General features: G+C 40.9%; 4 protein-coding genes and 1 non-coding gene across 6 annotated transcripts; 4 read left to right on the top strand and 1 right to left on the bottom strand.

Annotated features, from left to right (window-relative positions):
• The first annotated feature begins 24,090 nt into the window (after nt 1-24,090).
• On the top strand, nt 24,091-38,518 carry LOC131668885 (zinc finger SWIM domain-containing protein 8 homolog). Of its 2 annotated transcripts, none has more exons than XM_058943358.1 (17): nt 24,091-24,225; nt 24,444-24,754; nt 24,815-25,802; nt 25,893-26,403; nt 26,481-26,665; nt 26,747-26,917; nt 26,998-27,184; nt 27,330-27,456; nt 27,533-27,689; nt 27,776-28,621; nt 28,702-28,912; nt 28,989-29,449; nt 29,753-29,797; nt 30,070-30,174; nt 30,255-30,622; nt 30,704-30,853; nt 30,970-38,518. In XM_058943358.1, exons 1-17 carry the CDS (start codon nt 24,223-24,225, stop codon nt 31,034-31,036), a joined length of 4,893 nt encoding a protein of 1,630 aa, XP_058799341.1. In that variant the 5' UTR covers nt 24,091-24,222; the 3' UTR covers nt 31,037-38,518. The 2 variants fall into 2 exon arrangements, with proteins under 2 accessions (XP_058799341.1, XP_058799340.1); XM_058943357.1 differs by having other exon boundaries at nt 26,741-26,917.
• Nucleotides 38,519-38,704: 186 nt separating this feature from the next.
• Trnas-aga (transfer RNA serine (anticodon AGA)) lies at nt 38,705-38,786 on the bottom strand. Its single transcript has one exon. It is a non-coding gene; the product is annotated as a tRNA-Ser (tRNA).
• Nucleotides 38,787-45,162: 6,376 nt separating this feature from the next.
• On the top strand, nt 45,163-53,397 carry LOC131668847 (5-phosphohydroxy-L-lysine phospho-lyase). The gene is made up of 9 exons (XM_058943309.1): nt 45,163-45,370; nt 46,478-46,567; nt 48,153-48,271; nt 48,642-48,876; nt 51,049-51,139; nt 51,329-51,537; nt 51,714-51,939; nt 52,011-52,412; nt 52,854-53,397. The coding sequence occupies exons 2-9, from the start codon at nt 46,503-46,505 to the stop codon at nt 52,965-52,967; spliced, it is 1,461 nt and encodes a 486-aa protein (XP_058799292.1). The 5' UTR covers nt 45,163-45,370; nt 46,478-46,502; the 3' UTR covers nt 52,968-53,397.
• A 1,586-nt stretch (nt 53,398-54,983) lies between these two features.
• Nucleotides 54,984-60,997, top strand: LOC131668876 (vitellogenin-like). The gene is made up of 7 exons (XM_058943345.1): nt 54,984-55,017; nt 55,194-55,912; nt 56,001-56,909; nt 56,985-58,068; nt 58,154-59,863; nt 59,928-60,358; nt 60,427-60,997. The coding sequence occupies exons 1-7, from the start codon at nt 54,984-54,986 to the stop codon at nt 60,982-60,984; spliced, it is 5,445 nt and encodes a 1,814-aa protein (XP_058799328.1). The 3' UTR covers nt 60,985-60,997.
• A 4,025-nt stretch (nt 60,998-65,022) lies between these two features.
• LOC131668877 (vitellogenin-like) lies at nt 65,023-71,129 on the top strand. The gene is made up of 7 exons (XM_058943346.1): nt 65,023-65,061; nt 65,338-66,047; nt 66,122-66,997; nt 67,084-68,185; nt 68,250-69,932; nt 70,007-70,437; nt 70,520-71,129. The coding sequence occupies exons 1-7, from the start codon at nt 65,028-65,030 to the stop codon at nt 71,075-71,077; spliced, it is 5,394 nt and encodes a 1,797-aa protein (XP_058799329.1). The 5' UTR covers nt 65,023-65,027; the 3' UTR covers nt 71,078-71,129.
• Nucleotides 71,130-71,551: the final 422 nt, after the last annotated feature.

Genomic DNA, 71,551 nt, shown 5'->3' with positions numbered 1-71,551 from the left:
CAAGAGCGGAGGAGCGAGCGCGGCCACGGCGAAGAGACGCGGCAACGTCGCATTCGCGGCGTCGAGCCCCCGGACAGACTGACAGAGCCCAGCGAGCAGCGCGCGTGCAACAGCCCGAGACAGCGGCGAGCAACGCGCCAGGTCTCTCTCTCTCTCTCTCTCGCTCTCTCTCTCTCACTCGCGAGTGCTCTCGCTGCCTTCCAAACCAAGGGATGCCTCGGTGTGGCTTTTGTTTCGTTCTTTCGGGTTTAAGGGGGAGGCGGAGGGGGAGACGCTGCGAGCAGTTCTACGGTGTTATGATCGATAGCGAGTGTCCCCGTAACGGAATGCAGTCGCATGACGTTCGGCTGGCGTTGCGATTTTTGTCGTATTTCGAGAATATCTTCTCGTATACTTTTCTCGACGCTCCCGCCGCCACTCGCCGTGCCGTCACCGAAAAGTTACTGAGAAACTCGAGTCGTAAAAGCCATCCGAGCGGCCCGCCGTTCAAGGAGCGCGCGTAGAAAAGTAAGCCGAAGGCCGCGCGCGCCGATACGCAGCGCTGACCGGCGCAAGGTAAACATCCTCCGCCGGTTGTCGGCGCGCATTATACAGACTCGCGTCCCGCGCGACGAAGCGACGCGCCGCGTGCGTGCTCCTGAGGCGTTTCTCCGTGTGGCGCGTCGTCGCGAGAAATCGCACGTTTCCTCGGCCACGCTCTCGCGCATTAACGGGTTTTCGAGTCGCTCCCTTTCATCTCTCTCTCTCTCGCCGGCCGCTCTCGATGCACGCGCGTGACTCCTATACGGTCAAAATCAAGCTCGCAGAAGGGGCCAACAACCCCCTTTGCTCTCTTCTTCGCACTCGTTGCGGTTTCCGCGGACAGGTGCGATCTTGCGCTTCCGTCCGTGGCTCGTGCTCTCCCCACTCTCCCCCTTTGTACTTCGAGCCGCTATATGACGCACACCTCCATTTCTTCCTGCTCTCTCGTTTTTATTCTCGCGCTTGGTTTTCTTCGCACTGCCATTGTCTTCGCGCGCTGCTCCGCGCGTTTTTTTTTCCTTCGCGCTGAGGTTTCCGTCGAGTGAAGCGGCAGCGCTTCCGTGTCGCAGGAATATCGCGGGCCAACCACTCTCTTCCTCCGCCATTCGAAAATTATGCCGAATGTGGTTTTTCTTCGATCGTTCGTATTTTATAATTTTTTGCGGTTTGCGGTAGACGGGTTCGTTAATATTTTGAGTTACCACGCGCAGTTTTCAACTCACTTGCCGTTCAATTTCATAACATCTATTAAATACTAATCACACCACGTTTGCGGTATGATTTATTTGAAAACTCGCAAGCTCTTACACTTCGTGCCCAAGCACAAGCGACCGATATATTACCTAGCATCATCTCGCATTATAAACAAACTCATATGTTAACTTTGGCAAAGTTAGGAAATGTCTTATTTTTAGATTTTTTTTCATGCTCAATTATAATTACAAGGATCAATCTTCTTTTAACGAACACTTGGCCATCTAAGTAATAATGAGACCTATCCATTTTCGGATAATTTTTACAGGTCCTCGGTTAGAAAGTTCTCTAATTTACTGCTTACTTAGTTTGAGAATAGACTTTTCTAATTTAAGAGCTTTCTGTAAAGTAGAATAGGAAATGTCTCGGAGGCAAGCTGTAAGCTTTGTGATGATAATTATCGTACTACAAAATAGAATGAGACAAAGCTCGCAGGCGTAAATATTCATGAGTGTTCGGAGCAAAAGAAACTCACGGATTCATTAAAGCCGCGAAATCTGCATTTTATGAAAATATCGAACTCGTCCAGAGGCGTCCGTTCATCATACGAGCCGCGAATAATTCGCTTCCCTCGTGCGTCCAACCAACGATATACTATCGATCGCGCGTACGCACTCACTCGGACGCTCCGCGGCATAAATATTCAAGTGTCAATTCGTGATATATTTCCTAGCTCCCGCTCGCTCTCCTATTCTTTTTTTTTTCCTTGCCCTTATCGCAGTCGCTGTCTTCGCGATCAATCCTTTGTACTTCCCGTCATTTCCATTCCAACGTTCCCTTGGCTTGTGTATTCTCTTTTTTGATAGGCGGCGACGTTAACTAATCCTCTTTGTTTTCCGCATGCGGTGAGCATTCGCGATAAAGAGCAATTGACGATTTTTCCGCTACCGCTGCTTTTTTCTTTTTATACGAACCTACCGTTTCTTGTTTTCTTTACTCAACAACAGATTGAATTTTCTTTACTCGTATGTACAGAAATTGTAACTTGAAAAGATACAGACATTTCGGAATATTATTAACTGCGTTAGGAAGAGCTTCGGGCGCTAGTTGACTGGTATCCATCTATGTCATTGTATTAATTTTGTGAAGGTAACGAAACAGCTGAACTCATGAAGGTGGTTCAAAGCTAGAATTGATCAGATCCTGGGGTTGACAATTCTAAAAAATGAGTGAATCTTGATATCGACTACGAAATCTCGTTACAGATTAAGCGTCGGACTCTGGAGCAAAAGGCTCTAACTTTTGACTATTGTTAACCGTCACAAGCGCGCAATGCCATAGAACGGGCCGAGTGGACAACGGTTGCAGCTAATTATAGGCCGTTGTCATTGAGTGAAAAGGGGTTGGTTCATTGCCTCATTCGCGCTCTTGCGAACGGACGGCGACACAATCGCTTTCGAAAATCTGCAATTAGCCTTGGCGCGTTCGCTTGATATATTAATCCCTTCCCCTTTTCCAGCTCTCGCGTGCGTACAATCAGCTGACCCGAATTATTATCGACGTGCCCCCTTGATTTGTCGACGTTCACGCACAAAATAGTGACACAATTTCCGCTCGCTCAAACAGAGATACGCTTTCGTGACTGAAGCGCGTTTACGATTTCCATCTCGCCGAAATTCGCGCGCCGCTTAGTTCCAAAGTGGCGCTGTTTGTAGGGTGGGGTTTGGCTTTGTGTGTCGCACCTTTTTCCTTCGCTGTCCCACGTCGCTCGACCGAGTCGGTAGAACTCTTTTCAGCTCTTTTTCCTCTTCCCGCTCCCCGATAGCGCAAAAATAGAGAAGAGCGAATGAGTTACGTGGTATTCGATGCTGAGGATTGAATTTTCGATTTGCGGTATTAAAGTGGAACCGAAAGGTCGGAAAGACCCTTTCTTTTTTCAATCCTTTCTCTCTCTCTCTCTCTCTCTCTCTCTCTCTCTCTCTCTCTCTCTCTCTCTCTCTCTCTCTCTCTCTCTCTCTCTCTACGATATAACTTGCGCGAAGGAAGAGAAGAAAAAATATTCGTCTTATATAGGCAACTCAAGCCATTCATTCGTTCGGAAAAGCTTGGTCAGTCTTTGAAGGAGATCGACGTTCGAACGAGCGAAATTTCGAGCGGGATAATCTTTGAAAGGTTGAATGTCTTGAAAAAATACGGGGAAATCTTTGGATGTTAAAGAGGGGGTGGGGGGTATTGGGCGCACGGCGCAAGGCGCAAGGCACCACTCAACTACGAAAGAAAAAAGAGAGTGAACGAGATTCGCGCGAGTTACAAAGAAAGTAATGAACGGGGGAAAGGAGAGATAGGGCATGATAGATGAGCGAGAAGTGAAAGAATAGTATATTACGCAACTAGTGCGAGGGGAACGCGATTTACGCACGCGTGTTAGTTCACGCCCGAGCGGAGCGAGGGCGCTGAACTAACACGCGTTCGTAAGTCGCGTTCCCCTCGCACGTGTTGCGTATACTATTTTTTGAAACGAGTGTCGCGAGGCTCGACTAAACGTACATTAATATATATAAACATTACAAAAATGAAGAGTTTCAATGATATAATCAACACATATTTTAAATTAAACCAAATATTGCATTTATTTTATACTTTAAGCACATTTTAACTAAGAACATTTCAATATAAAAATTAAGTACAAAACAATTAACAATTCATGTTAACTTAGAAGAATCACCTTTGTTATTGTTAATATTAATTGTAACATTACAATTATTAAAATGTAGAGTAATATTTCCGCCATCACTCTTCAAAGAGAAAGAATCTTGCTGGCGACGTTTTTTTACGGGAGACTCAATTATAGCTTTCTGAGTATCTGACGGATATAAAAAAGTATCGTCTTCTGGTTGAAAATTTTCATCTGGCACTGATTCATTATCATTATTTATTGAAGGATAATTACTGCAAGATGGTTGCGGTTGCTCAGTTCTGTTTCTCTTGTTTGCTCGAGACTGACTTTCTAAAATATTTTGATCAATTTTTTTTAAAGTTATTCTTTTTGTTATTTTCTTTTGCATGTCTTTTTTATGTTGAAGAGATTGATCAATGTAGCCTTCAGCTACAGTTGTAGATTTCCATCCACCATGTCTCTTCAAATCTGTTATGTCGCCCCCTCCGTCGACTAACAAAGTCGCTGACGTTCTGCGCAAGCTGTGCCCGGTATACAAATCAGGTTCTGGTAACGATAACCACGTAGCAATTTTCTTTGGTACTTGTCCTATCGTATTTATACCAATAGGCTGCCTAGAGCATTTTCCATTTGCATAATGGATGAAAAATCTGTTGTGTTTTTCAATATTTGTAGGTCTCAAAGCCATATATTTTTTGCAAATTTCGTAGAATTCACCATAAATAGCAAAAAATCTAGAAACACTATTTTTAGTGATAGGAATACGCACTAAAATCATGTTCTCATCATTCTCTTCGACTTGTTTTGTATTAATATTTGCTAATTCGCCTCTTCTCATCGCACCAAGAATTCCAAAAATGAGAATAACCTATTATGAATAAAATAAATCCATAAAAGTTTTGAATAATACTTAAATAAAATATATATAGGATTATGAATAGTATAAAACATACCTTTGTACATAAATGTACTTCATCAGGAGCGTCGTTGCAAAATTTACTAATATTTTCAGCTGTAAAAATTCTAGACTTCTTTTTGATATACTTGGCATTTTTCTTTTTAATATAAGCTATGAGTTGATGATAACTGCTGAGATCAAATTTGTCAAAAGTTTTTACTGTAGCTCTTAGCATCGAAAATTTATTCCATAATGTAGCTGGTGAGAGTGTTTGTGCGATTTCTTTGAAATAGGCTAAAAATACTTCTTCAGCAAATGAGCTGGTTTTCTTACTTGAACGCCACGATTTGAAATTATTATATGTTGCAGTATACAATCGTTTAGAACTGTCAGGTAATAAATCTAAAGATACTTCTTTCGCTGCTGCTATAATGTCAGGAGGTATTTGATCGCCATAATCAGATACATTATCTGTGTCGTCAGTAGAACTGTTAACCATTTTCACTTCTTTCTTTAAAAATGCAGCACACAAGATGTTCTTTCCTATGCAAAGGCAGTGAAAAGAATGAGGAAATGGACAGAACAATAGTGTAGGACACGTTAAAATGTGAAACGTTTGGGAAAGCCCGAGTGCGAGAAAAAAAAAAGAAAAAAATGCATGTTTGACATTCGCGGGCCATGTGTTTGGGATTATTGACAGACTTGAACTCGAGTCGAGCGAAAGCAAGCCTCGCGCAGGTAGTGTCATAAAAAGGAGAAAATTGGTTCGACAGCGCTTCGATCCCCACGCACGCTTTCAGCAACTGTAGCAGTCGACTTTTAGATCCCTACGCACGCTTGCAAGAGCGTGTGTAAATCGCATGCTTTACAGCCATAACAGATGGCTCTAAAGTCGAGCCTCGCGCACGGCGTTTCAAAAAAGTCGCTTTAGAAGCTCCCGATAACCTATTGGATTGCGCTTCCGTCTCTCTGCCTTCCTTCTTTTGTTCCTTCGGTGCAACTGTAACCCTGTTTGGCGCCAAGACTCGGGCTGCAGGTGCTCCATGTCGGTGTCAACAATCGACAGATTAACAATTTCGCCTCTCCAATTTATGCGGCTCTCGCGGCTAATTTGATTAGCAATGCCGTGCACTCGTGGCGTCGAACTCCGTGGCGCGAACCTATTCCTCTCACTACTTTTTTATTGAGAACCTGCGGTCGCGTTTTATTGACGTGCTGCTCATCGAATGCCTCGATATCGGACGAAATATGCGGAGAGTGATGCGCGACTGGGCGACGAATTTTATGTGCTGATTTGCGAGATAATATTTTGATTGACCATTGAAAAACACGCGTGGAAAATTTGCATTGTCTAGTTTTATCTACTGGCGGTGAATAAAGATCCGGAAATTTTTTTTGATAATTTTACACTCGCACTCGATACTGTAGATTCTCTCTAGACAAAAGTTATAGTCTTTTTGGAAAATGTTTTCATGCCTGATTATTCTTCTATTTGACGAGTAATGAACAACAATTTGTATTTTCACTCTGGTAATGTCCTTGCAGTTGACACACCAATTGGTTCGCTTGCTTTATTATTTTCTCGAACAATGACTAACGCCCGCCCGACAATCGTCGCAATGAAAACTCACCTCGCTCAGCAAGAAGAAAAGAGGCTCGACAAAGAATCCGAAAATAGCATATATGCATGGCTACGGCTACGCATGCGTCACAATATGGAATATCGCGCGTAAGACGATCGACGCGACACGTCATAAGCTTTTCCCCTGCACTGCGCGAGCATTGCCGGAGGTCTCGAAAAACGGAAGTGAGCTTGCTCGGGTTTCCTCGATGATCGTGCGAAATCGTCAGCGCCGCCGCACCAGCACGAAACTAAGCAAGCGCTAACCGCCTTCAACACGGCGCCGATAGTTTCGTGTTGCTGTATCAGCCCCGCGATAGTTACGTGCGGTTTGATGCGACTTTGATGGAGTTGTTTGAATTTCCACCCCGGCGAGTGCCGACACGGGGGCGTTTGAACTATCAATTAATTCAGCGCTGGCTTTTTCGAGACACCCCCCCCCCCCTCTCACCGCACACGCACACACACACATCCCCAAAGAGAGATTCCACGCGCATACGGAGCGTCGCGTGGTTCGCATCAAGCGATTCATTAATTTTGACTATCGACGGCGAGCAAGCAATAGCCGCCCTTCGATTGCCGCTTTGGGCACGCTTGCCAATGAGCCACTGGCAATTCGCTAAAATGCGCGGCGTTGCGCGCATGCAGCCAAATTGCCGGGACGCAGGCGCGCGAGTTTCGAAATAAGATCGCACGTGGAATGACATATTCGAACGCGCTTTGAAACCCACCGATTTGCTCGTTGCGCGACGTATCGACAGCCCCGTTTCAATTATGAATGCGCGTGCATGACTTACACATTCGGCCTGTCTGCATTTATTAATCTTCCGATTTTCCGTCTCTTTTTGTTTCAGGTGAGTCGACATGCCCCTCGCTCGTTGCGGCACTGCCTTCGTCTTTGGTAAAAGCCACAATATTTCAATAGGTCTTACTTATCAGTCCAAATTTCTGGCGCCCAAGCACTGGCGGCGTGGTGCCGTGTATATAGTCGTTATCCCGCCAGTGCACGTTTCGCGCCGCTGCCTTGTGCGCGCATTTGCGTGTGTGGACTTTAGCCGTACGGTACGAAACTTTGGTCTACGCCCTGGCCGCGGTTTATCTATTTTCCTGTGTTCTCGCTCTGTTTTAAGCTTATGCTGCACGCTGCGAAAATGCTAATAGACTTGAAGGGAGCGAAGGGGGGAGCAGCTTTGCGTCGGTCGAAGTATCAGGGCTAACGTGATTATCCCCGGGGCTTGCAGCTCACAACAAGTGCGTTCTGGAATTTCAAAAGACTCCGAAGAAGGCAGGCATAGTTTGGAAAATTCTAATTTTCGCTCGAGCAGCAGGTGTCGTTCCTCACTTAGTCAAACTTATTTTGGCGAAATGACGCCGGGTAACGAATGTACTTGTACAAGATCTTGACGAGGCATGGGATTAGCGACAAGCGGTGGTGGTGGCTTCAATTAGTCTCAAGATCCTCGTTTTCATGGAAACCTCGTTTCGCTCTTCTCCTTTTATTTTTAATCAAAAGGAAAAAAAGAACAGGAAGCTTTCCGCACAGCCGCTTGAAATTTCATATTTATTCAAACGGCTGCTTTTGTTTCCTAGAACAAAAAGGGAAAAAAAGAAATGAGTCCTCGGATGCGATCTACAATTACACGCTGGTTGTGTAGTCGGTAGAAAGAGGGAGAAAAAAGGAAACCCGTTTGATCTGCGTCTAGTCGTACAATTACACTCTCCCTTTCTTGCGGGCGGCGCGGCGCGAGCGCAGCTCGCCGTGACTCTCGCGACCAATAATTACTTTCCCTCCACGCCGCTGCTGCCGTTTCATGTGTGTGTTGTGTATGGGAGAATATGTGGTACAGTGACCGTGTGCCAATCTGTCTAGCTACGAGCGACACGAGATATACGCCAAAGCTCGACCGATCGACGAGAGCCGAGTGTCGACTGCTCGCTCGTTATACATTAGCCCGATACCGATGGATTTTGACTTCTATTCAATCGGTTGATAACAATGCGTGTCAGACAGCAGCGGTCGGGCGGTATTTGCTAATCGTATTTTCTTCCGTCCAAACGCATTTGCACAATTCGATTCTTGGCGTCTAATTGTGACAACAAACTCGTGCGTCGTGCGCGACAATTAGCTTTTAATCTGGCATTGTCATCCGCAGGAAGTTTATTCGTCGGCGCGTTAACGCAATCGAATACAAACTCGTTGCGCGCCAAAACGACAATGGCTTGTGTGTACAGGGACGATCGTCGCGATCGGTGACGAAGCAGCGCGTAGCAGTAGCAACAGCGGCGACGGCAGCGGCTCCTCCTCATTGTTACGTTGGCGTAAAGGCGAATAGCGTTGTAACACTCGCCTCGGTGGATTACTCGGCTTCGCTTTCATTGTCGCGCTCCACGCGATATACCAATGTCCCGACGCGCGTTTACACGCTCATTGTTCAGTGGCGCCGCTCGAGTCGCGCAGGAAATTAGACCTCTAATCGATCCGTTTGCCGCTCGCGCTTACTAATCCTTTTCACGATCGCTCGCCGACCATGCACTCGCTTGCGAACCGACGGCACGCGGAAAATTTTCGCGCGCCGCGCGCCGTTTTCGCCTTTCTCGCGTCGACGAAAGTCGCAAGTGCGAACGAGCCGCGAACAAGAGAAGCAAGCAAAAGGATCGATAAGCTCGAGAGCGAGCTCGCATTCAATTTTCATTTAGCGCCTCGAGCACGCGATACGCTGCCTTCTTCGCGGCATTTCCAACGACTGACGTCGGGAAAACGCGGTTTTTACAGCGGAGAAAAACGAGCCGAGTTAACGGTCGGCTGCACGCGATTCGTCCGCGTGTATTAATTCCGCGAAATAGGCAGTTGTCGTGGCAAGGAGCGGACGCGCGCGGAGACCCGGCGAACGTCGGACGGTCTTTCAGCGATCGCCGAGTTTCCATTCGAGCTGTCAGCTTTAATCCGATTGCCGCTTGATTCCCGATCTCTCGATGCTCCGGTCGCTCGCTCATCCACCCACCACCCCAAGGCTAATCCCAATAGCGCGGTCAGCAAGAAAGTGAAACGCCACTCGAATTTCTAATAGGCAGTGAAGCGGCTATCAAAAATCTTTCTTCGTGCATTGTCTCGACGTCTGAAATCCTTTGAACAGATTGATCGATCAGAGTACGATGGACCGCTGGGCTGTGAAAGTAACGAGTAGGCGACAATAAAAGAGCAGTTGTAATAAATTATTTGAAACATTTATACTTTGTTTAAACATTAATTTGTTGCATCAAATGAACATGGCAAGCTTATCACTTTTCCTGATATCGACAAATACTTGAATGCATATGATTTTGCTATGTTAGTTTGTAAATTTGATTCGCTATACATAAAACTGAGAGCCAAAGTTGAGTTTTCACGAATTCTTATATTTTTTTTTAATTCGCGAAAATTTGTAACATCGATTACTTGTACATAACGAAATCTATTAAAAAAGACGTTTTTATGGTCTGGAATAGTAAAAAAAATTTTATTCGCTAGAGCTTTCTAACTCTTTCTCTAATGACGAAAAATTCTGGTGAACATTGATGAAAATTCTTAAAATTAAGATGACCTCTTTTCTTCTTAGCTTGAGCTGGCATTTATTTGTGATACGATGCCATACTCACAGTGAATGTATTCATTAAAACATTGATTTAAAGTTTTACAGTAAAACACTCAAACATAAATCATTCATTTTTAAGAATCTAATTGTTGTCAGATAATAAAAGTGATAAAAAGAAGCATTCGTAATAAATATTTAGATCAACAGAAAGAAACTAGAGATACTCGTTTCTCCTTCCTTTATTACAGGAAGGCCTCAAGCGAGGTAACAATTTTCTTAGTAGTTATCTTGTACTCTAATTACCGACCAATTAGCATCAGCTAAAACCTATTACGTATTATGAAATCTTGCAACCCCAAATTACAGCCTCGAAAAATAAAACGAAACTTCGGCTCGTCTCCAGTCAGAAATTCGCCCTCCGCGTCGTCGTCGAGAAAAGAAGGGAAAGCTTGCGCGATCGATAAAACAGGAAGCGCGTAGGCTCGGAGGGGTGACGAGCGCACGCGAAACTTCCGACAAACTGCTTCGGCGTAAGGGAGAGAAAAGCGCGCTTGTCTATTACTCTTTGTCTCGCTTATACTCGGCTACGACGGTTTGATTATCTTCATTTCGATTCGCTCCTCTTCTTCCACCACTCGAGCGCTAGTTTTTCTTTTTATTCGCGAAAGCCTCGCTCCTCGCGTATAAATCATTCCGACGACATAGGAAGCTTGCGAGCGCATGAAAGGGGGAACTTGAGAGCATGGCGAGAAAGCTGCGTCTCGGGAAAAACTTGGAACAAATAATGCGGGTGCGCGGGCGGCGTGCAATCCCGATACATCGGCTTAACCCGTTGTCATCGACTTGTTCTGGTGGAACGTGCTCAGGACGAGAAAGCTCCGAGTTCAACAAGCGTTTCCAGTTCTCATTCGATTCGGCTAGCAGTCCAAAGCAAACTGCCCGCGACACTCGCTATCGAATAGAAGATTTTACGCTCGCCTCGATTGTTTCAGCCACTTAAGATGTTATCAACGACACAATTGGCTTCATCTTGTCGACTTATTAAACTCATTCTTTCGCTGGGAATTCCTTATCTCTCCGGTGTGTGCAAGAGGTTTAACGAGCGTGTTTAACGAGCTTTCTTTCTCCGTGTGGCTCGCGTCCTCGTGAATATTCATCCGAGCGAGTTTCCGAGCGAGTTTCCAAGTGAGTTTCCGAGCGAGAATCCGAGTGAAAAGCTGGCCTCAAAAAATTATGATGCGAGCGGTGCGAGCATTGACCCGAGCGTACGTCACAAGTACGCCGATGTGAAGGAAATTACCAAGGTAATAATACTCTCTGTCCGTTTTCATTCAGCATCTAGCGTATTTCGCTAAGCGCGCGGGACGAATTCATTGCAATTTAAATATTTAGACGTTGTCTAACCGCCGCGCGTTATGCGATTTCTCTAATAGTTTATGCGAATTGCAGTAATGGTACAGTCGGTTAACACAGAGGCAAGAGGAGCCCTATGTACGCGCGCACACACACGTTTATCCAACACGCCGCGCATAATCTATTATTAGAGGAAAAAGCAAAATTACACGACAGCACAAAACTATATCTTTTTATTTGAATAATAAATACCTCATCGCTCGTTCCCAAGCCAAAGTACACTCAAACTCATTACAGACCGTTTACCCGTAGCGACGGAGAATGTTAAATAAATGTATGCGCAGGCAGGATGATAAAAGCCTTTTAATGAAAACGCGTAGTGCTGCTGCGCCGAAACATCGACGACGGAGAAACGCTAATTAAACGCAGACTCTCTCCGTAGAAAGCTAGGGCAAACAGAATTTTTCCTCTCCCTTCTTCCCTCGCTCTTCCGTTTTTTCCCCGTCGAGATGGGGCGAGGGCGGCAAGAAGCGCGCTGCTCGAACGGATCGTTAAAAAGTTTAAAAAGTGCGTCAAATGGGAGAGAGAGAGAGAGAGAGAGAGAGAGAGAGAGAGAGAGAGAGAGAGAGAGAGGGAACTTGAATCGATTCATTAGAAAAAAGCGCGTTGCGTATGACTTTAATGAGCGTTTTTTGAGATACTATAAAGGGAGATTTTTTTTTTCATTCCTCCATAGGGGAGCCGATTAATAAGCCGCCAAGCCATTCTGTGCGCGGCGATTATTTGCGAAATGCTCCGGGGTCGATTCCAAGGTAGCGCTGCTTCACGAGTAACGATCTGGTATTGAGGCTCGGGCCAAGGAAAGGAGCGGAGACCTTGTCGAGATTCCAGCGCGCACCGGCCGAGCAGAAGCAGGCCTTATCAGTTCAGCAGCGGCGCTCGTTGGCCATGCTAGCGCGGCACTATGACGCGCTCGCGCCTAAGCTCGAAAACTTTGGCGTGTACTCTCTCGCCCTCCGTCTCTTCGACTGATTAAAGCGCACCTGCGTCAGCAATAACTCTTTCGTCGGTTATCGAGTTTGCAACGACGCGCTCTTAGGCCATTTCTTGGATTTTAATGTAGCACTTTTGCAACATGAGCAGCGGCTCTTCTATATATTTTTTACGACTCATATCCTGCAGCACAGCCAGCAGAGTCAGGTTGCCTCTCCGGGAATTTTACGATGATTTACGAGGATCCTCTCCTCTGTACTCGTATTGCCGGGCTCCCTTTCTCTCTTCCGCGATCGCATGATTTATTCACGTATTGCTGGTCTTTCGGAAAATGCTCTGCTTGTTCGTACAAGTCGCACGCTTCGATAGTTTGCATTTTATTATTATCCTCTCTCTCACTTTCGGTTATGTATGTTCTTCTGAAGCTCTTCAAGTACAGTCCAAGGAGTAAATATTACAAAATGGCCAGTGTCAACGACAACATCGTGAAAAATAATTTGTCGATAGATCATTGACAAAGCTTACATTTACGGGACAGTCGAGTGGATTGCTAGCGCGGATCACTTTTAACGTCAGCCACTCTATGTGGATATGTCCGGCCTAAACACTCGCTCGTCGTTCGCGCCGATCTAAAGCGAATCCGTGGGGTCGAAACGCATAAAGCAAGCGAATGTCGCGACAGCAGCAGTAACTCGCGGCGCAGCGGCGATCAGCGCGTATAAAGTGCGACCGCGTAGCTTTTCCAATGGAGCACTCGCGCGGAGCGAGCGAGGAGGGATAACGTGGAAAAGCCAGGATAGCCGGGGCGTAGTATATCTTGCCTGTGACGCGTGGCCTAGTTGCAGCCCGCGCACGACCAGCCAGCCCCCTTTTTTTTCGGCGCGTGCACACACCGCGCCGAGTGCGCGCGGAACACGCGACGGCGACACGCGCGCGCGAGACAAGCAGCTCCGCCAAAGATAACTCGCTGCAATTTCAGTCTCGGTCGATCTTTCAATTTAGCCCTTGCCGATGCTGCCGAGCGTGCGCGACGATGCTGCGGGGGAGGGGGGGGGGAAGAAGCATCGACGATTAAGAGCGAGAGACTGCCGAGTTTGCTATTCAGCAGCGCTCTCCTCTATCTTCTCGCCCGCGTACATTTAATTGCGACGTGCTCGGACTGCGAAATTCAAATTAATTCTCCGATACACGTCCAATGGAAAATGAATTTTCGCGCGGAAAATCCGCTTCGATGTCGCGATCGATATTCGTTGCCTGCGCGTGCTCGTAGCCGCACGCGCATAAATCTGGCCAGTGGCGCTGCGCGTAGATGTTTGCTCTGTTTGTTTGGAGACGCGCGGGATTTTCTTGTCGAGCGCGGGTTCGCGGCAATGGAAAAAGTAGAAAAGTTTCAATCTCGTTGTTTATTTGTTTTCCTCTCTCTTTCTCGAATAATTTGGCGCTAAAGTGCCGATCGGACTTTCAATCGAGATCACAGATTTCTTTTTTCTTACTCAAAAGAGTCTTCTGTGGTTCGTCATAAAACATCTTTATTGTGAATCGTTAGTCGGCTGATAGTTTATCGTTAAAATTGAATTGCAAATGAGAAAATTGATTTGAAAAAGCGAGAGAAGAGGTAATTTCTGAGAGCGTGCTTAGATGAGGGAAACCGATCGCTCGATAACGCGTAAAGTGTTGATTAACTAATTTCAAGTTAAAACGCATCCTCCTATTAATATTTATCCCCGTATAACCCAATAAAGTTTTTATGCGGCGAATAATGTGTCGTTGCGGGAGCAGCCGTGCACCGATCTCGTAAAACACGTCATACCTGAGTGACCGAAAAATCCTCCAAGTTAAATACGACATCGTAAAGCATTTTACAGTTTCTTCTCCCCTGTGCATATACCTCGCACGCGCAATAGCTCCTCGAAAAAAAGGGAAAAAAATGACACCGCAAAAGGTTATTGTTTTCCGTGCCTCTGGATGGCGCACTTGACACTGCGGCCGTTTTCGATTGAACAACAGGCGTAGCAATTTCTGATTGCGCGCGTTTCCTTTGTTTCGGATAGGCAACGCTGGCAATCGCGTATGAACGCGCGCTCGGCGACAGTACGCCTTCGCATACACCAAGTTTATACGAGCGAGGAACTCTCGCCGTTCGACGCAAAAAAATGCTCTTTTGCTCGGGCGTCTTGCATTGCAAACGAAAATACCTTTCCGAGGCGACGTCCGCGGCTGCACTGGGGGAAAATCAACGCGGCTTCGCGTCACGTAGCCGCGTGATGGATGCCAAGAGCAAACGACAGAGCCGTCTACGCCGATCCGATTTTGACCCGCCACGGAGGAAGAGAGAATGAATTTGCAAACTGATTCGGAGTGATTCTCGCATGCGCGCGACGGCTTAACGTGCCAAATCTTTGAACGGCGAAAAAAGCAGAAAGAAAAAAGGAGGCTAACGGCGATAGATAAGCGTGCGCCCGCGCGGGATTCTCATTAACGAGGTAAAGCAGCGCACTTTAATCAGGAAATAGACGAGAAAGAGAGAGAGTGAGAGAGAGTGAGAGAGCGATTGACCCTGAACTCATCTTCTCCCGATTAAATTTAATCGCGATTGGATTTGCCGAATGACTTTATGTGATATATCCCGAGATAATTTCATCGAGTGCCAGGCTTATTGTGCACGCAGCCTGACCGAGAATTCAATGAGAGGAAAAAAGCTATTGAACACAAGAGAGCGGCCCCAGAAGAGACGATCTTTATATCTTGATCGCACATAACCGGGTCGACATGATGAAACGACGACCCGTTTTTTCCCGCGCCGATTATATTCATAATACCATTTCCACAACTTTTCGTAGGTTACGGCACTTTCATCTGTCTGTACCGTGGGCGCTGTACCATAATATAATTGCTTGCAAAAAATGTCGCCAGGATGCGAGGTATTGCGTATTTGCAATGGAAATGCGCGAGGCACCGAAAATTTCGCGTTGTTGCCACCTCATAAATCAGCCTGCTGAATGGACGGCCGGGTTCTCCCTCTCTCTCTCTCTCGAAAGCCCACCCGAGATTAAATGCGTCAGTTCACGCGTAACTATCCATTCTCTTGCGAATTAATTATCGTCTTCGCAGCGTCGGACACAATGTTCGTTGCTTCCGTCCGTCGTCTTGTTCAAATCCCTCGCGGAAATCCGTTGCAACAACTCGACGACCGACATCCGCCGGTCAGCGTTGTAGGTCTTTTCTGGCAGCAAGCAGGTCTGCGATCGGAAAGAGCGCGGCCTAGGAGCCAGTTAGCCCGTTGATTCCCGCGTCGAAATGGCCGTGCCGCTCTCGCGGGGCGTTGATGAGCGTCGTCAGCGAGAGCGTCGATGGCGCGGGAAGCGTCAAAGCTCCGTCTTGGACGATAAAATCGCGTGCGGGCGGGCGCGGGCTACGTGTCGAGTGCACGCGCGCTGATTTATTAACGGGCATGCGCTGAGCGGCGCCGCCAGTCTCTGACCCAGATAGCGCTGCTCGCGCGGGCGAGGCGAGGCCCGCTGCCGCCGCCGCTGCCGCCGCCGCCACCACCACCACCCTCTTGCAGCGCCGCGCGAATCGAGGTCGTCCCCCTCCCGCTCCGCCAAGGGTACCTCTCCCGCGCGTGCATCGTCGATGCTCTTCTACGCGAGCCTCTCTCATCCGAGAGCGGAGGACGCCTCTGTTTCTTCTCCGACTGGCGCGCCTTCTTGGTTTTTACGCGGCCGATTGGATTCCGTTCGCCTAGCTTCCGATCGACCGTTCTCGAGTATTCGTTGGAAACCAATCAGTCGTGCATTCAGCAATTTTCCACGAAAGCGCCCAGCGAATTGTGCATTCCCGAAGGTACATAAATTTACGAGCAACGGGAGGGGAATGAATGCTAATTGCGCGCTTGTCCGCCGATTAAAGAAAAAATCAATGGGGGTATGAGCAGCCGATAAAGATCGAGCTGGAATTTTTCGCAAGTGGCTCTTCGGCCGTACGGCGCTCGAATGCGAGCTTTGCGTATTTACCCATTTCGCTTATTATGTAGATTACCCCGTTCACAACGACTAATTGTTAGCCGGAATTTCAGTGACCTTTTATGCCAGCAATTCCTGTAGTCTCTTCTCGCTCTCTCGTTACTCTTCAACCCGTTTTGTACACACACTTCGGTGTGCAGCTTGAATTAGTTACAGCACAGCTGTTCCTCCTCGAGCCTTTTACACACTTTCAACTTGGCTACGCACATTCATATCTCATTATTCCCTTTGGTATTGACAACCGAATTTCCTAGACGAAGATGCTTTGTGTGTTATATTGAGGGAATCTTGATTTTCCCGTTCATGCCTCAAGATAAAAATGAAGCTTTTTCAGCCGAGCAGGTCCCCTCAGGTTTTCCAATATTCACTGCGATCGCAAGTCTCTTCCACATACACACGCGCTCGCATGGATTTTGTATTAGAACTCGATTCTCCAAAGCTTTTCGCTTGATCCTTCGGGGCTGCGCTCGGCGAGCTTGCACACACATCGAACGGCATTCTCTATATCCTCGTTGTGAAGAAGGGTAATCGCAATATCGTGCGGTCGCATCCAGGTCAAGTGTCTACTTTTCTTTTTTTTTCCTCCGATGGCTCGCCCAGATTTTCTCGCGCAAATTTTTCGGCGACGGTTTGTTAAACATTCCCGAAGAGATAACTCCAGTCGAAGTGGCGTCTCTTCGCCTCCTAGATTTGCGAATCGAGCAGTTTGTCGCTGTTGCTTGGCCGTGCTTTCCGGTTGTTAGCGTGGGAACATCAAAGGACGACGAGTGGCTATGATACGGGCACCCGTATTTTCGAAACGTCGGTTTTCCTTCATTGCCGCTTGTTCGACAACGTATTTATTGTCGCGTGACTCATGAACGCGCACGGTAATTGATGCTCCGGTCAAGGCGCTTAACGTCAATTTCAGCCGTGAAAGCGGAATACAAACATTGTACGGCTGGAAATTGAATTTTTCCCGCGCGCGTGCTTAACGTAGTTTTTCTCCCCTCTGTTCGAGGCAGTCGCTCGCATAACTTCAGGGCAATCGCGAGTCGCATCCGTGTGGCTGCAGCCAGGAGAATAGAGCGTCTCGGCACGCGTGCAGTTGCGCAGTTGCGCCCGGGCGATTGAGCCGTCAATGCCGAGTGGCTTTCCGACCGATAGACAAAGGCGCTGCACTACATATGTATATGTGCACTGCTTGTACCGGACTACAATACAAGCTAGGCTTATCTCTTGGCTTGGTCGAAGACGAGAGAGAGAGAGCGCGAGGAATTCCGCCTATTAACCGCAGATTGTAAATTAGCAGTAGCACCCAATGCGCAAACCCCTTTGCAAGCGTTGTCTTTATACAGCTCAATCGACTCTCTCCCACTCTCGAGATATGTATGCGTGTGTAAATCGAACAACCAAGCAATTATCCTCTGGCAATTCTATTCTTGAGATTTCCGAATTGACTCGGGATCTCCATCTCGCCGGCTGTATCAATTCCAGAGTTGGAATTTTCAGTTTCTTTGCATTACGCGTAATTTCAAAGTGTCTATGCATACCTTTATCTCGTGAAAAATTCTTAACGCCATAAATATATTTTTTATCCACTATATTTCTTATTCAGTTGAGGAGTATTTCGTCTTATCTTTCTCACTCTTTATCTCTGTTTCACTTGCTCGCCGAAGAGCGACGTGAGGTCCATTCCGAATCCGAGAGTGGAAACGGATTCGCGAACACTACTGACTGCCTGTTTGCTCTAGCCTGCTTTGCACTTTCGACCTAGATATTTTGCTCGAGGCGACGTGTAAACACTTAACAATGTCAACTTCCTGATTTCGAGTCAGTCGTTGCTGATTTACCTTTGTTTTTCTACAGGACTTACGTTACCCTGACAAGGAAAATGAAGTTTTTGAGAAAAAAATCTACACGAAGGACAAACAACTTCCCGGCAACCGCTGCCGTGAAAAAACGTCAATAAATGATCGCCCGCGAAAACTCTCTCTCCCTCTCCCTCTCCCTCGCTTTTTCCACCCTTTTACGGGCAAGCTGATCCTCCCTAACGTCACGAATTAAAACCGGCGTCTACATCCATTTGAAAGTTCGCATCCCTTTTCCACGAGTTTTTGTTCGGCGGTTTAGTGCTAAATGGAAAGTCGATTCGTTCACTGTTTGGTCATAGCAACATTCCGAATTCTCTTACTAGAGAGAGAAAACGATAGTTCATTGTTTTCGCTCATCTTCGTCGGCACGAATGAGCAATGAATTCGAGTATGACGAAAGCTAATCCGACGTCGTTATTATCCCCGAGGATTAAAAAATTACGGGAGCGTTGGCAAAAACAATGGAGAAAGGAATGATTGTCGACGCGATTGTTCTATAAAATTCTGTTGGAAATTATGTATAATGCATGTAAAATCTCCGGTCGAGATTGCATCGCGTTGCCGTCTGTCTCTCGCGAGCGCGGCACGGGTTTACTACCGGAAAATTGAGCTCCATCGGCGTCGCTAAGTAGGCTTCCTTGCGTGCCTACATCATTCCGGTGTCAACAACTTCCAGGGACAGTTTCGATTCCCCTTTGCCTGCCCTGAAAATGACTGTCGATTTACAATTTGCACGAAATTCAATTTGAAGCGCGCGTTAATAACACCAAAGCCCTCGATTGAAGTTGCGCAAATTAAAAAGGAAAGAACGAAGGAGTCCTCGTCAAGATTACGCCCGAGCGGCCGACCAGTCAGTTGCACGATTTTAACTCGCTTTTACTGCCTCGTAAAAGTCCCGTGGGCTACGTGGTCTCGTCGTGTGTACAGCCGCGGAGAGCGAGAGGGAGGAAAGTGACTAGCGTCTATATCTTTGCCAGGTGGCTCGCTAGCTCTTTCCAGTAGTTCTTATCTCTGTTGCAACTTCTCTCGCTACTACGCTCGCCTTATCGCCGCGGCTCTCCTCGATGAGACCTCTACGATAATTAGCTATTCGCCAGAGTTCAGCGGGACTGATAAGGCTGCGTATTAAACGCTCGTGAAATCTGTCCGCGTAATTGGATGGAGAAAAAAAGAGGGAAGGCATCAAAGCGGATCCTCCGAGCAGCTGAAAAAAGCGCAATTTTTAATTCCGAACGGGCGTCGGCTGTGAAAATTGTTCGCGTCGAGTGACAGACAGAACGAAAACTGGGAAAACGACAACTGTCTCTCTCTCTCTCTCTCTCTCTCTCTCTCTCTCTCTCCGCTGCGCGCGGAAATCAATAGAGCCGACGCGAATGACAAACTAGGAAAAGCTTACCCCTCGCGTTGCTTGCGTTTACTATTGCTATCAGTTTTTTTTTTTGTTTTTTATTTTGCTACGGCCGGTCGACTCAGCGTTTTTAATCTCGCATGAGGACAGGAGTAATGTATAGCGGCGGCATGCGTTGTCGCTTTGTTTTTCTTGAATCCGTGGGTATAACGTGAGATAGAGCACGTTACGGTTAAATAATCAAAAGTCCGTGTCGTATTTTGGCGGAGAGGATAAACTAGCCGCGATGAATGAATCGGCGAAAAATTCGTGTAAATACGCGCGCGGGACACTGTTGCCGAGGCGGGAGGAAGAGTTACGTATGCAAATCGAGGCCAAGAGTAACCCGTGGATTCTCAGAAGGCGGCTCATCTTTTCTTCATTGCTTCGCTTTTCAGCTGAAAAGCTGAACGAATTACCATTAGAATTCACCGACGTGGATTTGCACTCGCGGTTAATGCGACTGCGAGGGGCTTTGCGACGGACCACGCGCGAGTGTGACTTTGTTTATGGACCGAAAGGAAGCCTCGACTTTTTCTCTGCGTTCGATGAACTTTGTCGGTGGCTACGTCAAAACCTGATTACATAATTCGGTAATTTATTCGAGCTTGCAAAGCGCCATTCAATTAAAACGAAAAATGCAATCTGCTAAAATTACATAGCTGCTATAGTTGAGTAACAATATACGCGATAAATCGTCGGTACCTCGATAAACAATAGTATGATTGAGATTCGTTAATGAGCTCGCGTTGAATGGCCGATGTACTCTTTTCGTTGCGTGTGCGTCGCGAATTATTGATCCGTGCTCCGGCAGCTCTCCGTCGGTTTTTGTCCATTGTTGCAAGACAAATGTGCCTATTCCTGCCTGCCCGCCTCCACGCGAAAGTTCCATACGGATAAGGCATCTCTCGTGATAGCGAAAAAAAATTTAGGTTTCCTTCTCGCTATTAACGAGGTGTAAAATTTACGTTAATTTTGTACTCGACTACTTGTTTCTCTTGGGAATGACCAACTGCATATTAACCGAATTATCGAGCTTTTCGGCTAACGTATTCATGTTACGAGTCAAGCCATCTCCCTGTGGACGATCTTTGCGGCCAACGAGCTGAAACGCTGCTGCTGTAGGTTAGCGCCGATTGTCTGCCTCTTTTCTTTTGTGCAGCGATCACAAAATGCTTAATTTGTGGTCATTTTTAGAGGATCCCTCGTTACTTGTTTTTCATAGTCGAAAACGGATTTGATTTCACAAATTTAAATTGTAAAACTACTTGATGTTTATTAATTGATAGCGAACGTTTTATCATTTTTTTTATTCATTGATCAATTGAAAATCTTATCATTCGTTAATAAGCATTCGTGCCGCAAATAAGATCAGTAAATATTTTCTCGCTTGTGAAATTTGCGGTAGCAAAAGTAAGACGAAGTGTTAATGATTTTTAGAATTATAGTTTTCGGTAAGCTTTAACTACCACCATTTTACGGTTAAACATATAGAAAAATAGCCTTCTAGTAATTTTCTACAACGTTGCTTAAAAGCATTAAAAATTTCCTTGTTCCAAACTCATTAATAATATTAATAATATAATTAATAACCATGAGATTAAATATGATGAAATAGGTTAGGAACAAGAGGTAAACTAACTGTGTGACAAGTTGGTACAATTTTTATTAATGAATAGTCTCACTAACGATTTATTAATTTGTACTATTCAACTTTATTTGAAATCGAACTTTGGCTGTTTGTCATTTTTTTAAAAATGCGGTAGTACAGTGTTGTCATTTAGTTCAAGAATTTGGTGAAAGTAATCAATATCATCCAGATTATAATTTTGAATAATAACGAAATTTAATTGAAAAATTTTACGGTAAAGGTAAAAATCTTCAACGTCTGAGAAATCTCATCAAAAGTCCGCAAGTCGGTGAAAGCTCTGAAAAACTCTCAGGAGTTTCTAAAAGTCTTACGAAAGTTCCAAATTGATCGCGACCTCTGCGGGATGACGACCATATAAATTCTTGAGTCAAATGAAAAAAAAAAAAAATTTTTTTTCTCTTTCTCGGCCATCAGGTCTCATCGTCTACCAAACGAAGAAAAATGCCTCCAACAATGTTATTCCACAAAATTGCCGCGTCAAGTGTTTCCATTTGCATAACGGGGATGTATAGCCAGGCTGTGTCTGGTCGCTGAAAGCAGCATTCATGCGGGCACAATGCAAGCGCGCTTCTCGTCGCGCGCTCGCGACCTTTGCCGCGCTGAGAGCGTCCTCGTTGAAGTATATAACGGCAACCGCGAGCCTTCGGATCCGTTAAGCACGCGGCGCGACGTAATTTCCATTTGTAATCCGTTGCGTGCAGAAGGCAGACGAAAATCGGGGCGAGCGTACGCGGCAGCGCGCTGCGCTCGTCGTCACATTGAGTTGGTCCGCCGAAAGCAGTCGAGGACTGCGGAAAAAGGGGTTGGCGCTGTGGTAATGAGATGCACTGCGCTCGATTTTCTGTATCTCGATGATGAATCCCGACGAACGATACAGGACGCCTAGCGCGCAGCGCTTTTCTATCGCCAGGCGCGCTCAAAGTCGCTCGGGAAATTAATTTTGATAAGGACATCTGCGCCGAACGTTTGTAATATTCGTGGTTAAATGAGAGCTTAGGCAAACGCGCTTTGCTCCGATCGAGCGCCTCCACTTAAGTTGCACAGCTCGAGCACAAATAGAAGCAGTGAAAAGTGGCAGATGGAGAGCAATTGCAATGAAAAAAAAAACAGCTCGTCTCGATAGCAAATTAATTTTCTGCGATGTTTCCCTTCACAGATGAGCAGCAGGTACCGACGCTGTGCGAGTTGGCAGCACGTTGCGTCGCGTCGCACATCCCATTCGAGCTGGTGGAGCACTTTTATTCACCGGTGCCGGAACAGCTTCAATTGAGGATAGCATTCTGGAGTTTCCCTGACAACGAGGAGGATATTCGGTTGTACTCGTGTTTGGCCAACGGCAGCGCCGACGAGTTTCAACGGGGCGAGGTGCTCTTTCGATCGAAGAATGTCAAGGATCCACTGCAAATCGGTTGGTTCATTCAAACTTTCGTAGTTTTCTTTTTTTTACAATCAACGGAGTAGTTTTCAAAGTTCTTACAAATCGAACGACGCTACCACACGAGTACGTTTTCGAAGAACCGCAACTAAAGACCACTTTCTCCATGGGATAAGTAGGCGCGGACCGCACTTTTCCAAATTACTAACTTTAGTGAAATCGACTAGGGGGAGGGAAAAATGCACAACGCATTTCCTCGAAATCCAAGCTATAGAATTTTCCCAGAAAGAAGCATTTATAAATCTGCGGGAGTAAGTAGAGCAGCAATTTCGGAGTCATTTACAAATATATAAGTAAAGTAGAGCGCGAAAAGATAAACAAGACGGGGCCGTTGTGTTGCAGGCGCAGGAAAAGCTGCGTGCGCGACTTTTTGGCGGTGAATAAATCCGCGGTCATGCGCGCAGCATGGGAATGGCGATGCGCTGCTTGGGCTTCTGTAGCTTAATATTTGAATAGGCTCGCCCAACTTGGCTGCCTCGCGCGGCTTTCGCTTGATTCTGTCGACCGCGTTACACACTCGCGGATGTGTACTTGTGCCGTGAGATCCCGCGCTCTTCGTAACTTTGACGCTCGGAAGGAACTCCGCAGGGCAGAAAGAGAAGTTGGCCGAGGAGGAGATGGACGAAAAATAAAAAAGAAAACGACGCACTCTCTTTCGATGCCCGTGAAAATGCTCTCGAGCGGCGCGACGTCCAATGACAGCCGTCCGATAATTTGAAAGCCGCGCTTCGAAGACGATCGCCTTGGCCGCTCCCCTCGAACGGTGCTGCGGTTGCACAGCCAACCCCTCGCTCGCGCAGCGCGGGGTCAGGTTTTCAATTACCGCTTCGCTCGCGCAGCACTCGCTGGTCGTCGCATTCCCCACGCAGCAGCGCTGCGATATTCTCCGCGCTTCGTATAAGAAAGCGCGTACCTACATCACTCGTCCCCTTTGCACAACAGCCAACTTCGTTCCGATCTGCGCCTACGCATTAGCGCTCTCTTCTCCGCTCTCGTCTCCGCTCCGCTGTTGTGGAAGCTCTACCGGGTTAAATGCGAAATCTAAGGAGGCACATTAAGTGCTCGAGAGGTTTATCGATCGCTCTCCCGGCAGAAAATGCCTCTTATTATCCTTGTTCTTCGCGTAGGAGTAGCGGCCAAGAGACTCATTACGCTCGTTTCCTCGTTTATTGTGGTTTTTTTTTCTTTTTTTTTTTTCGGCGGAAATTCCGGTTTCCAGCTCCCTCCAAAGCTGCCGAACGAAAGTACAAAGAGAAGGATCGTCAAGCGTCAAGAGAATGGCTTATCACGCAGAGCCAGCTGGCGCGGCATTGTTTAAAATTAAAGGAAAATATAGCCTGACTTAAAAATCACCTTTCTTTTCTGGCAGGATTCCATCTGAGTGCAACGGTGACTGCGCTCATCGTGTCGAACAATGGTTTCCGCGAGTCTTTCAACGTCGCGGTGACGTTTGACCGGCGAAGGATCACCTCGTGCAACTGCACCTGCTCGTCCGCCGCCTACTGGTGCTCGCACGTAGTTGCAGTGTGTCTGCACAGGATACACATGGTATGACCTCATTTGCTCGCTCTCACTCGCTCAACTGACACACACACACACACACACACACACACACGTACTATTTTGAAAGACACCAATGGGCACCAAATGTTGCACTCGCTATCTACTTCCGAGACATGCTTTTTCCTGGTCCCTTCCTTCGCGAAGAATGCCACGGAATAATATCGAGTCAGGTGTCGTTAGAATAATCAAACGTGTACTCGCAGCCAACACAGGTATGCCTGAGAGCGCCTGTATCCGAGTCGTTGTCACGGCTACAACGGGAACAGTTACAAAAGTTCGCACAGTATTTGATCAGCGAACTGCCCCAGCAAATTCTGCCGACGGCGCAACGTTTGCTGGACGAATTGTTGTCGGCAACGCCGAGCGCCATCAATACCTACTGCGGTGCACCCGATCCCACCGCTGGCGCCTCGGCCAACGATCAGACGTCCTGGTATCTCGATGAAAAGACGTTGCACGACAACATCAAAAAAATACTCATCAAGTTTTGCGTGCCCGCGCCGATTGTTTTCAGGTATGCTGAGTATATTCGCTTCCTTCTCGGATCAGTTGACTTATTTCAGCTTACTTTCAGCGACGTGAATTACTTGAGCACGACAGCTCCACCCGCTGCTGCGGAATGGTCATCCCTTTTGCGACCATTGCGCGGTAGAGAACCGGAAGGCATGTGGAATTTGCTGAGCATCGTTCGAGAAATGTTCAAACGCACCGACCGTAACGCCATCCCGCTGTTGGAGATTATCACCGAGGAATGCATGGCCTGCGAGCAGATACTCGTGTGGTGGTTTAACACCAAGGTTGCTCTACTCAATGGCAATGGCTACGGAGGAGGCAAACACGGCAACATGAACAGCAACGCTCACGCCTCACAACACGCGTGCTCTTCGCTGTGCGACGAGATCGTCGTTCTCTGGCGACTGGCTGCTTTGAATCCGGGACTGTCGCCCTCGGAGCGAACGATGCTGCACAAACAGTTCACCGCCTGGCATATGAAGATCATCGACAAATTAACGAAAATTCGTGGATCGACGGCCTCGCAGAATTCGCACAATCGCAACAACTGCATCGGTCAGAAAGATTCACTAAAGTCGGACCTCGAGATGTTCATCGGTTTCAAGCCGGCGTTGGAGGCTTGCTACCTTGACTGGGAGGAATACACGCTGCCTGGCATCACGTACACCGCCAGTACCAACCCCATGTACCACTGTCCCTTCACATGCTTCAGGCATACGGGCGACTCGAAAACCGAGGTCAATCAGGTTAACTCAAGTTCGGCAGTGCTCAATTGCCAGCCGCCCACATCGCATCACCACAGTCGCAGGAACAACTGCTTGGGTTTGGTTGAGTTTAGCTACATGGACCGCAGAAGACTGAACCATCGGGATTTCCCGGGATTGTGCTCGCGTCCTAATGCCGGAGGCGGAGACGGCAATCGCAGCAGTGACAGCTCCGAAGGCTTTTGCGAGAACGATGGCGACATCGCTGATATTCCCGAAATACCTGTAGTTCTCGTAAGACGAGGTATGGGCCAAATGAATAACTGTTGCGATACCGACTCACAGGTAAGTGCTAATTTATCGACTAAACTGGTCAAGCTCCAGATTGGCGTGTCAAAGCTTCGAAATAAATTAATCACTGTTTTTGTCCGGCAGGAGGGTGGTGGTAGTGAATCATCATCGAACAGCAATGTTAGCTTAAAGAATGCTCAAGGCTCCGATGTATTGCACTCTAATGCATCCTCTGAGACACACAGCGACACAAGCGACAGCAGCATCCAGAAGTGTCCAAGCAACGTCAACTGCAACGCCAGATGTTCGAAAAGTCCGACCGCAGCCGAGTTGTTGGAAGCTGTAAATGCTGGCGCGGCTGTGGCTGCATCGGTCGTCGTTGTAGGTACACCTCCGGTTGCTGCCGCAGCTCCTGTTGTTGTAAATGACACAGCGACGTCTAAGAAACCGAGCGAACAAGAGTCTGACCAGGAGAAAGATCCATCCAGGAGGCCGTCCAAGGACGAGAGCTCATCGTCAAGTAGCGACAGTCCTTCCGGAGACGAGTATCATGTGTATTATTACGATGCCAAGTCAAACGTCAACGGTACCGTTAACAAGGATTCCCAACTCGATGTCAACGGTGCAGCAGCTGCTAACGTCAAAACTATCTTAGGTTCGTATTAATCAAGATTTTTCTTGTTATGTCTGAAATTTGCTTAAAGCATTTACAGTGTGTCATTGGTTGTACAGGTAATCTCAAGAAGACTGAAGACCCATGGGATGTTCTCTTTGCGCGTGCGGAGGGTCTCTATGCTCACGGGCATACACGTGAAGCCTGTATTCTTGGCGTTAAATTAGCTGAAGAACTGTTGGCAAACCCACCAGATCTCATGATTGAAGTGCCTCCAATGCCTGTGAAAGGCAAGAGGAAGAAGGTACTTTTACTTGACGATATTTTTTATATATAAATTTTATATATTATTAGTTATAAACAGCATTTATTTTTGCAGCAACAGGTGAATCCAGCGTCTCATCAACTCACGTGTTCTGCTTCGGCAACACTAGCGAAATGCGGTTTTCTTTGTACAGTTTTAGCCGAAAACCCAGAATATTATAATTTGGCATTTAGAGTGGGCCTCTTTGGATTAGAAATGGCTAGACCACCTGCGAGTACGAAACCACTGGAGGTATAAATTCTTAAATAAAAGTAAATATTTTTCATGTTATTTGAAATTTATGAACTTATCGTTTCAATTCTTTATTACAGGTGAAACTGGCCCATCAAGAGAGCGAACTTGTAACTTTGCTCAAGCGAATACCGTTGGGACTAGACGAACTAAACATGATCAGACAGCGAGCCAAAGCACTTAGAGATAATGTTTATCGTTCAAGAGGTGACGCTTTGCTGCCAATCATGCTAGCGAGCTTTATCTTTGATGCCCTGAACACACCGAGTAAGCCTAATTTTGATCAAATTCATACTGTTTGAATTATTTTTTTAAAAAGCTTTAGAAATAGATATATAAATTATGAGTATCAGTGATGTAATTATGTTAAACAAAAAAATGTTTTTCTAAAAAGTTGAAATACAATTCACAGGAACGAAAATGGCTCTAGACATAGACGAGAACTTAGGTTTTGATGCTGCTGTAGCTGCTCTTGGGTTAAAAGCAAATGTTAGCGAAGCTGATCATCCATTGTTGTGCGAAGGAACACGTCGTCAAAGGTATTTTTTAGTTAAATTGTTTATAAAATACGTACAATTTGTATTTTAAACTAAATGGCGACTATTTGTTTTGCAGAGGAGAATTGGCTATAACATTGTTGGTCCATTATAAAGATGAATCCATAAAAGTCGCTAGAATAATGGATAAACTGCTCGACCGAGATGTACATCAGCTCATCAAAACGCCCATATTAAGTAGTTACTACAGTGCAAATCCACCTACGAGAAGCCAGGTAAAAAATTCTATCTTGTAACGAACTATCTCGGAAATTCCCAACTTAAAATGTTTGAGATAATACAAACGGTTTTGTATTTTTAGCTATTGAGTTTTCGTCGAGAGAGAGCTTGTTCATCACCGCTGACAGGTGATGCATCTGGCTCAAGTGAAGGCCTCGTTGGAAGTAATAGCAGGCCACACAGTAGCACCAGTGCCGAGTTAGAAGCTGGCATGAGCGCATTGTCCGTTGCACCCACTCCTGGACAGCAAACAGTACCAACGAGAACAAAGGAAGGTGGCTCATCCAGACCGCATAGGTACAAATGCAAGAGGTCATCGATTGCCAAGCCATCCATACCAAACCAGCCGTCCGAAGCTGGAGCACACTTCATGTGCGAGCTTGCAAAAACAGTGCTTACAAAAGCTGGTGGCAATAGCTCTACATCTCTATTTACTCAAGCTTCAACAAGCCAAAACCATCATGGTCCTCATCGAGCTCTACACATGTGTGCTTTTCAACTTGGCTTGTACGCTCTGGGTCTTCACAACTGCGTCAGTTCCAACTGGCTTAGTCGAACATATTCTAGCCATGTAAGCTGGATTACAGGACAAGCTATGGAGATCGGAGCTCCGGCTATTTGGTTCCTCATCGACAGTTGGGAGGGACATCTCACACCACCTGAAGCAGTCAGTATCGCTGACAAAAGCTCTCGGGGTAGTGATCCTAATATGGTCAGAGCTGCCGCGGAATTAGCATTGTCTTGCTTGCCACATGCTCACGCGCTTAACCCTAATGAGATTCAGCGCGCGATCCTGCAGTGTAAGGAACAAAGCGATGTTATGCTCGAAAAAGCTTGTTGGACGGTCGAAAATACGGCCAAAGGAGGAGGTGTTTATCCAGAGGTTCTATTCCAAGTTGCGAAGTACTGGTACGAACTCTATCTTCGGGTAAGTGTCGCAAATTTCCCAAACAATTTTCATATATATTATCAAGAGCTTCGCTATTGACGTTGGAATGTTACTTGTAGCACACACCTGGCGCGGATCAACAAGACGAAATACCCCACGAGCAATTGCCGTTGGATGCCAACGGTTCATTGATAGTCGATCCTAGTCCTCCAATGGACCTGGCAACTGGCCAGTTATTACCAGGACAAGCGCAAGCAGTGGTCGTGACGAGTGCTCAACCACCGCCACAACCTTATGCTCATCCAGCTATAACCACTCTTGCTCCGCTAGGTAAATCTCTTTTTTTAATAAAAAACTTATCAATCTGTCATCTTATCAAACGTAAACTAACCGTCACATGCCAAAGTTAATCGTGTTCCAGATGTCGGCATGCAATACACTGTGCCCTACAGTTTTGTGCATCCACATCAACAATTTCCTCATCAACCGTTCGGTGGTCCAATGCAGCCTCATCGCGTAGCATTACCACCTCAGCCACCGAACATGCAGATGTATCATCCATATCCACCACATCCCGGACACCCGGTACAGCATCCACAGATGCCTCAGCATCCACAGATGCCCCAGCATCCGCAGATATCTCAGCATCCTCAGATGCCCCAGCACCCGCAAATGCCCCAACATCCGCAGATGCCTCAGCATCCGCAGCACCCGCAGCATCCGCAGCTGCCTCATCATCCTCCTCCAGGACAACCAACTCAAGTCTCGCAGTTCTATGCTCCACAGCCAAACGTCACAACTATCAACGTACACCCGCCACCTGGAACTCAGCATATGTTCACTATGCAGCAACCTATGCCTGTTAACGTAAGTGCTATAATTCTTTTTTTACTGTGTGCTGATTTTTGATAAATTGTTGGCATCAGCAAAATCTTGTGAAAATTTAATTAATCATAATTAATTATAAAAGTATTCACAAGAAAAGTTTATGCTGGAAACTGCAACGTACACTAATATTCAATTATGCTTGTAATTTTTTTTCTATCACGTTATCAGCATAAACTTGTCTTGTATATAATCGTATTTTTATATTTAAGAATTTGCATGACCTCTATGTTTATGTTTTTTAAGAACTCTATACTAATTTTTGATGATTTTTTTATTTTTAAGTTACTTGAATATTGGAGAAGCAATACCGGTGTAACTTTTGATCAGGTATGGTGCTACAGTAAAACAACTGAGTTCTCTAAATTATTTCTGTTTCTATTATTTGTTAAAGTTAATATTGACAATTTTCGTTATTGGTGTCATGCAAATTCGTAATTTTCATTACGTGTTATTGACTGTAATCCCAAATTATATCACCAATAATTTGATATTGATTGTTTTCATGTGCACTTTCTCAAGATTATCTATTGTACAACTTTGATCCATGTAAATACGTATTTTGATAAATTACTTATAAAAAATGTTACGTAAAATTATAGGTGCAACCCGGTATGTCAGGGCCTATGCCAGGTCAAAGTGGATTACCTGGTCCAGCTTTGATGCCACCTCAGCCAATGATGTCGAGCGTTCGAACGCAACCACAGGTACGCTATTAATTTAAAATTGAAAAAGTAATGGCGTTTATTATAAAATTATTCAATGGTTATTTATGAAATTTCAACAGGTGCACAGGCAAAATCAGTCGTATACACAGCAGCAGTTGAATGCTTTAGGAGCAGCCTATCGGGTTGGCATGTTGGCCCTCGAGACGTTGGCACGTCGTGTACACGATGACCGGCCACAGGCTAAGTACGCACGCAATCCACCCTATGGCGAGGATGTCAAATGGTTACTGCGTGTGTCCAAGCGCCTGGGTACTCAATGCTTGCATCAGCTGTGTGTCACCGTAGTCAACAGTATCGTCAGTCCATTCGTGCTGCACGATGTCGCACTCGAAGCGGCCTACTACCTCTCTAGAAACAATTCTGCGCTCGTTTTGCAGCATCTCCGATCTGCTTTTTTGGCTCCGCTTGTTCACAAATGTCAGCAAATGTAAGTTTGGTCACACAACTTACGATAAAAATAATTATATCTTAATACAACAGCGAATAAGAGCTTTTGTTTTGATTATAGGTACATTCAATGTATGCACCAGAAATTGTATCATCTTATGCAGCCCGACTATGAAGAATTTGCTAGCATCGTCCGTGCCGCAAGAGCAGCTTTTCACATTACTCCGGAAGGTCACACGCAATTCAAAGAATGGCTACAATCTATACGAAGGTAACGCGAAAGATTGATTATGTCACTTTCATCAATATTAATTGTATTTCACGTAAATACTTTACTGTTTTGTTTAAAATTAAACTGCGTACAATCTATTTTTAATTTAAATTCAGGTCTCAATCATGTAACAAAGATCTTTGGATACATATAAATGCAGCACTTCAGCAGAATAGCAAATGACACAAAGCGGAGCCATGGCTAACGCATCGACCGCAGCAACACTCATTCGAAGATTCTCATCTTGGGGCAACGACGTCTACGACATCGACAATCGCAGGTAATAATTCGGCCTCAAATTCCACGGAAGAATTGCCAACGGCAATGGAAGTTACAAGCGCAGACGTTGTCGATGAATTGGCAAATTCACTCATTGACGCAAGAATACGTCAACTCGATTTGGATATGCGTGGCTACTACCGACGTCGCGAAGACTGGTATCATCGACGTCACACTTTTGGATTTGCAGAGCAACATCTGCCATTAAACAATCATCTGGGACACAATAATCGTAGTCCATCGCTAGAGTGAGCGTGTAAATCTGATTGATGGAGCGTTTTATTGTTCAATATTCTTTTTTCTCTTTTCGTTTAGAATAATTTTATTTATCTTAATACGCTCTCATTTCATCGAAAACAAAATTAACGTAAGTAGCGGACCTTGAATATCGAAGATGTTTTAAAGACTGTAATAACCGATTCTCTGTGTTCTTTTTTTATTTTTTACGAGATTTTTTTTTACATAAAGAAATTCAACTGCGTATAGTTTAAGACGTGTTGACATGAAATGTGTTTCATTTTTTTCGTTGTAACGATCATACGTCGAGAAGCGTATTTCGAATGAGAATCAATTTTAAAGAAGAATGAATGAAATTTCAACAGTTGTTATCATAATCATAAATGGAACATTTATACGTCGTAAGGCAAATTTTTTCTATGAAAATAGATAGGACTGACGAATACCCATTAATTAATTTGCATGGTATTATTTTTTTTATTAACGAAAGATATCTTTCAATAATCTTTCAATACTCTTTAAATAGTAGAATGGAATTTGATATTGTGTTATATATAGTTTTTCGACTATATTATCCAGAGTGATAATTTGACATTATTTAGTGAAATTCTGCTGTGCGTAGTTTATAATATTATCTTCGTTCATGGTCCGCTTGATATCGAGCGTTTAGTTGATCTACAAATCTGCGATTATTTAAAAATCTATAAGTTAAGAAATGTAATGAAATAAGCAATGGTGTGCATATTACACATACGAAAAATCGAAGTGATCATTTAAACATCATTCACATCATTCATCGTTGTAAAAAAATCGAATACAAAATCTAATTGACATGCAATAATCAATTAATGAACAAAAAAATTGAAAAATCGAAAATTGATTTGTATGTTACGCACTTGAACGTAATATAATGGTTCCATCGAACACATCAATTTCATGTTTTAGTTAGACGGAAGTATTGTAGCCACAATTAGATAGAAAATTTTATTTTGAATTCTAGATAGGGCGAATTCTTGCATCTTGTTTCGCTTGATAAACAAGTGGCAAAAAATTTTGAATATTGATATAATATCTATTTATATACACGAGGGAAGATACCGATTTCTTCTCGATCACCGTATAAAAATGACATTTACTTAAACCCCAGATAAAAACTCGTTTCTTTTTAGTATTTAGATAATTTTCAGTTTTACGTTGAAGTAATCTTTTTTTCAAAACTTCATCTTTTATCTTCACTTTTTTCCTCTACTTTCATTCTCTACTATAAACGACTCTACGTATCAACGTATTAATGCATATAGTACGATAGATAGACAAAAATATATATATATATACACATGAAAAAAATATATATTATATATAAATATACGTATATAACGATATTCATCATAAACAGTCGTAGTATGTTTTCATTTAGTCGTAATCGACAATGCATTGAGTTAAACAATCTTTGTAATTTTTTAATTGAAATTATTTAAAATATCAATAAAGGAATGATAAATTACATATCATCGGTTTCGAGCCACCTATCCAAATCATAAATCAACGTTTCTGTAGTCTGTTATTTAAAACAACTTTTTTTTTAACAAATAAAATTGAAACAGAATTAACATTGACTTTATTATTCGTATATCACAAATAAACATTTCATTAGATCATAAAAAATTATATTAGAAGCTGATTTTTTTAACTGTCATTTTTTCCGTCATGTGAGGTGGCTAAGCAATAGTACCAAATAAAAAAAATCATTCACTTTGTATAACTACATTAAGTCTTTTTACTTGTATGAAATTGTATCAATTTTAATTTGAGGAAAGACGTCAGAAAATGATTCTTTCTTTGAATAAAATTCTTTCGAGAGATGGAACAAATAAAATATCGAAAAAAAACGAAAGATCTTTGCGTCCTAGTGATCAAGTTTTCAGCTAGCTTATAGAAAAAGCGTTTAGTAATAAAATGACAGTATTTGTAAATGAAAAAAAAAATCGTTTCCCCACTACCATGTTATCTTTATCGTTGAAAAATCTCATGGTTTTACTTTGTTACTCAAACACATTTTTCTTATTAAAAACAATATAACAAAAAAAAATGCACTAACAGTCTTATATGGAAAAAGAGAAAAAATTAAAAAAAAAAGGACGAACACACACATTTATTTATCGTCATATCCTCACTTTGATCGAAAATACCGAAAAATACATCGCGTGAAGCGATCTTATGGAAAAAACGATAATCTAAATATGATTGTTATTGTTTTCTTAATAGTAATGAAACACTGAACAGTGCCTCGTCAAAATCTGTGTGAACACTTATATTCGAAGTCGAGAATGCTCAATGTAAACTGCAACATTGTCCGCTCTCTGTAACTCGTATATTATTCGCTAGTGTTAAATCTATCATATAAGAAAGATAAAAAGAAAAAGAACCTTTGTAAAACTCTGAGAGCTAAAATACTTGTATAGATGATACTGCGATGCATATTAAAACGATAAGGAACGTAAAAACACTCAACCGGGGCCTTCCTTTTTTTTTTGAAAAAACCGCCCGTTTTGTAAGAGGTGACAAGATTACGGAAGATCAGATGCCCCTGAACGCAGATTACTAGCGTTACACACGTGCATTTTGGGGCAACAGTTTGACGAAATCGACGTGATCGATGCCGGCAATATAGAAGTTGAAAATGAATTTCGTGCTTCTGGGTAGTATTTTCATGTTCCTAATTTTTTAATAAAAAAATCAGGATAACGAAAAGGGTAGCAGACTAATGTTATTGCTCAATATAATTCTATTTTCAGGATAATTTTAATTGAACAAGTTATAACCCGGGCTTTTTGAATCGTTGCCGTGAGCAACATTGTAAACGATTGGAAAAAGACAAGTCTATTACGCCGCGTTGTTTCCAGGTGCCAATAAGTAGGAATTAATTCGGTATGTTTAGATGATCCGCTTAATTAGAAAGCTAATGTCCATATTGTAGACTCATCGCCATGTCTTTTTCAATGAAAAGCTTAGAGAGCAATAGGACTCGATAGTAATAGTAGAAAAAGAGTAGTATGCCGAAAAATTTTATGGAAATTAAAATTACATAAATTATGTACTTTCGTCATATTATTTTTATCGACATATTATTTACTAAATTGCGTACTTATTTTATAATTCTCATGTACCAGTATTCACAACCAGATTCATCAACTAGTGTTGATATTCATCCGTGCAAATAAATAGAAAATACAGCGAATGCTATTCCATTGTCAGCAAAGTGCCGTAAAATAAACCGTCAATATTGTAAGCGTGAAAAAGTGCTGTCGAACTTTACCATAGTTGAAAAAAGGGTTTATTATTATGTCACTGCGTCGATTTCACAAGGAGAAATTTCGTTTTTTTGCGTCGCAAACAATACTATATCTAGAGTAGAAATTCAGCATTATTGTCTTATCATAGTAGATCTTTTTATCTATAACAATTAAGAAAAAAAAGTATTTTGTCGTCATCGAGCGTGTCTTTAGAATATCATAAATTAAGCCTAAATATGGTAGTGTTAATAGAATAGATAGCTGCATTGTTGAAGCGCAATAATATCTTCACTTCCGGTGACTTTTTCACCAGAAATTTCATTCGTGTATTGAAATTAATGTATTAACGTAAATACTGACCGAGCTTTGATAACTTCTGTGACATTTGCGACACTGGTTTTTTTGAAACTATTCAACGGATCAAATGAAAATTTAGATATTAATGATTGCGCTTCAATAATAATCTATATGAGTGTACTATTTTTAGCAACTTTATAATGAAAGCATCGATTAGGATCATTGTCTATCGCAAAAAAGAATACTAAGAAAAATCTGTTTTGGCGAAACTTTCAAGATATTGCAAAACGATTAGCTGAGCTCTCTTAGTCGAGAGCCGTTGAACGAAGAAAAGGAAAATGCTGACGTAAATTATATTTAATACCTTTGAATAGAAAATATATGTGGCTATGCTCTTACATTTCTTTTTTTCTTTGTAATTTAAGTAAGAAAATATCAAAAGACAATTTACCTGTTCAAATCTTTTTGGAGCCCGCAGTTAGCATATAATGTACGGTATCAAATTACAGTGTGCGAAAAAAATGAAAAAATTGATGGTGGAAAAGAGAAGTCGAAGCAAAAAGAGATCTATTTTTACACTTGGTCTATAAAAAAATTGAAATACTTCAAAAAAGATACTTTAAAATGCGAAAAAATGAGAAAAAAAAAGAAAGCTGAACGATAGTTGAAATTTAGACAAATTCATCTGTAGTTTCATACTCTAGTCTCTAGTCAGGAAAATTATGTATCTAGAAATGCGAGAATTATTATTGTGTGATGTGAGATAGTAAAAGACTTTGCCTTCGCGTCGAATGCATAATTTTTATACGAAATTTCAAGTGGTAAGTGCTTATGTGGTACATCGATGATTGAGGATATCTCGGACAAGTGAAAAACTAGACAAACCAAGTCACGTTACGAGAGCTGATTGGATTAAATGACTTTTATTGTGTTTTCTATCAGATCGCGACGTCTTTTACTAGTTTGATCTCAATTGTTTAACTGTATCTGATACTTTACTGCAAATTGTTATGCAGCGAATCGGCCGTATTCGTTTGAATGCCCTTCATAACAAAAATTTATCGGCAATTGTTTCTCAACTTTAACCGTCATATTGTTTCACAGATTTTTCTTGCGTACTCCGATTGGTGATTGCACAATTTCATTAGAAAATATCAAGTAGGTATTATTAACTGCGAATTGAACGAATGGCCGATCACGTCAAATATTAAAGTCAGATGAATGTATCTTCGATATTGTATAAGACTTCGACGCGACGGTTTCTGCGCAGATGCTATTATAACTCTGCGTTTATATATTCAAATGTAGGCAGTAAGGCAATCTTTTTATTTTATTCTTTTTTTCTTTTTTTATTCAAAGAAAAAGAGTTTACAGAAGAAAGTTGAATATTTTTTTATCAAAAAAACATTATTAAAATTTGAAAATGTCGAATTCACGACTCATAATCTCATTGTCTTTAAAATTTATTAAACTATTACTGTCTGACATCACTTTTTGATTCTACACATTCAGCGTTTGACATCCTAACTCGTAATAGAATTTATATTTCTCAGAGAATGAATCGATTTAACGTATTTAAAGAGCTCAAACCACTCAGAATTTTGATTCAGTATAGTAAGTCGAGTTAACGACGATATTCCATTTATAATACATGTATTTTCATGTGACGTATTTATTTCGATAAAACTGCCTTAAATATACTATTATAAAGATTATTTAGAAATTTTGATGAATATATAAATATCTAGGATATGAACATCACTCCATATTGATATGTTCTTATACGCAGAATTGTTTTGATAATTGAATGTTGTCAAAAGTAATCGAAGCAAAAAAGTAGAATAACAGCTTTATCTCGTCATCCAAATTTCAGTTTTCTAAACACACATATGCGTGTATCCAACGTATCTTCAATTTTTGTGCAATTATTTTTACGCGAATCAAGGTGAATAATGTTTATACACGTAAGAAAAGAGCGTTCAACAACTAATTTTGTACTCATCAGTCTCACAATCTTTATCAGAAAATAATACGAGATATGCTAGCATTTACAATTTTACAAACGATTTTTTGTTCTAAAGATATTCTTTTCGAAAAACACCCAAATTTTCATTAATATTTTGGCTTATATTTGTATATAAGGTGAGATGGCTTACTAATTTATATTAAAAATATTTGTAGTATTAAGATGGAAAATATATAATACTTAAGAATAATCACTAATTATGAAACGAGTATTGACATTAAGATTTAAAAAAGTCGTCCGTTTGAAAAGATCTCATTGCGAGCGAGATTTGGTAAAAGCAAATATACTTTATACACACACACACACACACATATATATAGTATTTATGGAGGACAGTGCGATATTTCTCCAACCGTGCGATGTATATTGATTTCCTGGCATGCGTTAATCAATCGAAAAGACATATATTTCCCTAACGATCATAACAGTTTCACCATTGAATGTGTTATTGAATCTAATTCAGTACTCTTTGAATGGTTTCCAATGTGATATGTAAGTGTTGGATTTGTTAGACACTCTCTTGAGTTAACTTAGCAGAATTGCAAAGCAAGTTTATAGTTTTAGAGATCAGCGCAACTCTACAATTAGTAACGACTCATTATCCGATATATCTGTAAATATATAAAATCAATAACTGTATATTGATGGTTACAAGCGAAAGTCATTAAGCTGCATTATGATATTTTTCTCAGTCAGCCAGAGATATAGACAAATATACATCGCTAGAAATCGATATAGAAAAGACAAGAGAAAAGTAGTAATAGACAAATCTAGTTATTCGCGGAAGCCGAATAGGAATCAGGAAGAATCGGTGACTACATGGGAGACGATCGCACAGTGCTCTGCGACGACCGCGCGAGTTAATATACATAATTATAGATGTGGATTTAAGATTATAATTGTATCATAAGGAAACGTCGGAAAACGAAAGATGTGTCGGTGATGACACTGAACAAACAGAAATACAGAAGCCAAGTCGATATTCGCCAGCAGCGCGTGCGAGCACGTCGCGCGAGCGAGGTGTAGCTTATGAGAACTCGTAGAGGCGAGCTGAGAGTGGAACAATTCAGCGGGCGAGCAGCTACGGCGATGTGCGAGTGCGCTTGTGCTCTTTGCATATAAATATATACATATACAAGTACAGAAAAAAAAAAAACGTAAATTGATGTTTGCTATGTGTTTTTCTCCTCCAACTTTCCGTTGCCGACGAGGCGCGTGCGAGCGCCAATCATGTTTCTCTCTTACACGACGGCAGTTTCGTGGGGATTAAAAGAAGGGCGCGACGTGAAAGAGAGCGTATGAGTGAGTCGGCAGTCAGATGAGCGCCAGATGCCTAGATGTTATTGCTATGACGTATGGCCGAAACTGTCACTTTATCTCAGTAGAGAACAGTTCTGTTAATGCGATTATCATTATGACTATGCCATGGTATAATCTCATCAATATTGTGGAATGGATCTATTTATGAATCCGTCGATCGTTGATGTAATCAAACGTGTTCTGAGTGAATTTTAATAGAACACTTTAAATCGATTTACCGTCTTATTATTACTCCCAGTATCCGCATTTTTGTATATTCAATTTTTCATTTTCACAACGTTTATGTAATTTTATTTACTGCCGTGAGTCATAATTTTTTTCGTTTGTTTGTTGAAAAAACTACAGCTAAAGATTTATTCGCAGATAGAAAATACGCGGAATTACGAATAAAAAAAGTGTCGCAGTCGGTAGGACTCGAACCTACGCTCCCAGAGGGAATCTGATTTCTAGTCAGACGCCTTAACCACTCGGCCACGACTGCTGCCTTTACCGACCTTGCTGACACAGCGCTACACTTCGTTCAAACTGTTCGCTCGTACTGTCGGTAATGCAGAAATCTATTTTATACTGTATTCCATCGTTTCGCCAAACTTTTACTTATAAATTCCGCAACCTGATCGACGGACCATATTTAATACTACATATATGTGGTTGATTTTTAATGACTACAAGTACTCAGCAGCACCCGTAGTTGTAGATCTTACAAACTGCAAGCTTTTTTATTTTACAAGTGGAACAAATATTAATTCTCGCATTCTCATCGGTCGAACTGATTCATGTAAATCCGTGTAAATTCCGTTAACCAACAAAAATACAAAAGTGTAAAAATGCCAAATATGGGGTGTCGAAGGGAAATTGAAGTAGCCGACTGGATGGTAATTAATTAAAGAAAACAGCAAAATGGACAATAAAACGAGATATATTCGTGATAATTGCAAGCCCGAAAATAATTGGCACGCGATGAAAAGCACGAAAAAGTTGGCATTGTTCAATTACGCGTAATAGCTATAGTCGCCCGTACGAAACAAATAAAGCGTCGGCTGAATTTCCACTCCAAATAATGAGAGTTAGCCGCCGTCGGTGCCCAACGAGGGAGAGAGCCAAAGAGACGAGACGAGCAAAAAGTTGAAAGGACGTTGGCTCAACTGGCCGGGAATATTCCATTAGTTGAAGGGGCACTTAAAGCACCCTCTGAATTATGCAAGGTAGAAGAGTTCGTGGCATCGAATCTGCATACGTCTGCGCGCGTCGATCGCCACTAATAACCGTTCGCCGTGGAATTTCGGAGTCTCGATTGGAAATGCTCCCCTTCGGATGGTCTGCGGCGCCAGCGAAGGGGACGGCAGCGCGAAGATAAGTGGACCGATTAGAGGCCTCGCTGTCGCGGCGACGTCATCGTCGCGGCGCCAAAAGTTTGAAGCCCCGAGTGGAAACGTTATATTACTTGTGCGTGCGCCGCCAGGAAAGAGATTACACCGCGGACGATTGTCCGCGCTAACAATTGGATTACTCGGGCAACGAGCGCGTGACGTCTCTTCTTTGTCGCTGGTCAATTCTAGTGTCGCCCAGTGTACGCACGAAGACAACTTCGCTCATGTTGATCCCGCGTCGGATGTTCTTATCCTACGTATTCCCGATAGTGGCTTGATCGGAATGTAAATAGATTTTGCACGAAAATCCGATGTTAGCGCAAGATAGTCGCGAGCCTTTGGCAAACGTTCTGTTTTTGAGCAATGACGCGCGATGCGACTACGTGTGTGCAAGCGCAGTACATAGTATTCGTTTCTTTTTTTCTCTGACATAACTGCGACGCAGTTAACAATTATTACATAAACCAATTTGTCGCCTCGTCGCTGGTATCGCAGATCAGAGCCAACGAGCTCGAAATCAAAAGGCAGCGAAGCTACCGGTTAGCAATTTGACACACAAGGGCAAACGTTACCCAACAATAGACAATAGCTATATACTCGCGTGTTGTCTTGGCGTGCGCCGAACGCATGATTAACATAAAACCGAGAGGGCTCCACCTTGTTCCTTGTTTCTGCCATTCCGTTTCATCATGGGACATACGTTGGGCTAATTCGTCGGCGATATTTCGGTTGTCAGTCAAATGTAGCATCATTCGCGAGTGAGTTTCAGCTAGAGAATCGAGAAATTGCGTTTAGAAGGCGAGTATATAGACTGCGAACGCGTTTATGCCAGAAATGTGTGAAAAAAAAACAAATGAATGAAATGATACAGAAAAAGATGTGTTATTAGTGATTGTACGAATAAAAGGTAGCACAGATTGATCGATCGTAATGATGGTTATGATACTAATCACGAGCGCGAGTGCAACACGTGCAGCGGTCACACGGGGGTCAAATGTGTTGTGTGATGCGGAAAATTTCACTTGTCACGATATGTGCATACAAACGAGACGGCGATATCTATAAACGCGTGACGCATCCTCATCGGCGACGAACACTGATGAATGCGCCTAGGATCTGAGCGTCTCTGTGGAAGAGTTGTGGTCATACATCTTTCACTGATGGAAATTTCTGAGCATTTGGCTACTATGCCAAGGTGCTTGTATTACATGAAGTTGATTTTTTATTTGCAGCTCAGTCGGCTTTCAAATTTTTAATTATTAGGCTCGCGAGATTAGGCTATTTCTGTCCATCTGATCGGCAGAAATAAAATTTTATAACATTACGATTTGCTTAGCGAACGTTAGAAAAATGTCATTCTACAATTCCGTTCGTTCGTTTTCGGCACATTTCATTTTATTGTTCCTGCAACATAGTTTTTAATCAAATCAATCGTGTACATTACAAGTCGTAAACTAAATTTATGATGTTGAAAGAGTACGGGAAATTCCACTTGCATTTTAATCGTTGCATATGCATGGAGACTGTAATAATCGCGTTAAACAAATTATTTAATGACAATCTAATCTTAGCCTGATGAATAATGGCAATCTTGATACTTTTCCTTGAATGGGTTAATGTAGCGTAATATAAATGTAAAAAAGACGTATCGTAAAAATAGCAAATGTTTTTCAAACACTGCGAACTGAATTTAAAACCAATTACTGAAAATTAATTGTTCTCTCACCATTTTTCGTAATCCTCTTTTTATGTACTTACCGATTCAAAGGTCAATATCGGAGAAACTATGCAAAGGAATTTGCACACATTTTTGAAGAAATATTTTTAACCCGATTCTCGATTTTCATCGACAAATAACACCAAAATGATTTATTTTAAGGTCGATTCCTGACTAAATAAAGCTTGCGTGCGACTCAAATACAACGAAATAAGTAATATTTTATCGTAAAAGTGTCAAGCAGTACCACTTATTTCATACAAACGGCACTGTGAATTATAAAATACAATGTATTACCATGTGTACTCAAAAATGTAAAGAAAAGTCAATAAGATAATGTTTGATGTCAGTAAGCTGATGTTTGATTTTACGAGAGACATGCGCCAACTGAAATAGAAAAGCGATAAATTATCCTGACAAAGGATGAAAGACGTTTGCCGTACAATTTGTACCAATTTTCAAGTTGATGCAATCGCGCGATGTTTGCAATCTGATGTGCTTGCCAGCGAGGCGCCCGCCGATTCTCTCTCTTTGCTCCAGAGATTCGCGCGAAATCGGCTGAGCACCACAATCGGACGTCGTTGTAATCGCGATCCAAACATAATAAAATGCCTTATCACTCCGCGTGGCACGCGAGTTCGGCAAAAAAAAATATCCAATGCGAGGTTTATGCCTCTATGTACTCTCATTGTGCGTCATTAAATGTATTTTTATTTCCTAGCTTGAGTTGTATTTTCATTGCTTATGATCGCCGTCACGCCTTTATAAATGTTTTAATTTTTTGACATTATCAGAAATTAAGTTCATGACATCTAATAACTAAAGGTTCTCTTTGAAATGGTTTAATTTATGGGTATTGAATTGTAGATACTTGATAAATATGATTTTTATTAAATTGGATATTTTCCTATTCAGCTTGATTAGTTGAATTTACTGTATTTAAGTTGGTGAATGTAAGAAAAAATAAATTTTTTGTTGTTGAAACATTGTTTATGGTTTCATCGGCAATTGATTTCGTTTCGTCTTTTTTACTATCATTTAAGCTCAACCAATATACATAATCTTTGCATTTCAACATTTCATTTGAAATGTCTTGTTCTATAGTTGGATTTGATAAAAATGATCTCACATGAATAATAAAATCACTCATTACACAAGACATTGATACGTATGTTTTCTATTTTTCAAGCATGCTAACTTACTGATGATCAGTAAATAGTGTAAACTTTTTCATTAGAGTAATATATCGTGATATAAATTCAATGCGTGAGAAAGGTATATGTGAGTAAATTTGATTAGGCATTATCAGAAAATGAATAATATGAATAGCTTATACAAGATTCACTCGGCTGATTCCATGCGATAAAAAAAATTTCCATACTGCGTTCATATAGCAAATAGCGGTGTCCTGATGTCAATCAAGGAAACGAAATAAACTTCAAACATTGCCGATCCCATTGCGAGGAAAACACCTGGTAGATGTGTTATCTGTTAAATTTTACGAAGATTGTGCATGCGCGAGTGTTAGTTATCTCAGTGGTCACGAGAAGGAGGCTCGCATTGATCACACCTCGGTCACGTTTTCCCGTGACGGACGAACGCCGGCCCAGGTCAAAGTTTAAGCCGATTGTTAATGGTCACACGCTTCTCGCTGTTCACCTCGAATAATGATCTTAATTTTTATACGACCCGAAAAATTTTCAATTTTTTTGATGGGATAAGCACATTAAGCGGAAGATGGGTTATTAATATGCCGATCAATTGCAAGACGGGAGCATTTTTTTAACGGCTTTCCTCGTGACGCATGCGGTGGTTGATTGATCAATGGATTAAATTCGCGGAGCCACTTGATGATATATTAACTGTGACACGCCTGCTGAATAACCTAATAATTGTGGTTTTTCTTATCGTTATACAGCAAAACATGTTTTCGCATATCATGATAATTTTGTAACTTATTTCTAACAGTTTTTTTTTTTCATTGACTTGTGTTTGAAACAACTCTTACATGAATGTTGGTTCTGAGGAAAGGTCACATGAATATTAAAAATCCGTTTGTGTCTATTTCGAAAACTGACTTTTCTATGTATAATCAATTAGATGATTGTTGCAAACCTACATTGCACAGCATAATTATCGATTATTTTACATTTTCGATCCGTTGAACTACAAAAATAACTTTGAACTTCTACAGTACTGATCGCTAATTTCGCTCGTATTTTTTATTCATCGTACAGCTGCAAGAGCAATATTTTTCTCAACAGTCATTAACGCTGTTAAAAACGGAGAAACACAAGATATCTGAGATAGACCTAGCAATTACATAAAGCAAGTTGGCAAGCATAAAAGTAGACGACGGTTTCGTACTTTCGCGGCACGTGCTGCACCGTGTGAAACGGAGCTATTCGCTCAAGCGGCCGACACGTGCGCTGCATTCGTCTGTACGCGCGCAGGTGTAAGAAAAATGCCGTCGTTTCGCATCGATTTTCCGTCTCCTTTTTTTGTTCCGCGCGTTTTCATTTCGCAATCGGCACTCGCGCGACCCAAGTTTGAAATAATCGTAGCCTCGAATCTCATCGGTGCATCGGAAGACAATAATAACCAACTGTCGCACTGGAGCCGTGGAAAACATTGATTGGAAGATTCTGGTATAATTATTATTGAAAAATACAGATATGCATTGACGTTATCGTTTAATCATCTAATGAACTTTCGACTCGACTTTACGATTAATGTCCGCGACAATTATTATATGATTTTGAGATAAACATGCAGTGAATGCACAATGTTTTCAGTCTCGAGTTCACCTCAGACCGATAGATCAGAAATGAACGTTTGCATGTGTAATCCTTATACAGCATTGCGAGTGATAAATTATAGCCCATAAATACGCGTATAATAACAACGTGGTACAGGTAGTACGACTGGTGCAGTGGTCAGACATGGACAATTTAAGCTGCTAGATATATCGATGAATTTGTGATACTCGAGGAGTCTTATACTTTCATTCATCCTCGGAATCCAGTATGAGCAGTGCTTATTAGCAGCGGCTTTCACCATTCGGCTATTGTCCGCATTCTCGAGAAATGATGCCTATTCAAAGTCGCTTTCACAAATTTTCCACGCCAAGAAAATCGTAAATTAAATTTTACAAATGTTCCTCCAGCAGCTGCGGATATGAACTACCAACTGTGTTGCACTAATTGTGCTGTCCGATTTCCACTTTTTTTCCATTCTACCTTAACGAGTCTACGCTGGTCTGAAACGAACGTCGAGCTAATTTGTTTTCGTGCAAAGCCAATTTCGAAGACAAAGCAATTCCATCAAGATAGAAGAAAAATCTTGTAAAGTCAAGCCCAAGAGTCGGACGCGATTTAGATGCTCGCTTATTCGAACATCTTCGTAACTAAAAAAAAAAGTCGTTTAGATCGAGCTCACTACAAACGGCGCGGCGCCGGTCGAAGAGATGGCATCCTAAGCAAACAGCCTCTTTCCCAAATGAGCCAGTCGTAGGAGAAGAGCGGAAAGACCGAGAAGAAGAAGTAGAAAAAAAAGAGCGCTGATTGGCCGGCCGAGCAGTGGCAAATCGAGGGAGAAGCGAGAGCGAGCGAGAAGAAAAGAAGGCAGCGCGGGGGTAGGGGAACAGTTCGCATACGGTCGGCCGGTCCGTCGACGTTGTGCGCGCGCGCGAGTCGTCGGATTTTCGGGGGTGGGCGGGGAACGGCGTCGGCGTCGTTGGGGCGCGGGCGTGCTATATATGACGTCATCCCGGAGTAGGTCGCCACGCACTCAGCTGACGAGCGAGGGGTCAGAGCACACAGCCGCCCGATTCAGCAGCGCTCGTCCCGCAGACTCGGCACTATTCCCAGCCGCGCACGCACGCCGCACACTTCGACGACCGTCCTGCCAGCTTGGCGCGCACTTTTCCGACGACCAGCCGCTGCAGCTGCGCCGCACGCATCTCGCTCCGATCTCCTCGTAAGTGCGTCCGCAACTTCCTCGCCGCTTGCTCGCCTCTCGTTCGCTTCCTACGACTATGCTTGTACTTATTGCACTTCGTCGATTGGCGCTCTCGCCTATTGCATCTACGCGCATTACGCTATTTACAAACACGACGGATGTTTTGCGCGATAAGCGTTTCACTTTTATTTTACGTGTCAATGGCTATGTCGCATCTTCTTTCCCAACTTGGTTGTTTTAAAGATTAGTCGTATTATTTTTTTGGCAGATTAGTCAGATTATGACTGTTGAAAAGTCTACGATTTAGCGAATGTCGATGGCCTCGATCGCGTACACCTGCATTCGAGAGACCTTCGCGAACGTCACGCGCACTTTTCGCGGTTACGCATTTGCCCCCCTGCCCCGCTTTTTCTCTCTGCAGCTCTTGAAATATTTCTTCATTCCGAGTAGCATCATCCGAGCGCGGCGGATTGCGGCTTTTGATAATCGATCGGTCGCGTGGAAATTCTCCAGGCGCCCGTCGCGCAATCGCCTCGCTCGAGCGCAGAGCCGCGGCGCAAGTATAAATCAACGCGGAAGCTGCGACTGACAAAGGCATCGCGGTGGCGATGACGTCGTGGCGCGCTTCGCGAATTTTCCACGTGGGCGACGCGAGCGTCGACCCGCCCGCGCGCGCGTACGACTTCGATAAGGTGCTTTGCGTAACTGTCCCGACCACGGATTAAACGGCTTCTCTCGTTCGCTTCGACTAATTGCTGGCCTTTTCGGCTATTTCTGTTGGCGCCGATCGCCGATAAATTGCGCTCGTGACGAGTTGCACCGGTATTTTTAGCGCGCGCGCCGTGTTTGCCTTGCTGGCTCAACGTTCGGCGATTGTGTAATTTTCTGACATCAATGTAGTTCGTGTCTCTGTCGAATTTTCCTTATCAGGAGGAAAGCTACTGATTTTTTTTTTTTTTTTTTTTTTTCTTAATTAAATAACGATTGTTCAAAGTCAAATATTTAATGTTGGCTCGTTGAAAAATTTATGAGCCGTAATAGACTCGATATGAATGTTATTTCATATCAGCGAAATCGAATTTATCGAAATTTAACATTGAAATTGGCATGTTTTTATGGTTGCAGGTATATCGAACGGCATTAATCGAAAATGGCGGATTCCTTGGAACACATGCCCAAGCAGGAGACCATCAGGCTCCGCGAGCAGTTAATCGGGTAAGTCCTCCAAATATTTGTTCGCGCGCGCGCTCTCTATCGGCAATTGCCTATGATGGACGCGCGCGCGCAAACGTCCTCGTTCGTTGGTAATTGTTGAGAGCACTTATCTTCGCGAGTAATCCCAGGCCGTCGGCATCGGCCAATCTTCGGAATCCAGTGGAGGCCTAGTGGTGAAGCTTCGGGCCTAATCCCTGCCGCGTGGCTCGACTCGAAGCGTATTAGCCGCCGACGCCTGATCGTATCGTTACCGCGCCCACGCGTGGAGGCTCCGTCTTCTACGTACCGATTGCCGACTCTCTGAAATGCCCACTTGTCAAACTTGCGAAATTGTAAATAATGATTACTCGACAAATCTTCTTGCTACTTTTACGTTCGTTACCGATTATTCCGAGAAAAACCATGGGGAGATAAGCATGTTTGTTAGATCTTGTTATTGAATCTTGCCGGCGGAAGTTGTAACAGATAGAGCCTTTCGTGCGATTGTGGGTGATATGTGAAATATTCGAAGAAAACGGCAATGATCATTATCCATTTCAGTCGCGCGCCTATCCATTTTCTTCGTTCTTGCTCGCGTACAATGTTGCGAAACGCAATTTGCGTATTCGATATGTCTTCTTTATAATTCAAGCATTGTCGATGTATCTTTAATGGAGCTCAAAATCAAACTAACATATTGTTACGTAAATTTACCGTCGTAATAGTCGTTTAGCACTAATTGGAAGAATTGTCAATCGTTTATTTCATGGCCAATTTTCGGGCCGTGTCAAATTAACTTAGAGCTAGCATAATTGTCTCAATCAGAGACATGATCTAGATTCGACTGGGGATTGCTGCGCATTTTCATTAAATAGCTAGTTTTCGTCGGATTATAAAGCTTTTGGGCGCTGTTTCATTGCTTTTGCCAGTGAGTGGGAACAACGTGAAACAATGATATGAAATTCCAAGCTAAGCACTATTTTTCACTTAATAAAAAAGCGTTTCTTCGAAAGCGCAAAGTGTTTATGTATGATATGTACAAAAAAAAGAGAATACCTTGAAATCGCCAACGTATTAACACAATCGTTCAAAAAGTAGATTATCCAATACTCGTTGCTGGTACATTAATATTTGACATTGACAAACACGAAATAATTAGAGGTACACGCGAAGACGTTACATGACAACAATATTATTATTTGCAGCAGTCCCTCGTAATCTCCGTAATTAAAATATTTAATTAAACTTAATTGAAAGCGGCCGAATTGTGCCTTCTTCGCGAAGTGTCTACCTGGCGCGTAAAAGGAGAGGAAAAAATGTCGCACAATGAGGGCTCGCGGCAGATTTTACGGAGAAGAGAGGAAGCTCGCGCTCGGAAACGATCTCCTAACTAGAAAGACCCTCTGCTAAATTTAGCGAGGCGGCGTAATTAAAGTCGAAAGGTCGCCCGCGGATATAGCGCCGGGGGAAAATTAAACGGCGAGACGCCGTTGGGATGCGAATTCCCGTTTTTCGCCGACGCGCCCGCTCATTTCATTGTTCCTAATCTTTCGGCGTCCCCTCGGATGATTTATTAAAGTGCCGTGGTTGCTTGCCGTCTTTGCAGGGAGTCGTGCACGCTCTTCTACAAGTCAAACCCATTGAAGATCGTGAGGGGCAGGGCGCAGTACATGTACGACGAGAAGGGCGAAGAGTACCTCGACTGCATCAACAACGTTGCGCACGGTGAGTACTCGACTTTTTCAACTGAACAGCTTCTTTGTGATCGGCGTTATTGATTGCTCTGCTCGCGATAACCGTGACGAGCGAATTGCATCAGCTTTCCGATCACGTGGTCGACTCGTTTTTGTTCGACCTACTCATGCGAGATAATGCCTATATAATTTCGTCTTATCAGCGCCGCGCACACAATAGAACTTTTTTTCTTTCTAAGCCGTCGTCTCGCACGTTTTTATTTCTCAAGACGTTAGACATGCATGCGTTCCGCAAACAAGGACGGCCTCATTTCGGCCGCGATCCGCGATAATTTTTCGATTTCTTTTTATCGACGAGCAGCGAATGAAATCTTAATCTGCTGTCTGTTTTTGTTTTCTAGTTGGCCACTGTCATCCGACCGTGGTGAAAGCCGGCCAAGATCAGATGGCCACGTTGTCGACCAACATGCGTTTCTTGCATGACAACATCGTGATCTCCGCGCGTCGACTCACCTCGTCGTTGCCGGAAAAGCTGTCGGTGTGCTTCTTCGTCAACTCGGGTAGCGAGGCCAACGATCTCGCTTTGCGCCTCGCTCACACGCACACCGGCAACAAGGACGTCGTCTGCATCGACCAGTAAGTTTCCTCGCGACCCTTCTTCTCCCTTATTCTTTTCTAGCAATGCACATCGGAACGCCACTTGGTTGCATCGAGGATACGCTAACTTTGGTCGTCGCGTCGCTGCAGCTGTTTTCTTCTTTCTTTTCGAGTGACAATTTTGAACGCGCAGTGTTTAAATAGCAAGCGCCTCATCGATATTCATGGTCAAGTTAGCGAATCGACGATCCTAGTGTTTGCCTCGCGAAAGCTTGCTAGTCTCTCGGACAAGTCGTTGAGCTCGAGCGAGTTGGGTGATACGTTGCCCTCACGAGTACGTAAAACTCGCACCACAGGTTCAACGGCCAAGTCACGTTCGGCTTCACTCGCCGCACTTATTCGACTTACGCTAGATGCCCTTTGCCTAGGATGTGTTTCTGTGGTCTCCGTTCTGCCTCAAGCTTTAAAGCTTTTTTTTTTATTTTGCTTTACACTGATACAAGAGCTTTATTTTCTTCAGCTTGATACTTTTTACCTTTTATTTTGGTGACGAATACTCATCGCTTTATTATTATTTCTATGTTAGTTCTATTTATAGAAACTAAGTCGTATTGTCATATGCTAATATTGAATGTTTCGGATCATACCCTTTTAACTACAAGGTAATAAACTGTTGTACTGATATACAATCTCTGAAATCATAATAAAATATTCTTGTTTTTCTTGTATTTTTTTTTAATATTGAGACAATTTGCAAGTGGATACATCTTTGAATTAAAAATTTTTTAAATATTGCTAATTCATTAATCATACGTTTAAAGTGAAATATATAGTGAAATAAAAGTCTATTTGATGATGATCAGGTATCATCCGAAATGCGCTTGAGTAATTTCTAAGCCGTGTAGGACAAAATTCCAAAGTCATTCATTCCGTCCAATCTAAAGATCGATATAATCAATGACTGATGGATCATGTATTGTTGTTCAAAGGTAGCCTTCGCTCGAAGACCAAATATTAACGGGTGTGTTCACCTGGACCCCATGGTTTGATTTAAAACAATTGAATACCATCTGTTGAACAATTTATCATTCTTAGTTGTATTCAGAGGTCAGTTTTATTAATCCACACGGTCTACTTTTGCTTGTTTACAGCGTGTCAATGGTCATTTAACAATGCATCGGCATGGATCGCATATTGAAAAATATAATCATGAGATGCGAAATTGGAATCAACGAGTGGCTTCTATCGAGACCTTATGATCATCGTGCATCATTGATCGATCATCGTCGATAAAAAGCTTATGTCATTTTAGGTGACACTGGACGAAGATGTATGTGATGTATAATGAAACAAAAAACAAAGCGTTTCGTTGGAAAATTTTTGCTTATGTTCTCTATGAATCGATAGTTTCACGAGGATCTGACTGGAATTATTTTTGAGGCTTAAACGAACGTTACATCGATTAAGGATATTTAGTAGATTATTTACATTTTTATGAAACATTTTTCAGCGCTTCTCAAAATTGTTATTTTTTTAATTTATAAACCTCAAACATCGAGTTATCTTTCATTTCAAACAAAATTATCTTGAGTTCCGTGATTTCGTTGTGAAATTGTTTGAATTTCTCAAATATTACATGTAGCTCAATTTAAAAAGAATCTACCTCAAACTTTGTATACCTCCATTGAAAGCTTTGTGATGGAAAAATTTGCATTACTAGGAAATTTGAAAATCGCATAAGTTTTCCATCAATGCAAATTTTTCAATACTTCACAGAAAGTTATAAAGTCGAAGGAATGTAATCGTCGTTCCTACTGACTATTTCGATCAAAATCATCAAACATCAATTGCGCGTTTGATGAATATTTATTACGTGTACAAATTTTGAGTTTGATAAGTCAAAATATTTGCTGAATATTATTCTTGGCTAAAAATATTCCCAATGGGAAGTTATTATAAATTAATAGTAGAAATATGGGAAATTCATTCATAATATCTGATGAAAATAACTTTCTTCATTTTTAGATTGACAAAAAGGTTTTAAAATAAAAGAATGAATTTGTGAGTTTGTTACAGCGGACAACTTTTAATTGACCTTTTATACAAATATTTCAGGATTATATCGACAAAATTTTGATTACAATTTTTAAATGGAAAATTGAGTTATTTTTAGAACATTTAATAATTAGTCATTTTTATTTGTGATTGTAGCGCTTATCACGGACACTTGACCTCGATGATTGATATATCTCCCTACAAGTTCAAGCACATGGAAAGTGGAAAGAAGGAGCACGTGCACGTTGTACGTACTATACTCAAATAGCTAACTTGACAAAATTTATTTCGAAAATAAGTTGAATGTGATTGATACTTGCTGCCTAGCAATAGATTTATTTTTTCCTTACAAACTAATGAATAGATTAAGTAATCTTGATCAGACAAGTGCATTTGGTGGATAAAAAAGATTATCAATGAAATTGTTTTCTTGCAGGCTCCGTGTCCGGATATCTACCGTGGCATATACCGTGATGATGTGTATGCCAATGAAGATCTTGGTGTGAAATATGCTGATGACGTGAAAAAGATTTGCGACGAAGTAACGGCCAAAGGCCGAGGCGTCAGCGCTTTCATCGCCGAGAGTCTCATGTCTGTGGGTGGACAGATTTTACCTCCTGACAACTACTTCAAGAACGTCTACAAGTAAGCTTCAGTTTTTTTTCTTACTATTATAATCGTTACTTCAAATATTACGTTCGTTTTGAACGCTACAGAGGTACACTGCGTATCTGTAAGCTTTCGTCTATGATAATTGTCTCATATTTTCAATGACGAATCCCAGTATTTTAATAAAATTGTAATCATAAATTGCGTTCTAGGCATATTCGTGAAGCTGGTGGCATTTGCATTGCCGATGAAGTCCAAGTCGGTTTTGGCCGTGTCGGCAGCCACATGTGGGCTTTCCAATTGTACGGCGAAGAACTTGTCCCAGACATCGTGACCGTCGGTAAACCAATGGGCAACGGACACCCTGTTGCTGCGGTTATTACCACTCCAGAAATTGCGCGCAGCTTCCGCGACACTGGAATAGAGTATTTCAATACGGTAAATTTTTATTATATTCTCTCGTTTTTGATGAACTTGGCATTTCGTGAATTTACTAAATATAATTGCAGTATGGCGGTAATCCTGTGTCTTGCGCCGTGGCAAATGCCGTCATGGAAGTAATCGAACGTGAGAACCTCCTAGAAAACGCATTGAAAGTGGGCAACCATTTGATGTCTGAGTTAGAGAAGTTGGCTAAACGACGACCGATCATTGGTGACATTCGAGGCGTCGGTCTTTTCATCGGCATCGAGTTGGTCCTCGATCGTAAACTTCGCACTCCAGCCATTGCTGAGGCTAAATACGTAGTTTACAGAATGAAGGAGGAAAAAATTATCGTGAGCAGTGAAGGGCCGGACTACAACATACTCAAGCTTAAACCTCCCATGGTTTTCAGCATTGACAACGCTAATCACTTTGTTGCTAAGCTTGATGACATTCTACAAGAGGTTGAAACGAGAGAAGAAGTGCAGGTAATTTATATAATTACTTTTTTAACTAGACGTATCACGCTCGCTGTCGATTTTATTTCATTTATTGGAATTTAAATTCGATGTTGTGTCGAAATCGAACATTTGAACTTTGAGAAGAGTGCATCGAATATAATCTATTAATAGTGAATCAACGATAGTTTAATTGGGGCACAATCGAACCGTATTGCTTCGACTATAGATGATAAATTTTATCTGTTATTAGATATTTCAAAGAGTTCATTGAGTTTCTCAATTCATTTGTTATCAGCAATTTGATGAATCTTAAGTTTAGAATAATTATTCGTGGCGTCAATTCAGGAGCACAAGTCGTGCAATGTGTTACTGTATTAATTTTATTAATTTTCAGTTTATTGACTTTTAAAAACTAAATGATATTAATGTTTTATTTACTTTAATCATTCTAATTGTTTTATGTTATAGCCCCAGACCCGGACAACGGCAATCATCAAAGCTGTCATTACACCACTGCAAATGGACATGGAACAAAATACTGTTACAGCTAATGTTAATTCGGTTCTCCTTAAATCGAATTAATTTATTAGAAATCATAATTAATTTTAAGTACAATGAGGAATCGATTGACTTTTTTGAGTATTATGTTTGTAAAATATTATTTCAGTATAATGAGCGACCATGGGAACAACTGAAACATTTGTACATAAATAATGTAAATAGAAATGAAATTTAGTAATAAGTGAATCTATTAATTTGTTCATTGTTTCTATAATTATCTGTTATAGTAAGTGTTAAATTAAGTTAAATAATATTGCATAATGTATAAGATTTATGTTAAATAATGTTGTGTCCGTAGAATTATGTATTTTATTCTAGATTTTATTCCATTAGAATTAATTTTTGTAATATGTTATGATTTTGACTGATTCAAGAGATACTGAAATAAAATATCTATATTCTACTTTCCTAATGTAAAAACACACTTTTTAAATAAATATATCAACTGTAAATTGAACATACTCGTTGAAAATTAAATTTATTACTTCCCCTTGAATCTTCCACAACAAAATAAAGAAATAAGTAATTCTTTAGAAGTAGTTTTTTAAGAAATTACATATTAGTAAAATAAATTCATTCCGTTTACTTTATTTCCAATATACCGTTATCTTTATCGTTACATATAAATTGATATTATTTTTTCAATGGTGATTATTTTCGTTGAAATAATAAAGAAATTCATATATTCCAATTCTATACATTTGATAAATCATGCTCGTAAATGATAATTAAAATCAATCATTAGTTCAAACTTTTAATTAAAAATCATGATACCGATTGCTTTTATTTATCTTTGCAAGCTTTCAGCTGCGATTAGCATATCGAGTATTTTATTTAAGCTATTAAATGTAAAATTGAGTATTCTCATAAGTGCATAATACGGTAATAGTAGTTTAGCAAAATATGTTTTTCAAAAGTATTAAAAAAATAACTTACTTCAAAAAGTTGCAACGTTATTTTTTTTATATAAATTATACGAAAAAGTAAATTATGTGCTGTACCGAAAGATATATAAAAATAATTCAACAATATTATAGCGCTTGAAAAAGTTTACGATAATATTTTTATATTAAAAAACCGTATAATTATAAATTACTTAATTTTCTTTGTACGAATCTGAGGTTCTGACATTTTGGTAACTTTAATTTTTAGTTTTATTAACAGTGTGCCCATGCATCAAATAAAATTTTATAATAGATACTTAAAGTTTAGTATCCGCAAAATCTATTACAATTTTTTCAAATTTAAACATCAATATCATATCTTCATTACATTTCCGAGATATATTTCTTGGCGGGTCAACATTATTTGCTCAATAGAGAACTTTTACCAATCACTTTTATAATAATAACGAAAAAAGTTATTTAAAAAATACTTATTATTTAATATTTAAAAAATAACTTAAAAAGAAGTTATTTCAAAAATTTGGGGATAAAGCAATTAACATTCAGTCATTATGGAGCGATACAAGTGTGATAGAAAGATACGGCTTGCCAGTTTTCAAAAAGTGAATGTGAAGATATTGCTATAAAATATGAATGAACGTTGGATTTTTTCTTAAATTCATTGAGTAATGATCAAACTATTTTCTGTTATTAAATGGCGGAGTTTATTGGAAACACGTTTGGTTTTTTAAATAACCGTTGATGACTAGAATTACGATAAAAAAATGTACAACTTTGTTTCAGACGTCAACATATGTAGTTGAGAGGAAAAAATATCTAATTAGATACGTAGTATACGACCTCTGACCAAATGTTCTATAGATATATACTTGTATATGAGCCAAGGAAGAAGCTGCGCAAGCGTTAAATCATGTTTATGAAAAAATATTTACACGTGAAGTAATGCTGGTACAGCACTTAGAAACTTTGCGATAATGTGATGAAATTACATACTAACTATGAAGCGGTTTGAGGAATCGCTGATTTAGCATTAGTACTATCAGCGTTAGACTCTAATGGAATTCCTTGGGCTATAAATTAGATCAAATATTCTCAATTGTCTATTCTGAGCCGAAAAGCGCTGAGAAATAAGATGGTTTGGTCTTCTGTTCTTTTGTTGCTCCTCGGTAAGTTCTCAAAAATAAAATTTGAAATACTTCAACTTCTTTGTAAGTTCTAAATTCACTTTCATTTTATTTAAACATTAAAATTAAAATTGATATTTCAAAATATTAAATACAATTTAAATAAAAGAAAATATGTCACTGTAAGTTTTATACTTAATGTATTTCGAATATTATAGTTGGGGCAACATTCGCCAACAATCAGAATGCCTGGGACGAGGGAAAGCAATACACTTACAATGTAAGAAGTCGAACGCTGGCTGCATTCCATCAGCAATCAAAACAGTTCACTGGTATACTCATCAAAGCTAAGCTGACAGTTCAGCCAAATGGACCAAATACTCTACGGGCTAAAATTTTACAACCACGTTATTCCCAAATTCATACGCGTCTCGAAAACGGTTGGGAGTCAGAGATTCCACGTGAACTAATGAACATGCAGAATCTACCTCTTAGCGAAAAGCCGTTCGAGATCAAGACTAAGAATGGCATTATTCTTGACCTTATTGTCAGCAAAGATGTACCAACTTGGGAAGTTAATATGCTTAAGAGTGTAGTTAGTCAACTGAACATCGATACTCAGGGAGAAAATGCTTTGCACTCAGAGCATAACCAGCTTCCTGAAGGTAGCCAGCCTTATGCTCTGTACAAAACTATGGAAGACTCCGTCACCGGCAAATGTGAAGTTGTTTACGACATCTCGCCACTGCCAAAACAGATGCTTCAAAGCAAACCTGAATTGGCTCCTCTACCAGAGCTTCGCAAAAATAGTGACTTAATCAATATCATGAAAACTAAAAATTACACAAACTGTAATCAACGAGTAAGCTACCACTTTGGGATTGACAGGCGTAACAACTGGGAACCCGGCAGCAATGATAACTCTAAATATCTTTCTGTGAGTATAATTACAATTCATAAGCTACCATTGGTATTTTCTTTTATCTATTTATCTAATAACTGATGTGTATGCATTGAATTAACAGAGATCCACCCTCAGTCGCGTTGTTATTTCTGGAAATTTAAGAAAATACACCATTCAATCATCTGTCACTATTAACAAAGTAACTCACAGTGCCGATCTGTACGAAAATGAGCAAGGTATTGTTGCCAGCAAAATGAATTTGACTTTGTATGAAGTTAAAGAGATTTCTGAGCGAATCTCTGCACCATCCAATCCCGAATCCACCGGTAACTTGATCTACAGCTATAACAATCCTTTTGGAAAACCAAATTCTCGCCGACCAAATCAACCCAATCAACTTTGGAATTCCAAACACGAGCATCAAAATCCTAGAATGAACCAGGATAAAAGACATCATGGTCAAAACTTCGACGAATCGCTTGACGATTCAAACGAGAGCGTATACGATAACGAGGAACAAACCTACCTTGAACCAAAACCCAAATTGACGGAGCCACCTAAAAATCCCATGAGTGTATTTTTCATTGGAAACCAAGGAAACTCCGTCCAACAAAACAACAAAATTGACGTTGTAAAAACAACCAAGGATATGGCCCAAGAAATCGGTAATGAAATCCAGCAATCCGACAACATGTTCAACGAAGAAACTCTTGAAAAATACACTATTTTGACTAGATTAATTCGTACTATGAACGCTGAACAAATCGCTCAGGTACAGAGAGAACTCTATGAGCCAAAACAAGAGTTGTCTAGCCAGCTTAACACTAACAATCAAGACCAAACCACTCGTAGAATAGCCTGGGTTGCCTTCCGCGACGCTGTTGCTAAAGCTGGTACTGGCCCTGCTTTAATTAATGTCAAACAATGGATCCAGAACAAACAGATCTCTGGTAATGAAGCTGCTGAAATCGTTGATGCTGTAGCTCAATCTGCACGAATTCCTACACCGGAATATGTCGAAGCATTTTTCGTAAGTATGTCCGGCCAAAAGATGAAAATGCATTGATATATACAACTCAATAGCAAATCACTTATTTCCAACTAGGAACTGCTTAAACTCCCACAAAGCGAGGAGCAGCGACGTCTGCATGATACCTCAGTTATCGCTTTTGCCGATCTTATTCGTCACGCTACCGTTGATAAACGCAGTGAGCATAATCGTTATCCTGTGCACGTTTTTGGAAGATTGTTCACTAAAAAGAACCATAATGATGTACATGAAAAATACATTCCTTACATTGCTGACAAGTTGAGAAAGGCTGTTGACAATGGTGATAGTGAAAAAATTCAACTCTATTCGGTAGCTCTCGGTCGAGTCGCTGACCCCCGAATTCTGTCGGTTCTCGAGCCTTATCTTGAAGGACAAAGGCAAGTGTCGCCCTACCAACGTTATATCATGGTTCTTTCCTTGAACGGACTTGCCGTTAGTTATCCTAAAGTAGCTCGTTCAGTGCTCTACAAGATTTATTCCAATAATGCTGACAATTATGAAATTCGTGTCGCCGCTGTTTACCTACTTATGTTGACCAATCCGCCAGCAAGTATGCTCCAAAGGATGGCTGAGTACACAAATTATGACAGCAACAAGCACGTCAACTCTGCCGTCAAATCAACCATTCAATCGCTTGCTCTTCAAGAAGGCAGTGAGAATCGTGATCTATTTAACGCTGCCAGGGCTGCTCAGCCTCTTTTGACGTCTGAAATTTTCGGAGAACAATTTTCAAGATCTGTTTACTACAGGCTTAACGATCCAGTCACTCAGTCTGGATTATCTGTTGAAGCCAATTATATTGGCAGCGACGACAGTATTTTGCCAAAAGGAGTGTACGCTAATGTCAGTCCGACTTACAAAGGTCTCAAATTATCCAGTTTTGAGGCCGGAGCTACCGTTTCCAGCATACGCAATCTCTTAAACTTTGTGCAAACACACATCTTAAAGCAAAATCAAAAGGAGAAGGCCGATATTCGGAAAGATCAAGAGAAGAAATACTCACCTGAACAGATTTCTAAGTTGCTGGATATCCATGGCGATGCACCCAACCAAATTGAAGGACTTTTGTTTGGCAACAGTAAAATTGGAAACTATCTTCTTTCTTTCGATAACCACACTATAGATAAAATTCCTGAAGGTAAGAAATAATTATCAATCGTAAGTTATAATATTTCTGAAATTTGTTATCAGATATGAAAAATTTTTTGCAATTAAAATTATAGAGCTCAAATATTTGTACAGTCAATTAAGAAATGGAAAATCTTACGAATCGACAAGGCTCAACAACTATGAAGTGACTATCAGTTTCCCTACGGAAACTGGTTTCCCATTCCAGTTTAATCTTAGAACTCCTTCAGTTGCACATATTGAAGGATACAGCAAACTCACGAACGAAGAATTAGATAATGAATCCTTTAGTCCAAAATTAGTTACTCTCAACGGTAAACTTAAATTGCTATTTGGTATGGAAGTCCAGAAGAGATTGGGATTCGTAACACCCTTTGAGCATCAAGAATACATAGTAGGTGTTGACAGAAATATGCAAATTCATGTGCCTATTCGTGGCGAAGTACACTTCGACAAACAGAAATGTGAAACTCGAGTAACTATTCAACCTAATGAAGACATTCCTGAATTCAAATTTCTTCAATACAAAACCCAACCTTTCACCTCAAAGCATGATATTCTAAACATGGAACCTGTTAAGAAAGATCAGAACACTCATATCATTCATAAAGACCGCACTACTCAATCACAGATGTTATTCAGTGATATGAACAACAAAGAAGCCGTAAAATTTAACTGGGAAAGACAAACTTGGAATTCACAAGAAGAAAACCAAAGGCGTGAAAACAAACAACATAATGACCGTGTGGCTATACATAAACTCTCGCAATCGTTGATGGAAATGTCTTATGGTAAACAACAGAGCGATGCTGAGTATGAGAAATACTCGGTAAAACTATCTCCAAGCACCGACATGAAGGTAGAAATGAAATTATCTTACGACCATCTGATCACCGAAAACAACAATGAAATTGAGGATTACGAAAGCTGGGTACCAGAGGCTAAAGCTCCTCGTCTAGACAAAAGTCTCAATGATGCTGAGCGCAAGCAGAAACTTATGAGAGAAGCTGCTAAAGATATCAATTCTGCCAAAGCTGGCGCTCTCAATTTAAATCTTAAAATCAGTGGAGGCCTGCAGGCTTCTTTGGACGTCACTGCTGCTGGTGCATTCAGTAACAACGACCCTAAATCTCGTGCTATGCTTTATGCTCTTGTCACAAAAGGAAATCATGAATACTATTTGTCAATTGGTATGGAGGGCAAAGTACCAAATGTAAAGTCGATGGATTACGAACAAACACTAAAAAATAACAAACCTAAAGAATTTAAAGCAGTTCTATATTTAGGGCAATTAAACGATGGCAATGGAGCAAGTGTTATGAAACTCAAAATCCAAGGAAAAGCTAAACAAACTGAAGAACGCAAAAGTGCTATCCGCCAATCTCGCGATGCTCAAGAATGCAAGAAAGAGGAGAACCAAAGTGGTAATAAATTGGGTAATTCTTGCCAAGAAGCTAATAAGCGCGCTCAATATGTCAATTTTGGAGAATTGACCCTTAAATTGGAGGATAACGACAAACTTAGCGAGGCTATCTTAAACTCCTTGACTGATGCAGAACAGTATCTTGGATACGCCGTTGACGTTGATATACAAAGAAAACTTGATTTGAAATCATCTAAAAACGAAATCAAGATGTATTTGGAAATATCGCCCAATGATGAAATGGCTAATCTAGCGATAACGACTCATAGAGGAAAATTAGAGATCAACAACATCAAAATAATGCAAAGCTATAACAAAAATAACGGCAACGTTAAGGACACCAGAAATAAAAAAGATCCTGACACTGATTTGTATATGAGAGGTAAATAAAAATTGGTAAATACCATTATAAAACTTAAATTTAATGAAAGATTTTTTACTTGCAGCTGTATGCAGTCTTGATAAATCTGAGGTGAAAACTTTCGATAACAAACGTTATTCACTAAGACTCGGACAATGCTGGCACGTTGCTCTGACCACCTTTCCTATGAATAACGCTGACATCCCTAACAACCAGCTAGAAATTCCAGAAAAGATGCACGTTACTGTTCTGACCAAGGAAGATGAAAATGGTATGAAGAAATTGAAGGTTACTCTTGGAGATAAAGAGATTCAACTTTTGGCAACCTCACCTCGTCAAATCCGTGCTGAAATAAACGGCAAACTTATTGAACTTTCGCACAAAAAGACCTATCAAGGAAAGCAAATTGACAAGATTACTTTCGAACTTTTCAAACTTGAAGATGGAACCGCTAAAATTATCTCCGATAAATATGACATCAAGATTTTGTTTGACGGAACTCACGCTCAAATTAAGGTAAATATTTTACCTAGTATGAAAATTTTGAAAAATACGTTCTATAAGTATTACTTTTACATATATAGGCTGGTGAAAAATATCGTAAATCTGTTCGTGGTCTCTGTGGTAACAACGATGGTGAGCCAGAGAACGATCTAAAGACTCCCAAAGGATGCACACTTCAACGCCCGGAAGAATTTGCTGCCATCTATGCTCTTACGCAAGACGGTACTTGCCAAGGGCCAGCTCTTAAAAATGCTCAAAAGGCTGAAGATTCTGAATGTACATACGAGAAGGTTCGTGCAGGAAACATCATCAGTGAGCAAGAAGCTGGGCGTGAACATTCTTTCAAGAGTAGAAAGAGCAATGAAGAGAATGAAAATGGCCATTGTACACGACATCGAACATTGGTTACCAAAACTGACAATCAAATTTGCTTCTCTCTTCGCCCAGTTCCCAAGTGCTCACCTGGATGCTCAGCCGAAGGCGAGAGGAACGTTAACATTTACTTCCACTGCGTTCGCAGAACTGGTACCTCTGAAAGAGTTGCTGAACGCATCGAAAAGGGTGCCAATCCTGATCTTAGTCAGAAAACTGCATCCAAGACCGAAAAGCATCGCATTCCTTTATTCTGCAAGGCTTAAATCGCATTAGTTATGTATAGTAGTGAATGTAAATAACTTAATAAATAAAAAAAATATTTTTTATTGTAATAAATAATATTTTTGTTTTTAAAGCCCCACATATATTAAAAAAGAGAATCAATTCATATTAAGTACTTTTTATAAGTTGTGGCTTTTGATCTAAAATATTTTTTTGAGTTTTAAAAATTTATAAATAAATATAATGTTGAAAAATCAATTAGTACTGCCAAAATGAATTTATCTATGTAAAAATGTTTTGATTAAAATAGTTTGTTCATATTTAAGTTTTTATACACCACTTTAATTAATAATACCAAAGCACGACCTTTAATAGGATCAATTAGTTTTAATAAATTTAATTTTTAACATTCTTATGAATGTTTGAAAATTTTCTTTTTTCGTCTGAGTTTTTTCTAAATTTCTAACTCAAAAATATGTTATTTGGTATACATGTAATTTTTTCCGCACAAAAAATTAATGAATTATTATACTGTCTTAAAATTGTGATATCTTTGTGGTATTTCATTGCTAGATCTTTTATTTATGTAACCTTCAGAGTGTCCTAGAAACAGGAAGTTCGTCAACATCCGCGAATCACGTTTTAATAACGTAATTTGTCTATAGCTGGTGCAGTTTCTCAATTCCAATCGCAATTTCACAGTTGCAGAAGTGATTGAAGAGAAGGTGCATACCATGAATACGAACTTACAGTAAAAGGTAACACATTAGAATGGAGAGACTTCTTTTTATTTACACTAAATTGGAAATTTTAATAAAATTAAAAGTAAATAATACTATTTTATGAGACAGTATATACTCAGACTTCAACTAAACTAAGTGTTTAAAAAACGAACAGTTTTCATAAATGAAACTAAAAATATTTGATAAGTTTTGTTCGGCTTTTACTCTATATTATCAAAAATACATAAGGTGTGTAAAGAAAAGGAATGGGAAAAGGTGTGCGCAATAAATAGATGATTGCTTCCGATTATAACACAACTACGGCTTTAATTAAATGATAACAGGTAAATAAGTAGCACTTATCCGGCATAAAAACCCCAGTCATAAGTGGGGAAGAGTCCTTTAAGTACTAATTTTACAATAACTAATGATAGATAAAGAAAGAGAGAGCTAAGACGCGGGAGGCTGTTAGCGGCTCGCTGAGCCTGTACATATATATATATATATACGCGGTGAATGGCCATTCAAGAAAAATTCGCTTACCCCATGGACATCAATTCTGGTATGATAGGAGGGAGGGTGCTCTTCCAAACACACAAACACACACGGACGCGCCACAGCCCCGACGTCTCGGACACACCAAACTGTGGCATCGACTAAGTTGCCGATCTGATGGGCAGAGATAGATCATGGTAGCACCCTAGAGACACTACGTAGTCCTCTGCCTACGTGGTCAGCCCCATTGATTTGATGCCACTGATTCACAGACACCTCGACTCCTAGACAGCGCACGCAAACACTCTCGATCGCACAATATAGTTGCAGAAGGTGGAAAGTGTATGCCACGCACAGAAAAGACGCACGGAAAATTCCTCCCTACTCCTTAGGCCCAGTACCACGGGCAGATCCTAGTTCGGCGATTAAGAGGGTGGTAGAGCTCCGCGCGAAGTCCATTGGCTACATGCGGGTGGTCACGGCTCGCCACTTTTTATCGTGCGTGCCCTTGAACAACTAGTGTCGTTCCTCTAGACAATTTAGTTTCCCCAAAACATGCTGAGACCAAGAATGGTTTGACATCCACGTGTTCTTCAGCTTTCACAATTTGGGAAAAACAACCCCAAAGAAACTATGTTAGACTGTATAACGATGTTGGAAAGTAACTCGGATTGTTTGAATAGGCGGAGTCCAGATGCGATATGATTTATTCCAGAGAACGCGCAAACTGTCCTAAACTCTTGCGACACTCGGATTTGACAGCTTTGTGAAGGCTAACATAACCATAATGGAATAAAATATGGCCCATTAATGACCCTCTGCTTAGCTTACGCTCTCTGGATGCCTCTCTCACGTCTTCACGCACAAACACACACACACACACGCACAATGCCGATCGGCATCACCCTGAGATCGACCTGTATTTCTAGTTCATGTAGAAATTTTTCTGAAGAAATTTTCCGAAAAGTACGACTTGGGCACATTCTCAAATCCCGGCCGCTTGCAAGTTAATCTGCATATCTGTGGAAGCACGTTTTTTGTCCATTGCACGCCTCGTGTTAAAAACGTACTCAACTGCTGTGCGGAACACTCGCAAAAAAAGGAGCGGAAAGTGATTTGATGACTGAAAACCTAAGCGACCATCGAGTGATTATAAAAACCAGGTGGCTGTAAATAAAAAAAAAACAAGAGAGGATATTCTACTGACCACTTCGGGTAGACAGCGCAAACTGGCGTCGCACCACTCTCCCGAATTATCAATTGTACCCCCCTAATGGGCCTTAGAAAGTAGGGTGGTGACTCTCGTCTTCCTGCTGGAAAAGCGGAGGATGCGAAAACAGTTTCTCTCGGAAAATCGACGAGTTCGGTACTCTCACTAACCACTCTCTCGTGTTTAGTAGCGTAGGCAGGAATCAATTTTCAACTTGAAGAGATGATATTCAAAACAATAATAGCTGGATATATTTACTTTAAGTGTGCGAAATCCTAATTCTATGTAACAGTTAGATTTTACGCAATCAGCGTTTAAACAAATTCATGTGAAATTTTCCGGTGCTTCTCCAGTCGAAACGGCAAGTTTAATTTCAATTTTAAAAACAGTTTCTAAAAGTAGATGTTTTCAGCTTCAAAATGTATATTTTGGCTATGAAAAAAAATATATAAAATAGACCAGAAACGACGCGGAAGTCCGACGTTTTCGGCTGAGCGCATTGAAATAGTCAAGTGGTGGAGATACGCGCATATATAGTAATACATGCGTCGCGTTTGTGGCATGAGTAAATTTTTATTCAATTAGATTAATGTGCTTACGATTGCTTGAATAATTTTATATTGATTTTTTTGTGTCAATGACTGAGCAGTTCACAATGACCGTTAGTGTCGCTTCACTTTCCATTCAAATGTTGGAATATAGCTGAATACGGCTTACTGTGATGGAAGAAAAGAAGAGAGCAGAAGAGAGAGAGAGAGAGAGAGAGAGAGAGAGAGATCAGTAAATTTGCTAAAATAGTCACAAAATAATCACAGATAATCCAAAAACGACATGCTATACGCTACGCATGTATTACTATATAGACGCGTATCTTCTTGCTATATTTTGTATTCTCAACCAGGATCCTATTGTTATTATTATTGAAATTCAATAGAATGGCCATTCAACGTGTGTATGCCTGTGTGAAGGCTAATCAAACCTAAACTATTATCATCGTTCCAATTACTTTCTGTGGCGTTTGTTATAATTAATTCATGTTTAATTTAGTTTGTATTAATTTGTCGGTATTTAAATAGCTTTTTACCAACATGAGTCTGTAACTTTTTAAGCTTTGCTAGATACTAGTTTTCTTTTTGTTCTTCTTTCATTAACTAAACTATTAGTTAAATATCAGGAGACTTATTTTTATCATTATTTATATTAATTTTATTATATACTATTCAAAGTAAACATATGCATCATATGAAAACGGCACGTGCTGATAATAGAAGTAAAATTTTGAAATCAGTTTTCATGAAACTAAAAGATTATACCATATGTTTATTGTTTTTATCAGTTTGAAGCAGTTATTGGTCACTCAGTAGATCATTGAAGCCTGGCCTCTTGAACTGTGTCTCGTACTTGTTATCTTAGTAAGAGCTGTGAGTATTGACATGAGAATATCTCTAGATTTTATAAAAATATTTTACACGCGAAATGTATAGCATCACTTTGTGTATTAAAATTGAGAAAATATTAATGGTAAATATCTCGTTATTTTTTGCCGAATGAGAATCTTTAATTTTCATCTAAATAGTTTGATCTACGGCCGCAGTTATAAATACTTGACAAGTTTTCCAAGCTGCGTATTCCACACTGATTCACGACACGGAACAAAATGCAGCGATTTTCTATCACTGTGCTGCTCCTTGGTAATTATTACTTTTTATATATCTTTAAATAATTACCTTATTATTTGTTTTTTGTTCTTTTAGTTTGAAACTTTTCGATTGAAATATTACATATATTTCATAAACAAAGAATTCATGACGTTATTTTTACCCTAAAATTTATCTTTATTGTTTTTATGTTTTTTAAACTCTTTACGTATTTTATTTTGGTAAATTATTAAAATATATTTAAAGTAATTACATGAATCATTTATTAAAATATTCGTTAATTAAATAAATAATTTAAATTTATTTCAGTAGGAGCCGTGTTTGTTCAATCGTCTCATGGATGGGAAGATGGAAAAGAATATACTTACAAAATCAAAAGTCGTACTTTGGCCTCATTCAACGAATATACTAAACAATTCAGTGGCATTGTGATGACAGGTCAATTTATAATTCAATCTAGTGCACCAGGGATTCTTCGAGCAAAAATCTTTCATGCACGATACTCTCCTATCCATTCGAAATTGGATGATGGGTGGGAGTCGAGAATTCCAGAAGATAATATGACAATGCAGAATTTCCCTATCAGCGACAAGCCTTTTGAAATTAAGATAAAAAGAGGTGTTGTGAAGGATCTTCTCGTTGATAAAAGTCTTGCCACTTGGGAAGTCAATATATTGAAATCTATCGTTGGACAACTTCAGGTCGACACCCAGGGTGAGAACGCTGAAAAATTAAAAAACAATCAGTTCCCGGATGACAAGCAGCCTCATACAACGTATAAGACTATGGAAGACTCTGTTGGAGGGAAATGCGAAGTTGTATATGATATTTCACCTCTACCAGCGCATACATTGCAAGATAAACCTGAATTGGCACCTATGCCCGAACTTCGTGGAGATGGAGACATTATTTCGGTTGTTAAGAGTAAGAACTACACTAAGTGTGCTCAACGAGTAAGCTTTCACTTTGGTGTTAATGGGCGCAATAATTGGGAACCTGGAAGTGGAAAATATTTATCCGTATGTTTTCAAATATTTTAGCATTAAATAAATAAATTTTATATAACTTCATAATATATTCTTGCAATTTTCAGAGATCTTCTGTCAGCCGTATAATTATATCTGGAGATGTAAGGAAATACACTATTCAATCATCCGTGACTTCAAACAAAGTTATTGTCAATCCTGATCTTGGTAAAGATCAACAGGGAACTGTTTCCAGCAAAATTGAATTGATATTGCATAAAATCAATGCCATTCAAGATAAAATATCAGCTCTCTCCGATATTGAATCAACTGGAAACTTGGTTTACGATTACAACAACCCATTTGAAAAAGAATCCCTACGTCACTCAAGTCATTCAAACAGCGATGTAAAGAATGATACAAATAAGGAACATTGGCGTGACAACGATGATTTATATGAAATCAACACAGAGGCATACAGCAGCGAAGAGCTGGACAATGATATACAGCCAGAACCAACAATGACCCAGCCACCTCAAAATCCAATGCTTCCATTTTTCATTGGTGACCATGGTCATTCAATCAGGATTAATGAAAAGCTCAATGTTGTAAAATCCGCTAAGTCTATTGCTCAAGAAATCGGAAGTGATATGGTTCATCCTGACGTTATGCCAGACGAAGATACTTTAGAAAAATTCACCATTCTTTCAAGACTCGTACGTTTGATGAACGCTGAAGAAATCGACGAAGTTCAACGCGAATTGTACAGGCCACCTCTATCTATCAATGAGCCAGACCTAGGCAGCCAAGAACAGAGAGTTCATAGAAATACTTGGATGGCTTTCCGCGATGCCGTGGCGCAAGCAGGCACGGGTCCATCTCTTCTCAACATCAAGAAGTGGGTTCAAGAAAAGAAAATTAAAGACGATGAAGCAGCCAAGGTTATCGACGCCATTGCTAAATCAACGCGTACACCCACACCTGCGTATATGGAGACATTCTTTGTAAGTACAAACAAGAATTTTTATTTTTTTTTGTATCAATAGTAATTTAAAGCAGCAATCAATACCAATTTATTTCTATTTATTAGGAAATGCTCAAGTTGAATGAAGTAATTGATCCACCAGTCGTTTTTGATAATGCTCATCAATCGTATGCTGATCTTATACGTCATGCTATTGTAAATAAGAAGAGTGCACATAATCGTTATCCAGTGCATACTTTTGGAAAGTTCTACAACAAGAATATCCACAATTTACATTATAAATATTTTCCTTATATGGTTGCTCAACTTCAAGATGGTTTCGAGAGAAAAGACAGTATAAAAATCCAAGTTCTCATCAGTGCCATTGGTAGAACCGGACATCCAAGAATTTTTTCTTTGTTCGAACCATACATCGAAGGAAAAAAAGAAGCCTCTCCTTATGAACGGTTTTTTATGGTTATATCAATGGATAGACTAACTTCTAGTTATCCAAAAACAGTTCGCTCTGTTCTCTATAAAATTTACTCGAATACTGCTGACCATTACGAAATTCGTACTGCCGCTGTGTATCTCTTGATGAAGACAAATCCTCCAGCAAGCATGCTTCAGAGAATGGCAGATTTTACCAATTACGACAGTAGTAAGCAGGTCAACTCTGCGGTAAAATCATCAATTGAATCACTTGCCCAACTTAAAGATACTGAAAAACAAAATCTTGCCGATGCTGCAAGGACTGCTTTACCTTTGTTGACTCGAGAAAACTATGGCCCACAATATTCAAGAGCTGTTTTCAGTTATAACAAAGATTCAATAAGTCATTCTGGGCACTCTTTAGAAGCTTATTACATTGGCAGCGACGATAGTATTATTCCAAAAGGTGTTGCCATCACTATTTCTCCTATACAAGGTGGTTTGAAAATGCCTAAAATTCAAGTAACAGGAGCTGTCTCGAAAATACGAGATCTCCTAGATTCATTGCAGAAACAGCTGGGCCTGAAAGATAAGAATTCTTTAAAAGCCGAACAAAAGAAATATTCCTCAGAAAACATTGCTAAGATTTTAGGAATTAATGGAGATAAAGCAGAGTTGCTCGAAGGCTTCATGTCTTTCAGTGATGCCACTGACTCCGTATTTTTCTCTTATTCTGACAGACAAACCGGAAATTCAGGAGAACAACTTGATAACTTGGTAGTCGATCTTCCGGAAAGTTAGTATTTTATTTTTAGTTTTATTTTAATACTGAAAAATATTTAATAAAATTTTAATTGCAGAACTCAGACGTCTCCAGAAAGATTTGACAAAAGGAGTTAATTATGATAAGACTAGTATGTTAAACAGTATAGTTACCATGAGTTTTCCAACCGAAACCGGTTATCCCCTTACTTTTGATCTTAAGGTTCCAAGAATTTCGAAAGTAATCGGACAGTGTCAAGCTCAGATCGAAACTGACCACGAAAATCAATCTACCGAACCTAAATCTGTTACTATAACTGCAAAAGTATCCTTGACCCATGGAATCAAAGTTCAAAAACGCCTTAGCTTTGTAACACCTTTCGAAAATCAGCAGTACATAGCTGGTGTTGACAAAAGCGTACAATTTCATTTACCCATTGAAGCGGAAGTTGAATATAACAACAAAAAAAAAGAATTTCGTCTGAAGATTCAACCAAACAACGAGGAGCCGAATTTTAAGCTCGTTCAAACAAAAATTGAACCGTTTACTTCCAAACACGATATTCTTGATCTCAAACCAGTATCTACAGATAAAAACACTCTTGTAATTGAAAAGGAGAATTCTCCACCTCTATTTGTTTTTAGTGAAGATAACAAACAAAGCGTGCAATTCCATTGGAAAAGACCAGAGAATATATTGGTCACTTCTGAAACTTCTGCACTTAAAGAGGCAATAAGAGACATGGCTGCTTCCAATATGGCTCGCGCTGTTACTTCAATATATATCACCAGTACAAAAGAAAACACCGAATATCAAAGTTATTGGGTGAAACTTTCACCCAGTAATAACTTAAGCGTAGAAATGAAAATATCTTACGATCATCTATTCAAAGACCAGGATTCGTTCAATGAGGAGAATGAAAAGCCAAAGGGTAGAGCTCCTCGTCTCGAGAAAAATATGAACGAGGTAGAACGTAAACAGAAATTGTTGAGAGACGCTTCAAGGAGCATCAATTTCGCTAAAGCTGATGCTCTCGATGTCAGTTTCAAGCTCAACGGTGAATTACATACCTCTGCCAATTTTACCATAGCTGCTGCTAAAAGTAATGTTGATGGGAAAACTCGTACTCTCGTGTACGCCGCAGCGAAGGTACCCAACAAAGATGAATACTTCTTGTCTGCTAGATTTGAGAGCAACAGCCCTAATTTCAAAACCATGTATTACGAAGAGACTCTGAAGGCGATCACTCAACACGAACTTGACGGACAAATAAAGTACGGTAGGAGAGATAATGAAAGCAGTGCCGACATTTTTTATCTGAATGGCAAGGTAAGACAAACTGAAGAACGCAAAGATCAGATTAGACAATCTCGTCAAGCACAAGAGTGCTCTAAAGAGGCAAATCGCAGTGGGAACACATTGACAGCAGCCTGTCAAAAAGCTAATGAACGAGCTAGTATGTTCGATGCTGGTGATTTCATAATAGCTTACGAAAACGGATCACTGGTGGACACGATAAGCATGAATGCAATGAATCACGCAGGATATGTAAGTCCGATGGGCATCGTAATAAATAGGTATAAAAAAGGTGAAAAAAGTAAGGTCAAGATTGGGTTCAAAGTCTCTCCAAACGATGAGTCAGTTGATTTCAGCATTACAACTCCTGTTGGACAAATCACTGTGTCAGATGTAAAAATGCCTCACACTCATCGTTCTGACGATGAAAATACTGAATTTGAAAAAGAAAAGGAAAGCTTTGAAACAGTTACGGTTCCTATCTGTAAGTATTTAGTTTAGCAAAATCCAATATTATTCATATTAATATTTCGACAAATCTTATTTCATTTGTTACAGCTAGTTGTGCTTTAGACAAAACTCAAGTTAAAACATTCGACAATCATCGCTTTAATACGCAGCTTGGTCAGTGCTGGCACGTGGCCATGACTCCTTCTCCTAAGAATGATTACTTTAACCAAGGACAACACAAAAACATTCCAGAAGACAGACACTTTACAATTGTGATTCGTGACAATGAACATGCTCACAAAGACTTGATTATCACTTTAGGAGATAAGGAAATCGAGCTTTTTTCATACGGTAGTCGTAAGATCGAAGTTAACGTTAATGGTGACAAGATCAATATATCAAAGAATCATAGCTACCAAGAAAACAAAAACCAACAAATTGTTATAGAGATCTTTGAGCTTCCAGACAAGTCTATCAAGCTCGTATCCAAGAAATATGAAATCGAGGTTATTTACGATGGTTCCCGCGCTATTATCAAGGTACTAATAATTTTTATAAATTGAAGCATATAAAATAGCTTATATAAGTGAAAGTCTAAGATTATATTATTCATTATTGCAGGCTGGAGATAAATACCGTGCCTCAGTTCGTGGTCTTTGTGGCGATTACGACGGCGAATCGGAAAACGATCAAAAGACACCGAAAGGCTGTCTTTTGGAGGCGCCTGAAGAATTTTCTGCCACCTATGCTTTCATCAATGACAAGCATTGCTTAGGTCCAGCTCGCGAGAATGCTGATAAGGCCAAGCAATCAGAATGCGTTCACGAGAATGTTCAACCTGGAAACGTAATCAGTGACAAGGAAGCTGGACGCAAATATCGCAACAGCAGCGATGAGATTGACAGCAGCAGTGAAGATGCAAGTTGCACGGAGCGTCGCACGATGGTCAGCAGATCCGCGAGTGAGATCTGTTTCTCCGTACAACCTGTGCGCACGTGTATGTCTGGTTGTTATTCTACAGGCCAAAATAATCAAGATGTCGCATTCCATTGCGTTCGTAGATCTAGAACTTCTGAAAGAATTGCCAATCGCATCGAGAAGGGCGCTAACCCTGATCTTTCTCAAAAGAAGATTTCCAAGACCGAGAATCGTATGATCCCTATCGGCTGCAGAGCGTAAAAACGAAATTTTATAAATGAAAGAAAATATATTTATATAATTCCACGCAGGAATGCGCATTAAATATTTGTAAATTTAATGCGCATTATTAATAAATATATTAATAAAAATAAATGATTATCTTTTTATACTATTATTAGAATTATTTGCACTAAAGATGACAAAAAATCGCATTGAAAATGAAAATCCTAAAACATTTTCTAGTAAAGACATTCAAATTGACGAGATTACGCTAAGGCTAACTGAAAATTCAAATGAACCACACCAGTTCATTAAATGAGAGGTTCAAACTTTTTAGAACTCGTTAGTAAATTCAAATTTCATTAATCATAAAATCCGCGGCTGGAAACTTTGGGAAAGTTGACGCGAGTAAACAAGCTGCAAAGAAGGCTAGGCTCAGATCTGCGGGTGTAGAGAAGCTTCATAAACTACTAATTAAAAAGGAGAGAATTTTGAGAGGGCCAAAATCAATTT

This window comes from Phymastichus coffea, unplaced genomic scaffold (assembly GCF_024137745.1).
Source record: "Phymastichus coffea isolate CEN01 unplaced genomic scaffold, Cenicafe_Pcof_1.1 PCOF00084, whole genome shotgun sequence".
NCBI classification, from domain to species: Eukaryota; Metazoa; Arthropoda; class Insecta; order Hymenoptera; family Eulophidae; genus Phymastichus; species Phymastichus coffea.
The sequence above is the reverse complement of the archived record's forward strand: the minus strand, read 5'-3'. Positions and strand labels throughout refer to the sequence as shown.

Bases quoted from the DNA above. Each gene is read 5' to 3' on its own strand.
- LOC131668877 (XM_058943346.1), top strand. From the start codon at position 65,028: ATGCAGCGATTTTCTATCACTGTGCTGCTCCTTG. The intron at 65,062-65,337 runs GTAATTATTACT...AATTTATTTCAG, and splicing joins TATCACTGTGCTGCTCCTTG to TAGGAGCCGTGTTTGTTCAA. The intron at 69,933-70,006 runs GTAAGTATTTAG...CATTTGTTACAG, and splicing joins AACAGTTACGGTTCCTATCT to CTAGTTGTGCTTTAGACAAA.
- LOC131668876 (XM_058943345.1), top strand. From the start codon at position 54,984: ATGGTTTGGTCTTCTGTTCTTTTGTTGCTCCTCG. The intron at 56,910-56,984 runs GTAAGTATGTCC...ATTTCCAACTAG, and splicing joins AATATGTCGAAGCATTTTTC to GAACTGCTTAAACTCCCACA. The intron at 58,069-58,153 runs GTAAGAAATAAT...TTAAAATTATAG, and splicing joins TATAGATAAAATTCCTGAAG to AGCTCAAATATTTGTACAGT.
- LOC131668847 (XM_058943309.1), top strand. From the start codon at position 46,503: ATGGCGGATTCCTTGGAACACATGCCCAAGCAGGAGACCATCAGGCTC. The intron at 51,140-51,328 runs GTACGTACTATA...GTTTTCTTGCAG, and splicing joins AGAAGGAGCACGTGCACGTT to GCTCCGTGTCCGGATATCTA. The intron at 51,940-52,010 runs GTAAATTTTTAT...ATATAATTGCAG, and splicing joins GAATAGAGTATTTCAATACG to TATGGCGGTAATCCTGTGTC.
- LOC131668885 (XM_058943357.1), top strand. The intron at 24,755-24,814 runs GTATGCTGAGTA...GCTTACTTTCAG, and splicing joins CCCGCGCCGATTGTTTTCAG to CGACGTGAATTACTTGAGCA. The intron at 27,185-27,329 runs GTAAGCCTAATT...TACAATTCACAG, and splicing joins TGATGCCCTGAACACACCGA to GAACGAAAATGGCTCTAGAC.